The sequence below is a fragment of the Tauraco erythrolophus genome, chromosome 1 (genome assembly GCF_009769465.1).
Source record: "Tauraco erythrolophus isolate bTauEry1 chromosome 1, bTauEry1.pri, whole genome shotgun sequence".
In the NCBI taxonomy this organism is placed as follows: domain Eukaryota; kingdom Metazoa; phylum Chordata; class Aves; order Musophagiformes; family Musophagidae; genus Tauraco; species Tauraco erythrolophus.
The window spans coordinates 32,834,459-32,906,547 of NC_141465.1; positions in this window are offsets into that span (position 1 = coordinate 32,834,459).

Here is a 72,089-nt window from a genome sequence, read left to right on the forward strand (position 1 = left end):
TGCTTACTTTCCCAGGGCATGACTGAGCCCTGAATTTACAGAATCAAGAGTTAAAACTCAGCCATCGAGCAAACGCTTGAGACACTTAAGCAGAAGCTCTCTAAAAACATGATGCCAGGCTACCTGGTGTTCTACCAGGGACAACTTTTTTTCAGAAAGGAGCTTCATTTTTGCACGCGTTTTCCAGGAAGTATCACTCCAGAACGGGCACGCTAACCAGCATTCACACCTGCACAGGAGTGAGTATGTGCACCAAGCACACTCAAGGTTTAAAAACTGGTCCAAAAGCCATTTGTGCACCCAAGTCCTGTGAGCATGACAGGGAGCAAGGGAGCAAAACACCAGTGAGTCTTGTGTCCTAGAAATCAGCAGCAATGTGCTGACATCCACACAGCCCCACTGACGTACCAGCGCTCTGGTGTCAGGAATATAACTGGGGAATTGCACTCCTTGGAAAGACAGCAATATTTACTTTTTCTGGACTGTAAGAGAACACTTAAAATGACTGCAAAGGAAATGCAGTGTTACCACCTCCCATGATATGATCAGGAATTTCAGTGCAATTGGCTTTTGCCAATCAAGTCCCAGCACCAGTCCTCTAGTAATAGTACAAAAGCATAAGGTCTGAAAAATCCCTGAAAGCGTGGGTCAAGCATACTAGTGCTTGATCAGGAAAAGATAATCAGAAAAAAAAAAATCTAACCTTTATTAAGTTTTTGGGAAAAAAAATCTCAGGGATTTTTTCAGTCTGACTCATAGCTTTTGAATGCTGTGGGCTGAACACAACAGAAATGGTTTATTCAGAGGAATTTGGTCATCTCTGAGGAAAATGCATTATTTCGCTGCTTAATTTCCTGAAATGTTCTCTTTAGCCTAGAAATTAGTTAGTGCTTGGTCAGCAAATTCCTCTTGCTGTTCTTCCCTGCTTCTTTCTCTTTATGACAATCACTTCCTTTTTTCCCTGCCTGCTTTCCCTCTGACACAAAAGCCACACTAGATACTGAGAAAGATAAGCAGGCATTCAGTGGCTCTGCCTGGGCACTCGCAGCTATGCCGCACGTGAGCTGCCACCGCTGTGGACAGTTACAGCACAGTGGGTAAAGTTTAAAACATGTTGATTCGGGTGAATGAACAAAAGGTCCCTATAACTCTTCAGCACTCAGTTGGAATTAGTAAAGGGAGGTGGGAAAATAAGGGCTCTGTTTGTGGTGGCCAACTCTTTATCTTTGTGCAAAACCCTAAAGCCTTGATCATTTGGCATTGAGTGGCTTTAGTCAAAAGTCTTTGATTTCTGGCTGAGATCACTTCTCTTAAGCTTCCTGTTTGATCCTTCAGTGTTCTCTTCTTCAGTGGAGATACACAAGGTACTGCTGGCATAGAAAATACAGAATGAATTCAATCCCATAAGGTAAGCAAGTGGGAAGATTCCATTTCCAGCATACTAAAAATCTCTATTGGAGGACTTAACGAACTTTGTAAGTACATGAGTTCCTCACAGTAATCGTGGGCTTGTGGCAGATGAAACATTTTGGAATTTGTATCAGGAGATGAGAGAAGGCAACCATTGAAGATGGTACTACTGCAAGACACTATAAAGCGCTTGACTTCGGTGACATGATTTGTTCAGAGGCAGCAGACATTCAGGCTCAGCGACCTTCAGGATACAAAGAAATGCAAAAATCTAGGAACATGTGGCAACATATAACAAGGACTTGAAGAAGACCACAACGTGTAGTTGTATACTTCATACTGCTACAGTACCTCTCATTTGCAGGTTTCAAAGCATCTTGCAAATATGAAATAGTTCTACTCACTGTAAGGTAGGTAAATACTTGGAGAAGGAGAGTTACAGGAAGAGATAGGAACCCTTGAGGATAAATCCTGCCCCAAAGAGATAGGAGTGTCTTCCCTATGAAGATGAAAGAATTAGAATTTATTGCCTCATTGGTCATTTAGCTCTCAACTTTAAATAAAAAATGCAAATAAAATAAGATATCTCTTGTATAGAGCTACCAGAATTAGTTGTTTCATCAGCTTTCAAGGGATCAAGGCAAGGCTGACTGGCTTGTAATTTTCTGGATCCTCCTTCTTGCCCTTCTTGAAGACAGGAGTGATGCTTCCACTCTTCAGGAACTTTTCATGGTTTCCTTGATGGTTTAAAGACAATTGAAAGTGGGATCATAGTGCCATCAGCTGACTCCTACAGCTCTTGTGGCTACATCCCATCATGTCCCATGGACTTGTGTATGTTGTCCGCATCTTCCCTAACCTAATTGTCTTCCACAAACTGTGAGTCTTTATTTCTCTAGCCTTTCCCTGTGGTTACAGGGGCCTGGGATTCCTGAAGGCAGATCTCACCAACAAAGACTAAGGCAAAGAAGGCAACGTACCTCAGCCTTTTTCATGTTTCTTGTCACCAGATCCCCTCCCCCATTAAGTAGCAGACGACATTTTCCCCTATCTTCCTTTTGCAGCTGGTATACTTCTAGACACCCTTCCTGTTGCCCTTCACATCCCTCACCACATTCAACTCCAAGTAGGTGCTGGTTTTCCTAAATCCATCCCTGCAAGCTCAGACAGTGTCTCTATGTTCCTTCCAGGTCACCTGGCTCTGCCTTTACCTCCTGTACCCAAAGTATTATGGGGCACATCAAAAGACCAGCCAAGAGCTCAGAGGCTCACAGAAATGGTCACAGAGGGCTCTGGGGCACATGAAAATGCACACTGAGAACTCCAGTTTGCACAAAAAGATGCATGTGTAGCTCTGAAAGCCACTGAAAGAAACATCTGAGGTGATACAAAACTCAAATGGGGGCCTCTGAGACACACAGAAAGGCACATGGAGGACACCAAAGTACACTGGAAACTCTACAGAGGGCTCTGGAGCTTCTCCAGACCTGCTGCTTACCCCCTGTTCTCAGTGCTTGCTGGCGACACTGGCCAGGCAGGGCCAGAAAAGCTTCTTGCCTGGTCAGTGGCACTGGAAAGGAGGCTATTCTCCTCCTTCAGCTATGGGATCAGGCCCCCAAGCTAAAAATGGAATTAGGTGCCCCTCCAGTCCATCTTGCTAACGACCTGCATCTTTCTGGATGAGAAATCCCATATTAGTATGGGATACTTGAAAAGAAGGAGGATGTCTACGGAGAAAAGCAGTCCTGACACTGACCCCTCTGAAATTCCCTCAGCAGTGGCTGCAAAGCCAGGATTACTTTTCAAAAAAGAGGCTATTACTTTAGCAAAACCTAAAGAAACACTGAAAGCAAATGCTGCAAGAAATTTAATTTTACCTTGTTAAGCAGCATCTCTCACATAAAAAAAAATCTTTTTCATTTAGATCTGAAGAGAATGGCAAAACCCGAGTACCTCCTGGAATAATTATTTAATAAATGGAAATCAACCGCATAAATCCTCACAATTTCACAGCATTCATACAGGAATCATGGTCAAGGAAAACAGCCCCCTCACGTATATGCGAGATCACAGGGCTACTCAGAGCCAGCTATTCCAGAGTCTCACCTCTCTGCACTCTGTATGGTCCCCGATTTCAGCAACAACTTTCCTGTCACCTCCAAATCACTAGTTGAACTGGAGAAGAATGTCTTTGAGAGAGCACGTACTCCCCAAGAAGACCCTCTGGAAAAACGAAAAGAGGAAGCTCTGCTCCGCTGCATCCCTTGCACAGTTCCAACAAGAAGAACATGCCAGCCTGCTCATGCCTATGTAACTCCTGTCTGGCCTGAATTCATCATCCCTTAGAGTAAGGCTTTCTACAAAGCCCCTGGCACTTATAGACTCCTGGCATTGTCCAGTCCCTCCTTTCAAGAGGCCCATGCTACTCTCTGAGATGTTCCAATGCCACTGCTTCCTTGGGTCCTAATTCTGATAAGGAAGGAAAACTGGAGCATGCTGGTCTCTTGAGAGAGTCTTCCTAGTATGGAGGACATAAAATCTTATGAGGGGAACATACATAGAATCACTCGGATCTCTACATTGGATCTGTGCATTGTCACGATACTTTTAATGTTAGAATTTTGATTCAATTCCTTTTTTTTTTCTCTAATCTCTCATCTTTATGTCAAATCTGAAAACAAGAGGGAAAAATCAGTTTGAATAAGGGGCAACACAGTCCCTTCCAGACTCTGATAAGAAACTGGTCACAGAGATATTGGAGTTTCTGGTTTTGCAAAGGAGAATAATATGTTGACAATAAACATTAGGAAACTAAGTGTCACAAAACTCCCATATCAAGACAAGCGGAAGAGTCTCTATCCGTAGGGCTCTTTTCAAAATAGTCTGTGGTCCACCTTCTAAGAGATGTTTTTCAGGGGAAAACAAACACACAGGAAATAATAAAATCTTGGTGTTTGGGTTTGTGGGTTTTTTCAATCTCAGCTGAAAGAAAGGAAAGGAGCAGAAGAAGCTTTATGGAGAATGGTTCCTCTGGCCAATCACTCACAGAGTGAGAATGTAAAACAGTCTCACTTCCATGTGGCTGTAGCTGAAGGCACACGGATTCCCAAAGAAACAAGAATGACCATAGACTTTCCTGAAAACCACTCATTGATGGAGTTATTCCAAACTATCTTCATGAGGAGACAAGAGCTCACAACTAGGTCCTAGGTAGCTCTAGGAGGCTCAACCAAACTGAAACTGAGAAGCTGCTTGCTTGGTCGGTCAAAGCCAGAGGAGCAAACACACCTCCTGTGGAGATATGAAGTCATCCCCAGCAGGCATCTGAAAAACAGTCATTTCTTTGTGGGCTATGATCAATGTCCTCAGCCTTGCCTTCTGCAACAGGTACAAAGATACACGAGTTGATCCCCAGCAAATCACCCCTTTGCTCACAATGGCAGAAAACCCATGCACCACCCACCCAACAAGGTGTCTCTGCAATTCTCACATCAAGTGCTCTTGTGTCAGCACCAGCCTCTGTCTAAACAAGTAGACGCTGCCCAGCAGAGCACTGAGAATGGATGAGGACACTACCAGGTTTTTCACAAGGACAGGTATCAGGAGACACAATCAGGAATACAGGTCTTTCCTAAATGCAGACTTGCATAACGTAAAGCATTGCATCAGCGTACCTTTCCGGCAGCTGGCTTTAGCTCACTCTGGTTGCTCTTGAAAATGGAACAAAGAGTCCAAGCAATACAGCTAGCCGCAAAGTCTCTCCCAAGAGTCAAACCACTGCATCTTGTAGTTGGAGAAAGACAGACATAGCCCTTCTTCCTCCTTTGTACAGTTGGGGAGACCTGGCAGAGTTAAACCACTGAAAGGTGTGACAATAACAGTTCAGCATCCCAGTTTGGAACTCACTGGATCAAAGGCTTCAAAGGCTAGTCAGTACACCTGGGTCAGTGCAGCAAGAGCAGCACAAGGCTGTGGGCTCTGGAGGGCCTTAATCCATCTGTGCCTCCACATCCTGCCTAGAGGTGTTGCCCAGGCCAACAAGCCTCTCCACTACTTTTCCCTTTTTAGATGGTAAGGTCGTGCGAGAGACATTTCTGCAGAAGTGAAAGCACAACATCTAGCCCCAGGAACCTGATCTTTGCTGAGCTCATCTCTGAAGCATCACCTTCTGGAATTAGGGCAGGCATCAGGGGAAATACCATGAAAAACTTGCCCTAGGCTTATACTTTTTCCCTAAGCAAACAAGGATAGGCTACTGGCATGGATCTTTGGTCTGAACGAAGACAGCTGTGTCACCAAGTGTCTCCTGAGTGCAAGAGATGAACTCAGCAGAGGCAGGCCATCTCTTTGATGAAATATCTAAAGAATTAGCAGGAGCACTGGAAAAAGTACAAAGCTTATACCAACGCAAATTTTGACAGGTTTCCTGGCTTATCCACTTGTTGAATAAAATCTTAAAAAAACCCTCATAATCACTCTCCAAATCCTTTCCTTCTGATATGGCTCCCACAAAGACTGTGATGATCACCCCTATGCAATTCAACTGCTTCTCCTAGGGAATATAAGGGTTCAGCATGCTCTGGGTGTAGTTCCCCTCTGCAGCTTGTATATGCTCTGGAACAAACCCCTGAGTAGCAGTCGCTTGAACAGCCCTTCAGCAGTCTTACATCACTTTTCAGCACAACAGCCCTTCTAAAGGCCACTGGGCCTCCTCCCTCTCTGATAACTGTCCATTGAGCAGTAAACATCTTGCCTTGGGCGGTCAAAGTCTCCTCACAAGTTTCCATACAGACTGCTGTTCCTATCAAAGAACAGGAGTCATCTGAAGGGAGCAACCACTCCAAACACAGTCCCAACCCTTTGGTGATCACAGCCACCACCAATGTAATACTAGAGAGGTTAATGGCCTTGGTGAAAACTAACCTTCCCATCACTTAGAGCCTTTTTTAACTATAAGCTGGCTGGCAGAGTCAGCAGAAGTGCTGGCCTTTGACCTCCCAGAGAATGGGGAAGCATAAATGAGGAGTATCAGCTTCATCACAGTGTGATTCACCTCCAAGAAGTTTCCCTCAAACAGTCATCACCACAACATAACATCCACAGATCTGGAGAAGTTTTGCAGCTACAATCTAAGGAGAAGCACAGGGTTGAATTTCTCTTCTTACCAGGCCACGGTCTGTTATCATAGCTGAGCTTGTGCTCCACCATAAATACTTGTTCAGGTGAAACATAGGTCTCTGAACATTGAAAACCTCCTTGTTCAAGTAACAGAAGTAGTTTTGCTTAATGCGTGTGTTACCCAGGCCTGTTAGCCTGAGAGTCTGAAATCAAGTGCAAGAAAGAAAGAAACTATTTTTCAGGTGGATGATTTGTCAGGGCACACTCGAGGTGATCTGTGGCCCACCCACTCTGACATTCAAAGGAGCAAGATGGGACACTGTGAAAAGCTCGGGAGAAGAGCCTTGCATATTATTCCCCTCTCCCTCCTCTTCACCTTCCAGGAGCCCATAAGTGAAGTACAAGCAGAGCAGACTGCTCTGAGCCTGTGAATATTCAAGGAGGACCAGCAACCCGGATAAACTCTGAGCAATGCTCCAAGCTGTCTGTCTGGTCTTTCCACCCCACGGGTGATGGCTAGAGAAGACTCCAGAGAAGAAACTGTACATTCTTCTTCCGAAGCTGGGCTTTGCTCTTCTTTCCATTCACAGAGAAGTTACTCTGGCAAAACTATCAACTGCAGCATCTTTCTGGGGCAATTATTCTGCTTTCAAATGAGGGGCGGGATAGTGGTGGGAAGGGAGCTACACTGGGCATTTTAGGCAGCAGTCCCCAGAATAGCCTCCTTTCCAGTGCGCTGTTCCTATCTCCTGCCAAAGCATTCACTTTTACTCCTGTGAGAAAAAAAAAAAAAAGAGAAACAAAGCACATGTTGCTGCAGTTATACATTACTAGTGTAACATCTATCTGTCGCGCTGCTGGAATGTGTTTTCCTGCCACACTGCAAACCTCCCTGTTATCAGGACCCATCACTACACAATCTGCAGGACCCCCTTTCAGGCAGATAAAACCAACAGTCAAAGTTCAGATACAAGCACGGGAGGGGGTAGAGCCGAGGAGTGTAAGTGGGGAATGGTTAAAGGAGTTTTTCTTTTGACTTCAGTGACTTTGGATGAGACTCAGAAAGGTCTGGACTCACAATCTGCTGAAATTAAGTGTGAAGAGCAGAGATACTGATAGGGAGATTCACTGAGGCCTTGAAACAGCATCAATTCTTTGAGACACTGAAGTGACTGTTAGCGTCTATGCTTTAATAAAAGGAGCCGAGAGTGATGAAAGGAATTATGGACCTGCTGACCTCACCTCAGTACTTGGAGAAGAGAGTGAGAGTCTAATTAAGGACAGCACAGTCCAGCACTTGGACAAGAAAAATCCTCAAGGGTGAAAGCCCACACGGTTTCTGTAAAAAGAGCTAGCGCTTCACTGTCTATTAGAAAAAAAAAAGTTGATATAATAAAGTGAGAGGTGATCTGATGGGCATCATCTGCTTGTATTTTCAAAAGCTTTTTTGTAAGTTCCAGCATGAAGAAAAATAAACAGACAGAGGGTAAGGAGCAATGCTACATTCAGCATTAGAATCTAGTTAGACTAAAAGGAGGAAACGACTCAAGCTAGAAGACCTCTCTAGAAACAAATACAGGAATGTCAGTGATAAACTTGGGAAGGTGATTTTCACTGAAAAATATTAATTCGTTGAAGCAAAAGAGAAGAAAAACAAATCTTGAGAAAAGGACTGTTTCCTTATAAAGTAGACACACCTCTAACTTTCTGCGTTGTTTCCATATCTGTACCGTAGAAACAGGTCACTTGACCAGGTCTAAGAGAAAGGTCTGCTTATTAGTGATTTACAGTAGTTGATTAAAAAGAATGTTCAAAAACGTGAACGACCGAAATAAAATGCTTTGACTGATGCATTCAATTTTAAAATTATCATTAGTGGAATTGCCTTGGGAATATTTGAGCTTTTACTTTCCTCCCCATCACAGGAAGGCAAATTTTCCATCCTCCTAATTCCTACAAGACAGGCAGCCTTTGTCTTCCTGGCACTTGCTAGCAGGGTGTTTTTAGAACCAAGCCCAGTGAGTGTTTGGGAATAGTGTTGCCCTAAAGCAAAGAGTTAAAAGCCAGGAGCATCTCCCACTTCGTGGGACTGACCGTTCCCAGCCACGGACAAAACAGGTCAGCTTCCTAAGGTCTTGCTCAAAATTCAAGGAGGGAATTACTCACACACATATTATTTCAGCCAGAGAGCGTCCACCCCCTTGGTTCCCACAACGTACCTCAGAGATGGCTGGCATGAGTCTATTAGCTTAATCTTCCTCTCACACACACAGTAACAACAATAATGTTTTGGCAGGCACCACAATTCTCACATAACACATGCACTATCCATTACACACTCACCTCATTTTCAAGCTGCTGCATGTATCAAACACAGGGTTATTGTTTCCCTCCCTTGGTGTTGTTTTTTGTTTGTTTGTTTACAAAATATTGCTAGAGAGGAAGAAGTGGAAAGAGAAGTAAAAACAGGGCTAAAAATCCCAATCATCCAGTCAAAAGTAATTACCAAAAGTTGTGAAAAGATGTATCGCACTCATTCCCAAAACAATAAACAAAACAAGGTGCCCAACGCAAGCAGACGGATCTGATTCAGCAAAAAGGAGATTGTAAGGAGTCAGGGAATATCTAAAATTAAGTGAATTGAAAATAAAAGGATTAGCATACAAGCAGAAGTCTCTCATGCTTCTTATGCTTATAGCACCTACTGGTGTTCCAGCAGCAGGCCTCCAAAAATGATTTAGGTTGCCCATGGATTTGAGAAAACTAGCATAATTCGCTAGAAGTCTATAAGGAAAAAATAGAAGACATTTATTCTGCTTTCTTGGTTAGTAAAGCAAGGAAGCCCCAAACCAAGAAAACTATTCCAAAATCATGGCTGAGTCTGCAGGCCAGCTCCTCAGCTGGCAAAATTTGCCATATTTCCACTGAAGAAAATGGATCATCTACTTCAACGGCTGTAGGGACTCTGGACCACACAGCTCAGCTGTCGTCTCTGCAGCAATGCCCAGCTGCCATTTCCTCAGTGGTCTTGGAAGTCAAACCCCTTGGAGTGGATCCCGAGGAGATTCCAGAAGACAGGAGGACAGCCAGCCCTATCTGTCCACACACAGCGGAGACACATCGGAGAGCCGAAGGGTATGGTCTAAAAAGCAGAATGTCTTTTTTTCTCTCATCAGCTACAGACGATTTTTTACATCTCAATATAGAGTAAGTGATTTACTTTCAGGTCTTTGTGTAAAGCTGGTAGCTGGTAATAGTGGAGAGGATGGTCTGAAAATATACCTTTATAAGCACAACTCTGTTCAGTACAAAGCCCTTTTGTCATCAGTTCAGTCAAGTGCAAGAATTTGACACATCAAGCTGATTTGCGATACACTCAAAACTCTACATGGTGGGGAGGGAACACTGTGAAGGAGAGCTTTTATTAATTCCCTTTTATTTATAAATATTATAAATGCATTTCAGAGTGAGCCGCTAGCATGTCCTCAGGCTGAGTTAGAGGGCAGAGGGGTAAACACTCCTATTGTTTCTTAGCCGGAAAATTATTACTTTATGACCTCTCAAATGCCCTGTCTGCTGACCTCTGAGGATATTTAGCCTGGCAGTTAACATCTGTGGTCCCATCAGCAGCACTGAAGTAAAAGGTACTTAATGCAGAGCAGCTCTTTTGCAAGGTTAGAAAGGATCAATAGGAGATGTGTTTAATGTGGTATCACTATCAGGTCTCATCTCACTTTTAAAACTGAAATATCCACAGTGGGACATAATCTTAGTCACACAGCAGAGAGATCTTTAACATGGTGAGATCCCTTTCTCCCCAGTCTAGAAATGTAGCTCAAGGCACATGGAGGAAATTACCAAGGTTTGGAATAAATATGCGCTTTTCAAAAAGAAAAATGATCGGAGGGAGGCTTCTGGCATTTCAGTCCCACTGTGTTTTTTTCTGGAGGTTGAGCAGTTCTTGTGGAAAACAGGCAGCCTTACAATAAACTGTGAACAAAATCAGGGTAGTTTTTCCCCTGGGCATGTATGTATCCACTACCCAAAGCTAATCCTCTCTGACTGCAGGGAAAAAAAAACAACAATCGGTATGAGGGAAGGTAGCTTCCTCCAGAAAATTCAGTAAACTGCAATTCCTACAACAAACCTGTCCAGGCTCACCAAAAAGAAATGCAATTAAGCTGTTCTTTAAGTATATTAACTCATCTTGTATTACAGCAGATGGTAGCCCCTTCACTTGCCTTTCATTCAGCTGTGGCAAACTATACGCATTCAAGATGTGCTTCTAAACACACCGTCGCTGCCATACAACATTTACTGGCCGTAAAACATAAACGCTTACTGCTCTTGCTGTGGTCAAGGGCAGGACTATGAGGCTTGGGATTCCTTCTACACCTTCTCGTGCCTCACAGAGAATAGCTAGTGGGACTCCCAGCTTGAGGGATATCCCGCGGTGCCCACACGTCCCCTTGGCACTTGATGGGGCCATGGTCACCACTCTACTTCCAGAAGCATCGAGTGCCCGAGCAGGAGCTAGTGGGAACAGCTGCCCCTCTGGTTTATCCATCTCTGGTGAGTGATAGGAAGTCGACGAGTGTGCGGGAGACAAGGGTGGAGCCACCCCTTGAAGGGCTTTATGCTCCCATACGGCGCATACGTGTGCTACAAGCTGAAGAGTGAAGCTCTATTGCTATTCCCCAAAGGCATCTGCTCAGACGAGTGATTCAATTGTCTGGCTTGGAAACTTGCTGATAATTACAGTTGTTACAGTTTTCAACCCAAGTTGCTGAGCTGGGAATTAAACAGCAGCTTGTTTTCATGCCTACATGCTAGCCACTTTTTACTGTCCTTAACACAGCTGTGTACGTCATCATTGTCCCTCTCAGGCTGGATGTACATTCTTAGACAGGTTCAGCTATGCTCCTCTCAGCTGCAAGAGGTACTTGAATGCCCACATAAAACACACATAAACCCGTGTTCCAGCTCTCTTTTGAGACAGATGCAGTCACTCTGGGGCAGAATCTGCAATGGTGAATTTAAAAATGGAATTGAACCAAGTGTGTTAGGTTTGTAATATGATCCCTGAGGGAACAGGGAGGAAGAAGAGATGCCAGGAGAAGGGCTGCACTGGCTGGCAGTGTGAAACACAAGTTCTGAGCAATTAAGAAGTAGAGATTGAATTCACTTTGTTTATTTTTTTCCTTTGTAGATAATGCTATTCAGACCAATTTCATGCTCTTTATTTTCACACATCCCCCAAGCACTGAAGTGGGATGTATCCCTCACTCTACATGCCTATGCTAAGCATTGCAACTACTCCTCTCCTGCTGATCAAGCAGGGAATTGGAGCTGGGTACCCTCACAGAGCAGCAGACCTGAACTCCTCACTATGCATGTAGGTGCCACCAGAGCCAGCATGTCCATCGTGCAAGGCAGAGTGAGTGCAGCCTTTGCTGGGATTAGCTCTTCTAAAATCAACATCTCCTGTTCTCTAATAAGAAAAATGTTATTGGAAAGAGCATGAGTACTTCTCATATCTCTTCTCCCCCTCATATATATATTTTCTTTAATTATCGGTAGATTTGGATTCTGGCAGTGCTTTGAGCGAATGTTTCATGCAGCCACAAAGAGAGCCCTTGAAAAGGCGCACACCGTCTGACATAAAACCAAACCAGCCCTTGCAGTTCTGACATCCATCCACAATCCTTTGTGTGCCGCGCTCAGATGCAGCCCCAGCAGGCTTCTTACAGTTTAGAAAAAACATTTTTAGTGCTCAGCTAGGTCAACATGTGTGCCGAGAAGGGAGGAAAAAGGCCTGGGATAAAAACCTGATCCCATTGAAGCCAATGGGAGTGTAGCCATTTACTGCAGCATGGGGTAATATTTCAGCCTGTGCCCCAGCTTTTGAAAGCACAATACAACAGCCAGATTATGAGTCGATCTTTTGTAAGATCATAGGGACACGCAAGGAATATTTGGCACAATTGCACAGAGGCCATGCACAGAAACTTCTCTGTTGCATACAGGTTTTCTTCTCCTCAGGATTTGTCAGCCCAATAATTTTATCCTGATACCCACTGTGACTGTGCCCACACACTTTTTCCACAAATTGAAGGATTTCACTGATTCTTCTAGTGGAATTGAGGGCATCTCTATCCCTTCTGCTGGGATGGAGGGTGCTTGCCCGCTGTCAAACTTTGTGTTTGATGGAGAGTTTGGTAGGACCTTCAGGATGAAAACACTAATGGCATTATGAATATGACAATATTATGAATATGACAAATCTGACAATATTATGAATATGACAAGATTTGTAATAATTTCAACATTCATATCAATATTTATAATCATATCAATATTCATATGGTGGGAAAGCCACCATAGTAAGCATTTAATAGTATTAAAGAAATAAATAGTGTACCATTAATCAGCATTAGGCAGCCTGTGGAACTTCCCTGATCTCCTGTGGATTCTCCTCTGACTGTTCATCCCAGTCCTCATGGGCTTCCCATGGGCTTTGTTGCTACAGCAGCCCAAAGACCTGCATGGCAAAGAGATTCCCAAGATCAGTTAATATTTTCGCCTACGACTTTATCTTGAAAATTAGGACTGGAAGCATGAAAATTTGAGCACACCTCTAGCAGGTTCTTGATAGCCCAAAGAATGGAGAAGGTGAGCAAAACTATTTCAATATCAGCGATGCCTATTCACTTTTGCCATCAGATAAAAGTGTAATCCCTTCTCCCTGTAGACGGCAAATGTTTGGATAGCTGCAGCTAGAGAAGACGAAATAGCTTCTCCTAGCAAGCTCATGTGACATAATGTACAGCCTGGCGGAAGGTGGAAGGGAGCACTAGCGTCCTCCTCTGAGCAGAGTTTCCTCCAGAGAATTCAGAATTCCCCTCCAAGTTTTCATCCAAGCACGTTCTTGTGCTCCTCACCCCTTCATGTTTGCCAAGTTTCCGATTTTTAGCAAGATCTCGTTCTTTAGGAGAGGCAGAGGTCCTATCTTGCCCTGAACAGAATATGCACATGCATGAGAATAGGGTTCAATTACCTTCCAGAGGGCTGGCATTATGGGGAATAACTGCTGGCAGAAACCAAAATCCGCGTCTTACTTTTCTCCGAGGTGCATTTGTCAGAGTTGCTGCTGCCAAAGTGGGGTAACAAGACCCGTGTGCCAGGATGAGTCAGCCACTCTTGGTGGCTTTGGCTCCTGCAAATGAGAGGGACGCCTCAGGCAAAACACTGCTGGATTGTCACTCTGGCTGACACAGCTGCACCTCTGCACATTGTGTCAGACTCCTGTGACAATACAGATAAAAACACATCAGCTGGCTGTTGTTAACCCTTGGAGAAGGTGTTCAGAGACATGCTACCTTTCTAAAGCTGCTTGGTGCAGATAAGGTCACCAGGGAGGGACATGGAGGCTGGGTTCCCTGCAAGCAGAGCTCAGCACCTGTCCAAACTCCCTAGTCTCTTTCTGCAAGGTGGAGTGGGGAAGGACCGGGGTGCATTGATCCCAGGTCAAGCCAGAAGAGTCTTGACAATCTCTTCAGGATGCAAATTTACTACAGGTCCCCATCCCCGCTGGAAGGAGAGGTTGTGCAGCAGCCCCATTCCCTCAGCATGCACGGGCACACTCTCTGCTCCCCTGCCTTTTCAGACCATTAAAGTGCATGTGGCTTCTGGAGGGGCCAGCTCTCTTATTGTGTGCATCCAATGGCAAAACCAGTAAATTCCAAGGGTGAAATCCTGGCCCCAAAGAGGAACAAGGGGGTTTTGTTGTGGCCTTCCAAGTAGCCATGTTGTCAGCTGGCATTTTTGTCTTCTGATTGCTTTAACCTGAGTCATAATCACATTACAATTGCTAACGAATGACAGTTACAGAGCCCATAAATGCGAGATCACTCTCAGCGATTCCTCTAACCTCTAAGTGGAGCCAGTCCTCAGGGATGGATGGAATTTCAGTGAATTTTTCCATTTCATTTGTATAATGAAATCACTCTTTGGCCTCTGCTCTGTTCTTTTTGCCCTTTTTGGACTTAAGGTGGACCCACTTGATATCAATCTCGAGAGTGTTCACCAATGGCACAGTCATTGATAAGCAATAAATAAGATCAAGAGTTTGATTTTTTAATGAATTACTTTAACTTAAAGTTTCTTTTTGATATTCCCCAACCACACCATGTATTCCTGTTTAGATTTAGGAGTATTCAGCTTTACACAATATGAAACCTATTATTTTAGTTGAGATGTTTGCTTTGTATTAGCACCACATAAATGTGCCTGCAAACATTAGGGTAATCGCAACTAAATTGATCTAGTGATACGAATAGCAGGAACCAAATTTTCACATAAACACTGGACTGAGCTGAATCTTGACGTAACATTGACAATCCGCCATCAAACCCAGAGGCACAAACATTTTCACATACACAGGCCTTCATTCTGTTCAGAACTTATATTCTTCTGCAAAACAATTAATTTGGCACCAACAGGTTTGCTTTTGATCTGCACCTGACCTACCACCCCAAGCTAACGTGCTTATTTAGAAAAGCATACTATGCAGGAAGCTATGGTGATTCACTCTACATGTCAAGAAACTGGAAGAGAGTGGAAAAAACATGACAATTGGTTTTGCTGTTGTACTTACTCTCCTAGCCCTTTGATGTATGAGATATCAACGTACTCTGTCTTAGATGCCATTATTTTCTTTACACATACATTCTTTATATGCACACAGCTCCCACAGCTGTGCATTTATGCTGATGTGGTGCAAAAGCTCAAGGAGAATCTACGGTTTCAGATAGCCACACCACGTTATAAAGAGAAGTGTGAGTTTTACATCTCGGCATTGCGGGACACATATCTCCTCTATCTTTTGCCACAGAAAAATTAGCTGTCTAGTTAATTTGCTCTTGTGTGATCCCATGTAAGCCAATGGAGAGAGCCATGCTAAGGGACAATGTCAGACTACTGAGAGCCTAAAAAAAAATCCAGTTCTTCAATCTCCTTAGACCTGGGTACCACGATGAGGGACAGGGCCAAAAGCCTCAACTCCTGTGTATCATGGGCCATCACGTTTCCCTCAGAGACCTATTCAAGCCAAAGAACAACTGTTACTTCTTTTTCTTCAAATCAGTTTTGAAAGACTGGAACACCAGGCTTGAGTTTGTTTTGGTGGAAATTAGTGGCTCTGATATAAGTCATGACTGAACTACTTGGAGGTAAAGTGGGAGACACCCTCATGGTGTTTAATGCTGCTGAAAGACTGACCTTGAACCATACAGACCGGTAAGAACATCACTACTGATTTCAACAGAAACAAGCTGAGGCCTGTGCCTGGCTTGAAACAGCATTGTTAATTCAGCATTTCCAAGAGCAGGGAAATCTCACATCACTTTTAAAAGGTTGTCATACCCGCTATTGACAACCATCCCACTGGGTCCAGTGGAAACAGCATCCCATTGATTTCAGTGGGTGTGAGTTATTTAGTCCCATTTTCCTTTCGTAAGTGATATTTGTCCCTTGTACCAAATTGCACGCGTTAGACTATATTAGAAGTGTAATCAAGGAAATTAATATGCACACTTGTTAGACTGCAATTGGGAGATTCAACACGTAGTGAGGGTGAAATTTCATTTTAGTTAACATCTAAGGATAGAATTTTATAAGTTTTGTACTATTTAGAAATCACAATATTGCCCATAGAAGATGATCAATTGATATGATAGCCAAAAGTATGGAACTCTATAAAAGTTTGCAGGCTGATTCTAAAATATATGCTACAGGTTTTGCAATATAACAGTTTTTCATCTTTAAAAATAGTTTTAATCCTACACTGGACTTTCTGTTCCTTGGCAAATTTGCATTCTGTCAGATAAGAATAGATCCTGATTCATCTTGCTGCTTGTTTGCATTTCACAAAGATAAACTATCTAAACCTTCTGTTAATAATGCAAATAGTTTCTTTCTCTTTGTCTTATTTTTCTTTCATAAAGACATGTGGACATCTTTTTTCCACATTATTTATGCAAAAAAGGCAAACAGTCATCCCACTGGAAAGTCTGCTGCATAAGCAGCGTCCTGAGCTGATTTCTCACGAGCAAATTAGCCTGTACCACAAGTATCTTGTGCAAAACACAGATGCTGTGAACAAGGCTCAGACGAGAACGGTCAAAGTCCTGCTACAACCCTTTGTGTCCATCCAAGATTGAAAATGGAAAGAGCTGCTCTTAATGAAGGATAAGAGGACAAGACTAAATAAAAATATTTCTGTTTTGTTTGGAAATGTTTTCTGTCTCTGACTTTTGATCCTAAATAGATAGACATGTTCTTAAACTTTAGCCTGTTATTTCACTGAAATCTAATTACACTCAACAATAGCGTTTAGCTGTGGTTTTCAGAAGCACCTGGGTGAAACAGATGCTGAAATCCCACTGTAAAAGTGCATGGGGAGCTCCATTAGAAACCGGGGAGGTTTCAGTGCTTGAACAAGAGTATCGCTGTGGAAACGTGGCTGAAGAATACAGCTGCACGATAGCCCATCTGGAGCTCCAGAGAAAATGCATCATGTAACATACCCTTCCTCTTCAATATCGGGTATTGTGGAAAGCATTTCCTGTAAGCACATTATTTCTGTATTTTAGACCAAGCACTTTACTCGATGGGCCTGTTTTTTTCAGGTTCAAGGTCTTACATATTTAAAGTCATATTCTTTTTCTTTTCTTTTTTTTTTTTTAATTAAAGAAAGAAAGAAAGATATCCAAGGCATTCAGACAGCATTTAACATTTAACTCTTTTTATTTCCATTACCTACATCCTCTAGATCCTATAGCTAGATATATTTCAGACATATTTCTAAACTTCTGGAAAGAAATTCCTTGTCCAGAAAATAAGTAAGCAAACTCTAGGCTCCTGCCCTGGAAACTCATATCTGTAATATGGCATTTTCGCCATGATGCAAACATGAATCAAACTGCAGCCAGACCCAGAAGGCATTGACTTCTGTGTGCTCTCACCCTCTTGTTCCTCTCTTTTCTCAGAGTCAATAGCCACTTCATCATGGACACCTTCATGTTTTAAAGAAAACCTAACCAAAGAACTGAAAAACCCTGCTGGAAAAAAGGCACTTGACAGCTTAGGGGAGGAGGGAAGAATTTATTGCCTTTTTGTTTGCCAGCAGTGTGGTTTTCTGTCTTTTTTACCTCTGAATTGCAGGGTATTTCCCAAGCTTTTTAAGGCAGCTCTGCTGTCTGCTGATAGACATTGCCAGTTGTTAGCAAGGAAGGTCACAATCTTAATTATTTCTCTGCTGTTACAAATAAGCATCAGTAACAGACTCTACTATGATGAATGTGGCTTTATTACCATGGCAGCTTTCTTCACACATTTCTGATGAGAGAACATTTTGTCTTCACTCACCATTAAAACCATTTGGAAAGTGTGGAGAAGTCTCTTGCCAACATGAATTTAGCTTTTCTTGCAAAGCATTGACATTTCAAACCTTCGTTCAAAAATCCAACACATTGACTCTTTGCTGCTGCTTCTTCTGTGCAACCACAGAACAATCCCTGTCTCTTGCCTGTCTTCAACCGTGTCACCAGCAAGCACCTTGATAGAAGCGAGGAGCTCTAGAATGCCGCAGCACACAGAGAAAAAAGTCAAGTCAAATTTGGCTCTTTATTTCAAGTCTAGAGGACTTTCACTTCAGCTATATTAAGCACAAATGTGCGTAACTGGACTTTTGTCTCATTCCAAGCTACACTAGGAAGAAACAAACCACGAAGACCACGCACACTGGAGGTTTAATCAAGATCAATCAGGCAAGGGCAAACTGTTACGTCCAGATCAGAGCCTCAGCTGGTGTAAATCCAGGTTGCTCTGTTGCCTGTGGCAGGGATGTGTCAGCTTTCCCCAGCCAAGTATCCAGTCCAGGAGCACATTCATAAGGGTGGTTTGATCTGTGTATTTTGGATGCATATGGAGAGGATGAAATGCTTCTCACAATAGAAAAAAGATAAAAGTAAGAAATAATAATTGAGAGTGGAAAAAAAGAAAGGAAGTTTTTACAGGTTTGTTAGGCAGTCCTCGAGCCTCTTTCTCCCTCTCTCCCCTCTGCAAAGAGAAGCAAATTAACTGTTTAACAAAGGGATCATATTTCCGGATATGACAGGAGGAGACAGATTATGAGCAGATACAAATGAAAAGTCTTGTGCCAAAAATTGAATGCTCTTAAGGAAGACTAAGTATCCTGGGCAGCTACCAGGATTGCTAAAGGAAATGAGGAAAGAAATTAGTGAAGCCTTAACAGATTTTTTCCAATTGCCCCTGTGACAGGTTAGGCTACAGAGCAAGGGAAAGGGAGCAACACAATGCGCAGACTTATTTCAACCATGTTTTTTATTATTAAGGGGTCATGAGATACAGCAGGTAGTTAGAATCCAGTTGGCTCGAAGTTATTTCCTGGGGAAACAGTTTTGTGGGATTTAATGAAGTCATGATATAATACTTTGAAAAGATTCATTTAACTGGAGATAGCCAAAATGGATTAAGCTGAGGGGCAGTCTTGCTTCACAGCTGTTTGAAAGTCCTGGAAGACATTGCTAAACCTGTCTGGGAAATGGTTTTCCCATCTTGCAAAACTTCTTGAGATTTTAAAATATTTTCCTGTTCTGAATCAGAACAATAACCAGACTTTGTAACATTTTGTTCTCATTAGGGACCCAAAAAAACAAAAGAGAGAGAAAAGAGAAGAAAGAGCGAAAGAAAGAAGGAGAAAGACTGATCCACTCATCTGTCAGAGCCAGTGGCACTTCTCTCAGGTACAGGGAACTCACTTGTTGGGCAGAATCAGGCAGCCTCTCGCTGTCCGGCTGCTTACAGTGCAGACGGGGGTCTCTCCTCCCCCTTCAGCCTTTATGCACTTTCCCAATGCTTTCCAAGAAATTTCACCTCTGCTTTTCTTTGCCTCAAGTTTTGATTTTCTGTTCCATGTCACTGTTCTCTTAAGTCATTGAGGTAAAAAAAAAAAATCTGGACTAAGTATTACTATCTGCATTATAAATGAGAAGTGTACTGGGCAGTTAAACCCTTCTCTCTTACAACAAACAAGTACTCTGAGGTTTGCTATATCAGCTAAAGAAAAAAAAATCATGTGTGTGTCATAAAGCATTTCTGATGGAAATATTCTGGTCATAAGTACCCAGGAACTCCAGTCCAAACTTTGCTGTTAAATCTCTGTGTAGCTTTGAGAGGGAGAGCAGGTAAATTGAGATGGATAAACCCTCTGCCAAACAGTGAAGAAAATTATGATCTTACAAATGAGTTGTAGAGAAGGATTAGTTAGCATTTATGAAGTATTTTGAAAATAACATGTAATATTCTATAATCCATACCCTAGGTCTTCAAAAACTGGAGGCCTTTCATGATACTTATTACTTAGAAAGTGTACTAAAACTTCGGAGTCCTGTAGTGCCACTGATTCAATTTTACATTTGCTGTTAAGTCACCGATTTCAACACCGTTACCTCAGACATGAACTTTTTTCCTTGTGTCTTCAAGCACTTCATTTTACCCTATCCTGGTTTCTGATAAAATCATTAGGGTGAAGACAATTGGGTGTGAAATAAAATAGGAAATTATAATGTGACATACTGCGGAGATTGAATGTGACAGGCTGAGTCTAAGCCAAACATTTCTAATGACTAAAGCACTTTATTAAGTTTGAATGACTTTTAAATAATATTTTAAGACCTGTACTTGTTATTAGCAGGCAGTGACCTTAATGATGAGATTAAATCTACTCTTGTAAGAATGTCTGTGACTCAAACAGCCATATTCACTGACATATTACGTATTTCTCTAGACTTATAAACAGCTTTATGTTTGATTTTCCCAGTTACTGTAACCCGACGTGTGCCTGCTTCCCATTGCCAGAGTGGCAAAGAGCAGCCATAGAGACTTCTGAATGAAACCTGAATTAACAGTCAGACTTCTGAAATTAATCTTAGAAGGGGAGTGCAAAAGCTCTCGGTGCTCACTGGTGTCCAAGGATATCTGTGTTTTCTTGTCAGAGCAACCTTGTTTGAGAGGGCAGTATGTTAATGCAGAACAATAGACAACACTGCTATATTTCAAATAAACTTTGACACACTGGACCTGCTGAGAAAGTTCAGCTAAGTTGGGTTTTAGTTGTAGCTGGCCAGCATAAGTCTAATAAAATCAGGGCATCTTTCAGCTGAGGTGGAGCTGAAAAGGAGGATTGAAAGGAGAAGAAGCACTGGCCAAGGAACACACCTTGATCAACTAGAAGGTATGAATTTAAACACAAAAAGACATCAAATTAACAGACTGTTCTGATTCTCATTTTTTTCCTGGTCTAATAGCTGGAGTTTCCCCTCCTAGATCCTCCAACAAGATTATTAGAGTTGGAAAGAGGTAAGAATGAGATGCTGGACAATAACAGCAAATCTATAAGCACTGCAACTAACAGCCCTATTAACTATACTTCAGTGTCCCAAAATTTGAAAGAAACCATATACCTGAACCACTGTTTTGTCAAAAAAAAAAAAGGGACTTTCCTCCCAGCTTTTAATATTTCCAGGGAAAGAAGAGCAATTTTAAATAAACTTTCTACAAAAGAGTATTCAGCCTGAGTCAGTATACTGGTAAGCACGTACAAGGCTATGGTTCATTGAAGAGACAGCCACAAGGAAAGTGGGATTTGCCTTGTTTTCGCAATTTGTTCAAAGACATGCTAACAGTCATGTATATATATGTGATAAATAGGAGCTTTATTCAGAAAGGATATTTGTGGTTAGCTAAGAAGTTCTCAAATCAAAACACGTGTGTATGGAAAACCACCGACCTCGGTTCTCATTTGATACTTCTTTCCTGTCTTTTTTCCAAAACTCGGTGGCAGCAGCAACCTTGCCTTTTGTGCCCTGGAGAAGATTGTTACCACCTTTGTGCCTGGGCAGCCTCTGCGCAGAGAAGGGATGTGAGCTGGATTCCTGGCTCACGCGAACACGTCGTGGTGCTCCCTCAGCTGCCTGAGCACCACAAGACCGGCCGCACCTAGCAATTATTTTAATCATGCCTTCATTCTACCTCCTGCCTGTAGACGCTCAGCCGAGTTGGAACAGTCCTGGTAATTACAGTAAAATTAGATGAGAAACAGAGCTAAAGCACGCATCGTCTGGAGGCCACGAGAAGGGCCAGTCCACTGTGTGGGGCTCTGCTGCTTCCCTGCAGGATGAGGGCATCTCCCTTCCCCCCATTTCTTCTGTTTTCTCCACTCGCTCACCCAGCTCATATGGAGGACACATGCTTGGACAGAAAAGGATGTAATGTTGTGTTTTTCTCGTGCAGAAAGGACATACTCCAAGCAATATCGCTGTATCTACATCGACTGCACTGGCTGCGAACTCATTTTGTTTGTTGACGAGAGCACAAGTCAAAGAGATGAAGAGAGAGAGGAGGGGACAGGGGGATGTCTAATGAACACTAAAACCATACTTTATTTATGGTAAGCCCCCACAGGTCCCGTTTAGCATCCTGGAGACTTGAAAGGAAAGTAGACTAAGCCCCAAAAGAGACACTTAAGTGCTTTCCTCCCCCTTGAGCATCAACTGAGATTGAGAGAGGAAAAGAAGGGGAGAATAGCAATAGCCTCAGAGGAACGATGCATAAAGTGCTGGTTTCCCTCATGCAGCTGATGGGCTACGAGGAAGGGAGAAGAGAGAAGAAGCATCATCCGAGCCCTAGAAGAGAGAAGTACCACTATCCAGTACCTCTTTTCTTGAACAATAGATGCAAGATAAACATTTCCTTGAACCAAATGTCTGTTGTGTTAAGGCCTGGTCCTGTGAATGTTTACCTATGTGTTTAAGCTGAATAGCAAGGGGAAGATTTCAGTTAAAAAGAGACAGTTTATAGGCATTAAGGCAGAAGAAATAGAGCTTGGGATTGAAATGGTGGAAATTACTTTTAATTTCAATTACGATCAAGATAGCTCCTAAAACAAAGGAGAAGTCGTAACTGAAGGCAAGAATAGAGCAATATAACGTACAGGTTATTGTCACTCTCACCACTTCAAACTCTCGAAAGTATTTCACACTTTACAAAGAGAGCAGAGAAAAGCTAAACTTTTACACAGTCCAATATGTAGATTTTCAGTCTGCAAACATTCATTCATTGACCAACATCACCTCCATGAGTGGAGCCAGAGTTATTAGGTTAGCATATATTTCAGGTTTGTAGAGATGGATGCAAATATGCGAAACACTCGTACACAAATACAGTAGATTCCCTGGCACAGCAAGTGGAAAAGGAAGAGTTGCCATGAAGTCACAAAACAGATTCTCATCATTTGCTCGATTCTTCTTCTCCTGTTCAAGGAAAGAAGAAAAGGGCTCAAAAGAAAAGCACAATGAAAAGCAATATGATGAAAATGAAACATCCTCAAAGCATTCTGCTCTTGAAAAAGCTCCTACTCTAATAACAAATAATCATTAGCAAATTTCAGCCAATTCTGGTTTTGTGTAATCGCATCTGACCCCAGCCAGAGAAAGCTAAGGAGTTTGTTGGGAGCTGAAGGAGGGACTCTCTTCAAAGTAAAAGAAGATAAAATACAAGTTCACTTCCTTTCTTTTGTACTGTCAGGTGTTTCATACATATCTACTGCTTCTTTAGCCACAAGTAATATATAAGCATTTATGCTACGCAGAGCATAGCACAGCCCACTCAAAACCACTCCTCAGATTTTAACGTTGTTTGGAAGTTACACATTTTTCATCCTTTTCTAAAGAATACGAAGAAGTCTGAGAAAGGGGTTTCTTGAGTGGCTGCCATTAGTTAAAACTGGCATTTTCCCTTGCATGCTTCTGCTCCTGCGAATCCAAAATCTTCACCAACATTTGGGATCACGTGAACTACTTCCATTAGAAGAAAAGCGTTTCTTCTATGCAGTTCTGCTAAAAAGAGCAGGCAGATTGTTTCCGTTCTCTGAATGCTGAATGGATCACAAACCACTATACACTTCAGTAAAGCACTGTTCAAGACCCTTCCCCAGCCAGGAGCTCTGCCCCCAAACCTCTCCTTTCTTTCTCCCTGGGCAGCAGAACAAGTGTTTCTCCAGCTGCTCTGCTGTTTTCTGTTTGTTTCTGGTGTGTTTCTGGGTGGTGTTTCTCTTACTTGTATGAATGAGTTGAGGCATCCAGAAACCTTATCCTATACACCCCTGCAGCAACCCCACAGCCAAGCCTGCCTTGAGCCACAGGTCTGCCTTGGCCTGCTGAGACCAGGAGGAGAGGTTTTGCCCCTGTTCGACTCCCTTTCAGGCACCCATCAATTCCTGACATGGCACTGAAACCTGTTGCAGCAGTGTGTGCTGGTAGCGGCGCCAGCCCCATGCTGGGGGAAGCAGGATGTGTGCGTCACAGGGGCTCACACCCCTTCACCCTTGCCAGTCAGTCCAAGCCCACTGTAAATGGGTGCATTGCTCTTTAATTGGCATCATTACCTCATATAATGTTTTCTAATTATATTATTGATTTTTTTCCCCCGTTCTTTTTAATGGATTCCCCTTCCAATTCACCCTCAGTAAAGACACTGGCAAGTACTGCAGATAGGTCTCCAGGGAACATCTTCCAACTACATATATTGCACACAGTGTACAGGTGTTTCATCCTCTGTTGGCTTCTTAGTTAGCCAGAAGCAATATTGTTTGGGGGATGGTGGAAAGAGCAAGAGATGTCGCGTTCCACTAACACGTTCAGGCACAATAATTACTGTTCCATAATAACAGGCAGAATTATTACTCTGCCCAGACTGCTTTTTTTCTGCTTCACAACTCAGAGGAGCTGCCTGTAGAGCTAGGCAGGAAACAGATCTCAGATCCTGCAAAAAAATTTGGTAGTTTAAAAAATATTCTCATGGCACATTGGAAAGCACTCAAGAGATTTCAAATAAAAATCAACATGAGTGTCCCAAACTCAGGACAGTTTACCAGCTAAGTATTGAAGACACCAGAAAAAGTGTATCTCTGTGGGTGCAGCCAGATAGAGGTTAGACGGCTCTGCCCATCCTTTGAGCTGTCAGGACACAGTCCCATAAGAAGAAAAGCCATGCTAGAGCCCTGTGCTATGCCTGAGCTAGCAACCCTCGCTAAGCATGGAGTTGGGGAGGGGAGGAGGAAGGAATGTTGCTTCCTCAGCTGGGCAAACCAACTCAAATGATCCAATCTCTTTGCTCCAGGTATGCGGCTCATGCCCATCCAGCCTAATGAGGGTGGCTATAATGCCTGCAAGATATAGCCTGGGAGGCAGTTTTATCTGGATGCCCAGGAATGCTCCTTGTTAGAGAGTTCGGTTTGTTAAGAAAACGGTAGGAAATTACAGCATCTTCTAGAGTGAAGAGTAAGAGGTGGACTTTTTGCTGCAATGGAGTTAAGGCAAGGGCAGTCATTCAGTTAGGACAGCATTGGTATAGTTATCAGCTGTTTGTATAAATGAGCTTGAGTCCCTGGACGGTGTCAGATGGATTTTGCCAGTGTGAGATAGGGATGTGAGTGTTCAGGAATTATAAAGTCAAATCATCCCAGGCTGGAAAATCTCATACTGATTCCATTCCTTCCAGCTTTTCAGCCATGAACAAATCACATCCGATGTCTATAATGGTGTATTTTATCACTTTTGTGAGTAGGTGGCAAGGCAGACGTGATTTCTGGTCTTGTGCGATGCCCACAGGTAGGGTTGTTCTCAGGAGAGATGTTCACCTGTGACTTCTGAGAATAGAGGATGGCACTCACCAGCTCTGGATTAAAGTCTCACATAGAGCTTTAAAAGTGGCATTCACAAATGGTGACAGAGAAAGCCTGTCCTTTTCCTCTGCCCTCTGTCTCAGCATATGTAATGTTACTTTTCTCTTAGTTAAAGACAAACAGAAAATACTTTCAGCTTTGTTGGGAATTCATAAACAAAACTTGTGGCTCCTCAGTTACAGAGGAAATTTTATGATGACTAACTTCTCCAGGCTATCTCATGCAGATGGCTAATCCTCACTACAGTGCTCTTCATGGGTAATGAGCCAAATTCCACTCTCTTAAATGGGTGAGGTGTCACAGATCTCTACAAACTTGCAATTACACCAGCTCAAATCTAGAGATGAGCCATCCTTATACCTACTCAGAATTGCATCAGCACCTCATGACTCATTAGGGACCAGTGCCTGTGTCTGCAATAAACACAGGGAGAAAAGGTCCCTGCCCTTAAGGATTTACAGCCAGACACACAGAGAGCACAGAAATGCCAACAGAGCATTAGAAGGAAGGTACGTGGGGGCACATGACATTAAGTGGTCTCCGTTGAACTAAGCTATACTCCAAACCAGCCTGTTCTTTAAGATTGTATCACTTCATATCCTATATTGTATTTCACAACATGTGTCTGTGTGGGCCAGTTACCATAAACCCTTTCAACAGCTCAGGCAATGCAAATTGGAAATTATACCTACTCTTCCTTCCAGACATTTTTGCATCCTTAAATCACAGCCATGGGTGCAATGCCAGGACAGGTGGATGCCCCATCAGCCCTGTTCAGAGCTAGAGCCTGGCCAGCTCAAGGCATACCCCACCCTGATGATGTGGCAGCACGGGCTTCCCAACAGGGCCAGCAGCAGTCCTACCCTCCCAGGGCTCCCAGCAGGCTCCACATGATTAAACTTAGGACATATATTCACAGCTACCTCGGCTGCAAACACTGCTGGTGTAGGCATTTTCTCAGTTTCAGAAGCTTTTGCATCACCAAGAAGCCAGTCCCACTCACCTCCTTAGCGCTCCAGTAAGATGATTTCTCTGAAGGCATGGAGGCGTAAGGCGTCCTTGTGCTGACCCATCAGCATTATGAGATGAACCTTTGCTCTACCACCTCAAAGAAAATCCCTAGGAAATAAGGGCTTTGTGAGAGCCTAATTAGGCTAGAGGTCAAGTCATTTTATTTTACCAGGTGATAAAATTTCCCTTTGTGTCAGGAGTCTGTTGCTTAAGCATAGGCACCTGGCATGTGGTGGTCTGTCCACCTAGTCTGCCACTGGACATTTGAGGTGCCCTGGTGCATTCAAGCCATCCCTGCCAGGATGTTAGATGTGAGTTGGAGAAGTCCTGCACGCCTTGGAGCAGCACCTTGGATCCAGGAGGATACCCTGTGATACCTGAAACAGCATCAGACACCAGTGTGTGGGCAGAGTATTCATCCCTCACTCTCCAGTCTTACGAGCCTGGCATGTATCTTACTGGGCAAAGATCTGTCCCCCACACAGCAGCGTATGTGTTCCCTGAGAATATGGTAATAATTCCTACTCTTTCCAAACAGAGTATTCATGAGAACTGTGGAAAAAACAGTCTTAGAAGGAATCCTTTAAAATTATTATCTAGGTGTTCAACAAGTGCAACAAGCAAGTAGAAAGTTACATGCAGCATCCAGCCAGATGCCCCTTACAACATGTGCATTGCAGTGAGAAAGGGAAGTCTACCTTTGCCTTGGTGCAATGTGACATAAAGAAGAACCTCTGCTGTCAGGCTGCCCTTTCCACACCAGGAAATTCTGCTTTTTACATGCAGCAAGAGCCCTCCTTGTACTCTTTACTTAGGGATGTTGTAACACCATTTTGCCATTCCTTACTTCAGCTCCATTTTCTTTTGTGTCTCCTGTGTCCTCAGCCAGGACAGAGGCATTGCAGTCATAAGGGATGTTCTGGACTCTGTTACAAAGAAATGATGAATTTACGCTTTTATTTAGTCTCAATCAGTGGAAAATAAAAGCAATGCTGATGTGTCAAGTAGCAATTTTGGCACAAGTTGCCAGAAAGACAGGATCTGGGAAGGTCTGGGTAACATCCTGCTGGGTTTGTTAACCTACAAACTGTGTCACAGTTGGTAGTGTAAAATTTTAGTGGATTTTTTAGAGAAGTAAACTGGTATCTTGTTAACCAAGATCTGCAAACCCTTCATTTTGGGGAGTAGAAGAAGGTTGCTGTGGAAGTATTCATCTTCTGGTTAAAAATGCTTAAGAAGAAATTAGTGCTTTTAAGTCATACTCATTCCGTAGAATTAGGCATATATCACTAAAGTTCCTCAGTGCATCAGCCAATGTACTTTGTTCTCTTAGGCATACACTCTGCACACGGTATTAACTTTCCTCAGCATCTGTGATTGTACCATGGCAACAAAGTGTAATGTAATTGTTTATAAACATCTTACTAAATATTTGCTTTTTTCAGACTTTGGAGATGCATCAGAAAAAAGGAAGGCAGATTCACTCTGAAGACCAGCAATAGAGTAACTCATAATTTGGGTGATAAGGCTACAGGTAAAGCACATAAAGGTAAAAATAAAAAAATAACTGTTTTATTCCCTGCTCTTGCACCTGACCTTCGATGGCTCCGTAGTCTTGATGTTTCAAGTTGCTTGACCAAGTGTCCAAGAGAACTGGGGATTGTTTAGCCTGGGGAAAAGGAGGCTGAGGGGAGATCTTATTGCTCTCTACAACTACCTGAAAGGAGGTTGTAGCAAGCTGGGTGTCGGTCTCTTCTCCCAAATAACAAGTGATAGAACAAGAGGAAACAGCCTCAAGTTGCACCAGAGGAGGTTTAGATTGGTTATTGGGAAAACTTTCTTCCCCGAAAGAGTTGTCAAGTACTGGAACAGGCTGCCAGGGAAGTGGTTGAGTCACCATCTCTGTGAATATTTAAAAGACATATAGATGTGGTGCTTAGGGACATGGTTTAGTGGGGGACTTGACAGCATTAGATTAACAGTTGGACTTGATCTTAAAGGTCTTTTGCAACCTAAATGAGTCTATGATTCTATGAGAGGTGCTCTAAAGACCCATTGACAGGCATTCCCTTATGACACATGCAAGACAACTCATCCACTTTTTGACCATGCCATAATATAAAAGCATGGCATAAAGCAGGTGAGATGCAGTTAGTGGGTGCTGGAAGTGCCCTGCAGTGCCCACAAGCCACTGTGCCCCACTTTCCAACCCCATGGGAGCCCCTGCACCACACTGGGGCTTCCGTACAGGAGAGAAGTTGGTCAAGGGACTAGGGTCTTGGGTTAGGCTGGAGCAGCATTGCTCAGGCTGTTGGGTAGGTCCAGTGAGGGGATGGCTGTGTGCTCCCCATGGAAAGCAGCCAAGTTAACTTTCTGGGGGAAAAAAATAGAGGCATTGCCTATATTTCTTATTTGCTTTCATATTGACTAAGGCCAGCCCTGGAAACATCATCTTCAGGATAGACAGTGCTTGTTTACAGTCTGTTAGCTGTAAGTGGTGTTACTTTAAATTGTTTTCGCCGCAGAAATCAAACATCACTACTGGTTTTACATAGACAAAATATGAGGCACAGAACTGAACAGCTATTTTCTTTTAACAACCTTGGCAATACAAATGGAATTGATTAAATGCCTGAACTCCAAACCGACGGAGTCTTGGCAGCATGCTTCCTCCTGAGGATGCTGGATTCACCCCAACTTTTAAGAAGCAAGTAACGTTTTCTTGATTTCAAAAGGTGCTGGGAGGACCTTGGGCTTTGCCAACATCTGTCTGCCTCCTACCTTCCCTCTACCCTTATCCCACACGCACACAGGCACACACCAGCATTCACAACGTCACTCATGGGCAGCTGCACATTAGCTCAGGTCCTTACTTGCTGTCATGTCTAAAGTCTCCCTTCTTTTGCTGTGCTCTTTTATGGAAATATAATTGATTTAGTCTTTGTGAAAACAACAGTTATCTTCTCACTTTCCAAGGGTTTGCTGTCTGTATGTCTATTGTTTTCCTCAGCGATCTGGAAGACCCTATAGCCTGACCTAGCTGTAACCCTTGTTTCCTGTTTCAGATAAAATACTGCTAAGTGGCTAACAAAGAAAAAAAAACAACCCTATCATCGCCACCCCAAAAAAACCCAACCAACTGATATTTTTCACTTGAGTAAAGATGATAGTAAACAGTCAGCTTGTGTTGTAGCTCTGAGACTTTGTAAATTGCCTTCACTCCATGACATCAGATCCTTGCAAGTTTTGAAGACCAATATTATGTCACACATTATATGTGCAGTCGTTTTTTAGGGAAAAACCAGGGCATGTTTCTGAGCCACCTGGGCCAAGATAAACAGAAGGGAGAGCAGCTCTTTTAAAGGGGTGGGACTAGACATCTCCTGTGCTGCAGGAAGAGCTGTTTGTGGGCAGGGGAAGGTGACCAGGTCCAGAGCACAGCCATAGGGTGCTGCAGGAGGGTACACTGCCTATAGAGAGTGCTGCAGGTGGGACATCCACGAGCTGCGTGTACAGCCATTGCCTGCCCTAAAGGCAGCCCCAGTCACTCCCCAGATGGAGGCAGAGGCAGCCCTGACTCCTGGAGATGGCAGGCCCCGACTCCTCTCTGCAGCACAGGGAGCAGTGAGGGCACTGGGGTCTGGCATGGGCAGGGGAACTCCCCGTAGCAAGGGCTGAGCTGAGCCCCATGCAAGAGGGGAGCATAGGACAGCTGGCCCCCCAGCAGAAGCCAGCCTTGACTAGTCCTCTTATTTCATTAGCGTAGCCACAGCTTACAACATGGCCTGTTACAGAGTTTGCCTCAGGCTTCCCGGTTTAAGATCCTATTTTCTGCTCCTTATCCCATTATCAGCCACAGGTTCTCTCTAAATGTTTACATACATATGCATATATAAATACATACACACACACATACCCCATTCGAGCCTTTCCAAAGAGGAAGCCAGGAAAAGCTTTCCTGTTTCTCCATATGAAAAAAAAATCCCATGTTTTGTTTTCAGTTGTTTCCCTTGAAAAGCTCCAATTATTTTAAGACAGCTACACCAACACGACTCTGAGGAAAATGCAGTGAGAGTGACCACAATATCTGGACTTAAAGCCAAGCTTCCCCCAAGGGGAAGCATGAAAAACCCAGACTTCCATGTTGGCTAATTAGGCAGACAAACCTCAGGCATGAAAGCTGGAGGTGGAATTCATCACCAGTGTTTTGGTACAGGAGCCCATGTTTAAAATAATTGCTGTTAATATGAAGTTTCCTCCTCTTCTTCCTTGCTTTTGGGCGCTGGTGGGGATGCATGTCAGAGCTGACCCAGGTTGCTGGGAGTTGTTGCTAGTCCTCTTCCTTGATCAAAACCTGCGTGGGCTGTGTTTCCCTAAAGGGGAGCCAGGAGAGACACTTCTGTTGGCTGCAGTTATAATGGTAAAGATACTCACCCCCAGATATAAAATGCCTGCTTGGAAAAGCTGTGATTATTTTGAACTGGTAATCATGCCTTCCTGTGCTTGGGAGTTTTGATTTGAGTAATGCAAGCACTGTGTTTGGAGATTCAATTTTATTTTGAATTCCTGCACTTGTTTACTTTCTTAAAGATATGTAATTTTTATTAGAAGTCATTAAGAAGTTGATGAATAGGTGCTTTATGATAAACTTTGTACTTTAGAAGTCAAGTAGAAGCAATAATATAGCTTGAAATGTAAGTATTAAGAGTCTTGATTTTTTAATGTTATGAAAGAGTTAATGATATACTTCTTTGTCACTGGATGATTTATTGTTTTCTTTGCTTACAATTTGTGGCATATTCTGTTTGGAAAGAAATTGGGATCCAAATTAACTTCATATTACAGCTTTTTATATATTAGTTATTTATATATTAGTTAAATGTGCTGGGGACAAATTTTGAACTTAGGTGTTTCGCATTTGACACAGTTTAAGCAAGGGTTTAGTATCTGCAGGCAGTGAACTGAACTAGCCATTTCTATGTTTTTAGGTCTAGCAGGTCTTGCTTCATCATGCAGTTTTTATGTGTTTCATATAGCTTGGAAAATGGAGCTGCTCCTTTTTCAGCTTTTCTAGCCAAGCAGAGTAAAAGCTGGATAGTGTCTCGAAGCAAAACTGCCTTCAGAATCTTCAGCAAGTTCTGCCTCCAAGTGCTCCACAGATGGCTTTGCTTTCCTTTACACTTCCAGGGCAAACACACATTGTTTTCTTTTTTTTAGCTAGTTGCTGAAGTTTACCAGCTAACTCACTGTGTTTAGTGAATAAATGTACAACTGAACATGTTATTCTATAAAATGTGTCCAATTACATTTTTAATCCATTTTGTATTTATTTAATTCTTCCTGCCTTGTTCCATCAAGATATATGACTCTAGACTGGCAGTAACTACCTGACTCCTTGTGAATTAGTTCGGCAATTTAAAAGTGAAAGTAAAGTACCCTAATATTTGATCTACATCTACTGCCAAACGTCAGGGAGAAGCCTCTCACCTTGCAGGGACGCTGCAGCCTGGGATGCATGGCAGGCAGCAAAGAGGGTCCTTCTCCCATATCGAAACCCAGGGGTTAGGACCTGGCAGGGTGGCATCGGAGCTGACGTATCTCACCACACTTTGTGACCTCAGTGATAGATGAGGCCAAAGGAGGCAATTGTGCTGGATGTACTGCAACAAATGCTATGTTAATACCCGTAGTAATTTTTATAGTATTTCTAATTGTTATTGGCTCCTGTATAGACCAGCTTCAGAGGAAAAATATGGTTAAGAAGTTTTTAGGGATGTTGTCTTAAACTATCGTGCTACCATTTCTTATACTTCCTGAAAACACAGACAATTGCAAGTCATTTTTGGTCCAGACACAGCTATGATGGAGGGACTGATTTAAGCTTGTTAACAGAGAAGAATTCATAACTATTTCTATGGAAATAAAATAAATAACCAGTCAAATTTCATATGTAAGAAGAGGTAGGCAAGATTTTTCCTGTGTTATCTTTAATTAAAACTTTTTGTGAGAACAAAATATTTCCTGAAAACTTGTCATTACTGAAAGAAAATATTATTATTAAGTTAATGAAAAGCTGTCATCTTAGACCTCAGCTTTTGACCAAAAGCAGTGGCCAAAACAGACCAGTAAGTATTAATTTCTGATAAAGGCACCTGAAGTGGTGGCATGGTCCTGCTTTCTGCAGAGGAGGAGTTGGCTGGAGCAGGGCATATCTGGACCTACCATATTTTCATACTGATGTCTGAATTCCCATTTTATCTGCTGTCCTACTTCTAACGTTTGTGAAAGATCTTGATCTTTGTAAGATTTAAAATATCTGTCTGGTGGTAAAAGAGGGGCTGGGTATCAAAAAAGGTACTACTTTACCTGTATGCCTGGATCAGGTCCGACAAGACTTTGCCCATCTTTTAGGAAGGAAAATGTGACAGAAAACATCATGATAAAATGTGTCAGACAACTTTTTTTCTGAAGTGTTGCTCCAGAAACAACCGAGAATTCAACAGTTTCCAAGAGTGCGTGAAGAAGCAGCTACATGATGGATATGAGGGAGGAGAACTGAAGGCAAGACGGCAACAGTAAAATGTGTGGTTTGAGTGAGTTCAGTGCTAATTTAGGAGATTGTGGTCATTTCAGACCGAGAAAGAAAAAAGGATGAGGAGTGCTGCAAAGATGATTCTTCTAAAAGCTAATTTCTGTATTAGCTTGTATCGGAGAATGGATTTGATTCATCCATGCCTCTCACATTTCATAAGGGAAAGTATATTTTTCTATTTTGAAATGGGTGCTGATTTCTTGAAGCAAGTCACAAATGTCAGTGGCAAAAGCATCTTCAATTTCCAAAGAGAGATGTCTGAACTGATTACTTCCTCTGTTTTTCTCAGTCTATGTATGGCCAAGTATAAAAGTCAGGAGATTCATGATCGTGTCTAAAAGATACACTACAGGTCTCCCCGAGGTGCTCTATCAGGGTAAATCTGCAGCAAGGTTGGGCATGTCTCCTGTTCCATGAAATGCAGGCTGAGAATAACTAGTTTTTTCTTCTCAGTAAGAGAGTAAGTTATAGAGAAACAAAAGAAAAACTATCTAATTTTGAACTGTCATTGTAAAAGCTTCTAAGGTTGAAATACAGATGAACCCATCACACTATCAAATAAAACAGATGTGCTTTCTGATTCAGATTTGGCTGCAAACTAGATGAGCATACAACTATGCTGCTCTAATTATTTGAGAATGTGGCCTTTTGAAAGCTATATTTTCTTTTAAAGCAGAGACTTTTCAAAGTTCAGCATTCTGCAAAACAGCATATATGGTAAGTGTCCTCTGACATTCATATGAATTGTGTTGTTTAAACTAAGTACACAAAAAATCATGGCCAGCAGCCATCATGTTTTAATAGCTATAGTTCATGGAAGGAGCATTACCCAGAGCAGAAATCTATTTAAAGGCTTCAGAGGTGCTTTTCCCTACATGCACGCACAGTATACTGCTGCTGGACAAATAGATAAATGTAGCCCGTTGGACCTGCAAATCAATTTCTGTTTTGTTAGAGACAAGTGAAAATGAGTCTTTTGCACTATTGACCCCAGACAGGCTGGGCATTGGTAAAGGCAGGTCAGCCTGCAGCTTCCTTTATGGCTAAACACTGATAACCCCTTTAAATTATCTCTGACTGAAACCTGGAGATTGTGGTAAGGAGGGAATAAGAAACGCGAGGGTTTCCCGTGCTCTCCTAACACGCCAGTTGTGACGAAAGCAAGGGGAGCTGAGTTCACGGCAGAGTCCGGCACAGCCATCACCGCTGAGCTGTGACAGACAGGCTCCAGCAGGTTTTACTGGGGCAGCTGGAGGGGGTTATTGCCCCCAGGTGTCCATCCTGGCCCCCGCAAAGATCCCCACCCTGTCTTTGGGTAGTTACAGCAGAGTGAGTGGTGTGAGCCAGTGAGTCAGCCCCTTTTGACTGTGAGGAAAGAGCAAAAAGTCTGGGGTTGTTTCAGCTAGAGAAGACTAGAGAGAGGGATTACTGCCATCTAGCATGAAAAAGGCTGCTGCGAAGGAATAAAACCGTTCTCTTCAGTCTTGGGTAGCAGCAATTGAAGGGAAGTGGGCAGTAGATGCAGACCAGGAGGTTCAGGTTCAGCATAGACAGACTTTATCAAACACGAAGGGCAATGCACCACTAAGAGGGCTTATCTGAGCCAGGGGGATTCATCATCTCTGGAGGCTTTTAGGACCAGGCTGGAGAAATATCTGTCAAGAATAACACAGGTCTTCAAGGCAGGTGATGCTCCTAGTCCTCTCCAGCCCTATTTTTCTACCATTCTAGGACTTTGCTGAAACTGTTTTTGAAAACTTGACCCTGGAGGTAAGCTTTATGGGTCGCATCTCCAGTAAATATGGCAGGAACGCAATATCCAAAGTGTCCAATATTCGCCACCTGCTGAGGATGGCGTTGGTGAAGCTGCTTGAGGAACTCGGGGAGAGCCCTGCTCTTGGGGCGCCCACTGGGCCGAGTTCACCCAGAAAGGACAGCCATGCAGACACCAGGTCAGTGAAGATGGAACAGGACAATGTTTGTCGCAGCTGAGTCCCCCTTGAAGACCAGCGGTGAGACGGCGAGTGCTCCCCCTCGCAGCTAAAGGTGGTCCTCAGGGGAGCAGAGACCCACTCATAGCCCGTGGAGGATTCACATCGAGAAGAGATGCCAGAGCCTGAGTACGGTACACATCTAGAGTCCGTGGGACAACCCCCGCCGATGGGGAGGTGTTTTGTTTAAAGGAGATGCCTGAGCCTGAGACTATTGTGAATTATGGGCACAGGTCGAGGCGCATTTGCACATTTAAAGTCTGTATGGAGATGCATTTAAGGTCTATATGATGACCCACACCAGAGCAAGTGGCAACAGCTCCCTAAGAATCCGAGACTGTGGTAAAGCCCGTGCCTGGAGCAGTCTGATGGGAAAAGGATTGCATCCTGCAGGTAGGACTCACGCTTTCCCCGTGAGTAGGGGATCCACTGGAGCAAGGGACAACGGTATAAGGACTCCTTCTCCTTTAAGAGAAGCAGCAGTAACAACATGGAATGAACTGACCTGCACTCCCCCATTCCCTGTCCCCCTGCACCGCTGGGGGGAGGAGGTAGAGACGGGAAGAAAAGGCAAAGGGGGGGAGTGGTGTTGTTTTTAAAGATTTGGCCTTGTTTTCTTGTTATCCTCTGAAGTAACCGTTTTTGTTTGCTTTTGTCTTTTTAGGTAGCTGTTAATAAACTGTTTTGATTTAAGGAAACTGAGTCTCTTTTGACCGGGACCGTGGTTGGTGAGTGCTCCTCTGTTCTTGTCTCAACCCTCAGCTCTTTTATTATATTTTTCTTCTCTCCATTTACTGGAGTGAGAGATCGACTGCGTGGAGTTTAGTTGCTGGATTAGCCTAAACCACAACAGCAGTGTATACTGCTGTTGTAGGTCTGTACAGCAGTGGACATTCAGGTTTCTTTCTACTATCCACCTCTCTACCACCACAAACTACTCTTTATGAAGCTTTGAGGTGAAGGGGCAAGCAAGTATTTAAATTCTGAGTATGTCACTTCCAGAAAGAGATGAGACATTAACAGCCAAATGAGAAAATCAGCGGAAAAACAGGCTGCATCATCCTGTTCATAAGTCAAATAACACTTTTCTTCATTTCTACATTGTACTTTATTGTCCCTCGTCTTTATCTATCACTGCAGGATTCTTTTTCTCTACACTGATCTTGGTGCAAGAAATCCCAAGTGACTAAAATCAGATATTACCTTGACTAGCCTTCATGAGTCTAAAAACACCACAAAACTACTCTGGCTGTGCAGGCAGGAAGAAGCTTGTACAAATGGCTAATGTAGACCATGGCAAAGAGAGAAAAATTATTTAAATTTTAAAAAAATAATAACCCAAACTGCAGTATGCTGTTAATTGACGCCATCCAAATGCCAATGTATGTGTTGTCCTTGCGGTGAAGGGCAGGCAACTGGTGTAGTATGTTAAAAGACATCTGTGTCTTTCTTTGTAAATAAATTGTTTAGAGTTCTCAGATTTCTAGCTAAATGGTTATGAAGTTTATCAGGGCTTGCAGATAGTGTTGGTTCAAAATAGGAACTTGCAATTATCACTCAATTACAGTCCTTCGAAATCAGACAACGAGGCACCATTGGCACAGCCCCAGGAAAACATTCAGTACAGAGATACTAATCAAGATGCTGTTCCTAACAGCTAACAAGAAATTCATTTTAATACGTTGTACACTGAGCAGTTTGATGTTGTCGGATCAATTTGCCCCTTTGATTTTGCAGAGTCCCTGTGAATAAAGTGGAAGCTAAGGCTCTGATTCATTCCAGCTATTCCATTATTTACTAGCATGTCAGAAGATTTTGCAACTGATCTTTTATGGGTGACTTAAAGCCTGCTCTCCAGACAAGGGAGGGAGGGCATTGAGCAAGCTGCTGGGGGGTAGTAACTCAGCCCACCAGTCATCCATGTCAGCTCCACTGAGCTCTGCCTCAGAGATTTTGCCAGTTCAGAAGATCGTGGTTGTGGGTACAGCTTGGCTGGACTTTTGCATGGAAAATGCAGTCTGTTGTCTAAACAACAAGGACCTCTCCCACTAGTACTGCCTGGGAGTGTTTTATATTGGGGTGAGGTGGGGTGGAAGGGGGTTGTCTATGGGAAGACATAGTAATGAAAGCAAATCGGGAGAAATGAGATGGCTCACAAGATGAAATGAAAATGTAGCTGTGCAACTCAGACAAATTCTCTGTTTAGGAAGTCTGGAGGGGCTCATTTCAGACCAGGAGAGCACTTTGGCACATGTAAGAATTTAAGCAAGTTGTCGTATAAAGTGTGATGATATTGACGTTTGCATTAGCTTAAGGCTGTAACTACCAAGAAAACAAAGGTGTGACATTGCTCCTCTAGAAATATTTCATAGAGGTAAGATGAAATAAGCTTGTCACTAATTTCCTCGTAATCTTGCAAATGTAGAGAAGGACATCTTCCATGTGAAGATCAGATTAGTGGAAACTGTGAACCAGCAGTGGAAAACTGCTTTCTACAGAACCTGAATCAGAATTTGCTCATTTAGAAACATGATACAGTTTCTTGGAAGGACCCAAGACAGTCACAGAATCATATCACACTTTAGTACTCAATACAATATGTAAACTTAAATGCACTATCAAAGAGGTGCTCAGACATGGTTAGTTTGTTTCTTTGGGGATTTTTTGTCAGGCTTTAGAGATTTGGAGTGCTGAATAGCAAAACTGTAATACAATTACAAGATATTAAAACTGGAGCAAGAAAATATTTTAAAGTGTTATTACTCAAAAAGGTAAAATACTTTGGTTTGAATAAGTGCTTCCTAGATTCTTATCTGATACATCTAAGCTTCTTGTTCTGTGTGAAAATAGAAATTCCAGCCATGCCAAGAGAGAAATCTGTTCAAAACAAGCCATGTTTATGAAACTTTCCTACAATAAGCACTATCTATCATCACACTTTCGATGAATTCCAGCAGTAACACTGTCAGCTTGCTCCTAATGCTCTCCCACTCAGCTGTGAAGCCCACAGCCCACTGAATTTGGAAAAGTTTGTGCACCACAGCTGTCAGGAAACAAGTGGCTGAACATTGGACATATAACTGGATGAATCAGTTAAGGCTGTCATGGGATACAAGGGTCAGGGCTCCTTCTTGATATTTCAGGTGATGAGTTGGGTATTTAGGAAAAAAGCCTTTCTTGATTGTCCAAAATCTTTTTATGACCCAGCTGGCCCTTCCACTTAGTCTCAGCCTGTGACAGCAAATGCACATCAGCCTGTGGCACTGCTGCGGTGTCTCGCTCTCAGCTGCAACAAGCGTGCAACACCAAGGAGAATGATTCTGCTGCTGCTCAGTTTGTAACAACAGGAGCAGAGCTATGGCAGACAGTAAGGGGGTTTCCTTTCTCTTGCTGTCTCACAGAAGTCAGTTCCTCGTGCCTCTGTTTCCTGAGAAGCACGCGTTGATGTCTGGGGCTATTTGCAGCTACTTCTGCTCAAAGGAGAAGATGTATGTAATTCAAGATAAACAAATGGCATAAAACAAATACCGAGCTCTCTGTTCATGATTCTTTCCCAACAGGAACAAATCATCATTGCTCTGAGACTATCATCTCTCTGTGTGCCGCTCAGGAATGACAGAGGAAAAATGTGGTTTCCTTGCGCTATGTTGTTGATTGTCTGCACCTCTGTTTCGGTATGGCTGCCACTGGCTCTGCAACTTGGCTCAACTCTGGAGAAGAATTAAGAAAAAAAAGTATATTTAGTAAAATCCAAGTTTCTCAGTTTTCATATCTTGGCTTAGCCTTTTGGTCAGTTTTAGAAAACTGAGGTGGGGAAGAAAGTATATTTTCCAGCAGACGAATTCCTCCGTTGCCAGCTGCACTGGCTTCCTTCGCTGACTTCTGTCTCTCTTTTCTTGTAAGTGAAAAAAAAATAATAATTCCCTTGGCTCCCTGAAGGGAAATTTTAGCCTCAGTTCAACAGGTTTCTCTGTGGGCCAATCGCTCATATGCATTCCCAGTCTCACTTATTAACAGCTGGAAGAGAAAGAATGGAAGGGGCTGTGCACTAAGAGTGGGATGAGGAAAACAGGTGAACATGGGAGAGGGAACGGCTGGGCTTGGGAATGGACCTGCTATCTGCAGAGAAGACCAGAAGAGTTAGGGTAAACTGTGTTCTGTTTTTTCTGTCTGGAAGCCGAGAAGAAAAGTGGTGTGACAGGATCTGAGTCAGCCAGAGCTCTGGGATGGCTATCTTCTTATACAGAGCTTCTCAAAGAAGGATAAAACTACAATACTACTAAAAAGGGAGGTTATAAGCAAGGATACATATATCTATAAACAGAGAAAATAGTGACCCAGCAGGAAATTAAAAGTGTTTATACCCATCTCTCCTCCTGCCCACTGTGTCTTTGCAGATGGGTTTTTCTTTTCAGAGTCCTGCTATCAACTTGATGACTTTCTGAATTTACAGCAGCCATTGTACAGCTGTTTGTGGTCCCTAGGAAATCTTTTGGTCCTTTTTGAGGTCTCACTAGGTGTTTGCTCCTTGCTTCTCTCAACAGCCAGTCAGTCTCTTTTACTTTGAGCAATTGGCTTACAGAACTTTCCAGTGACTATTTCTCTAACCTGTCACCCCTTGTCTTGGGGAACCCTATCTCCCTCTCTTTCCACCTGACCCAAGGAAAAGAAAAGGAAAAACAATAGGAAAGAAAAGAGAGGAAAAACACCATCACAGAAGAAAAAATAAAATACTTGAGTCAAGCCTGAGCTACACATAAGGTTGTAGGACAAGTGGAGGAAATCATGGCATGATCTCACGCCTTTTTTTATCACTCTACAGTCAGTACAGCGTTAACCGTTGCTCTCTGCACATCTGCTCCAGTTATCAATCGAACCCCCTAGAAAGATGCTTTAGCTTGACTGATAACATTTAGGTAAGAGGAGGAATGAAAACAAAAGAGGAAAGCAGTGTCAGAAGATGGCATTTTTCCTTATCTGTTGTTTCCGGAGCCCTAAGAGCACTCCTTTGCATTAAATGTAATTCAGAAAATTGTTTGCTGCTGTTTTTCAGCAAACAACTTAACTGCACTGAATTTATTTTAGAAGTCAAGTGCCCTCCAGGAAAACATCTATGTTTATCAGGACACCAGTCTCCCAAAAAGTGTAAGTCAAAAACTTACCCTTTGTTTGCTCAAAGCCAAAAAGGCTTATGTTATGTGAGAAATTTCCACAGGAAAAGGAAAAAAAATCTTGTCTTCAGATGGACACAAATTTATAGTCAGATGAATCATAAATGTCACGCTCTGAAGGAACTCTGCCCAGAGAGTTCCTTTTCCTGCTAATGTCGTGCTTCTGACTTTGTGGTTCACTGCTTGCATATGTCCCTGACTGACATCCCCCTAGAAAGTTCAGTGAAATTTCAGAGAAATTTCCCTGCACCCTATGCATGTCATTTGTGTTTTATTACACTTCCAGCCGGGTTTTTCACCTTTTGCAAAGAAAAACGCATTGCCTCAGTTATTGTTCTGGGCTAAAATATAAGCATGTGCGTGCATGTATGTGTCTATGTACATACATATACAAATATATATAGAGAGATATTTGTGTATATGTATGTCTATGTATCTCTGTGTATATGTATATGTATATGTATATGTATATGTATATGTATATGTATATGTATATGTATGTCATGGAGCATTTCTACAGGCCAACAGGAGAAAAGTATCAGGTAGGGTCTTTTTCTGGTAGTGATCAGAAGAATACGCAAATATTTTGTACCTTAAATGGAACATTCTTAGCGGAAGCCACTGCCTGGTTTGTGCCCTGTTAATTTGGTTTTGCCAGAGCAGCAAGCCCAACACTGATTTCTCCAAGAAGAGTGAAATGGCACTCAGTGAAGGCCCCCCAGGTCCAGAGGCTGATGCTTTTGCAGAGCGTACGGAGACAAGGACACTCCGTCTCGACCGCCGCATCAGTTCGGGTTGAGTGCCCCCTGTCAAGGGTATCCCCCTGTGAGGTACCATGAGCTGTGCTCGGGGCCTCAGCCCTGTCATCCTGTCTCCCATTTGGGCTCATTTATTAAGAGAGACAGCAGGAATCAGCCATGGGGAAAGGGGGATCTCGCAGTGACAAACCCGAGGTGTAACGAGGCTCTCCGCCGCCGCCCCCCAACGTGTGCTTGAAAGCAAGTGCTCCAGCCCTGGGACCGGGCACCTCCTCACCAGGGTTGGCTCCTGGGGTGCCCTGTTTTGCCATGGCTGGGGACTGGCTGGGTTTTTCCAGCTTCTGTGGTGGTGTTAGTTTGAGGTTGGGCACGGGTTTGGGTTATTTAGGTTAAATGAGTCTCCAGTGGTCAAGTACTCACGGCAAAGGCCAGACCACAAAAATCAGCATGATAGTTATTTACCATAACCATATACAAAACCACAAGCAGCAAAGGTTCCCTCAAATACATCAGAGACACTGCACATCTCTTTATTAAAGCTTGTCTGTTACTCTTCAGTTTGCCTTTAAATCACTAATAAAACCAGAGAAATCTAAGTCAGCAGAAACAAACCAAAGAACAAAAATAATAACAAACGAAGAAAAACAATGTTATGAAAATCATTCCCTTTCCCTCAAATCTTTCTCCTTGCTTTAGCTTTGAATTGATTTTACTCCATTCCAGCACTGGAGATTAGAGATAGGTAGCTATAAAATTCTTTTATTCACTCATAAATAAAATATCTGCACTGCTTGAGAGTTATCCACTGCCTTGGACAGTAATGAACTTGCCACACATTTTAGTAATCCATTATAATCAATCCAAAGTCCTTCGGCCAGAGGAAGCAGATACCTGGTTAGAAGTCGACTCTCTGGCTCTGTGTCAGTGACAATGCTCTGCTGATTCCTTGTATAATTCCTATTTCTATTCAGACACCCAATCTAACCAGACATACAGTGTTTTGAGGTGCTTCTTCTTTTTAAAGGGTTTTATTTTTTTCACTGTTATGAATCATTTCCATCTTTTTCAATCAAGAAATTAAGTCAGGCGCCTCAACTTTAGGGCTTGTACACAAACCAATAAAAACATTGAGGTCTCCTTTGGTTTTAAATTTCCCTTTTTTTCAGCCCTTCTCAACCACAACCTTTTTCCTTGACCTCTCTCAATCCTCCTCCCAGGCCGCTGGCCCAAAATGTGTTGTTTCCGATAATATTTCCTTGGAGCCATCCCTCCAGCGAGCTCTGTCCAGCTGCTGACTCCACAGCCAGCAGCCATGAGAGGGTTTTCCCACTCCAAAAGAAAAGGAGAGTGAAGTGGATTGACGTTTCCAAATTATGGGAAACTCAGAAATGAACAATGCTTGTAAACATGACTGGTTTGGCAAAAGGAGCAGCGACCAGACGGTGGGAAGCTCTCGAGTGCTTGGGAAGAGGTAGAGCGAGGGATGTTCGTCCCTTCTTTCTAGGGCTTCCTTCCCCATCTGAGCTATTATTTTCTTCCTCTTTACTCAGACATAGATAAAGTGGTCTGACCTCCTGTGCAATTATACTGAAGAGGGATTAATGGGTTTATTTACTGTTCTTTCTCAGAAAGTTTTGTCATTATTGATTAGCCCATCAATAAGAGGATTTGTAAATGCACAAATGTGAGTTAGGTGCCCAGCCACCATCTGTGCTTTTGAAAAGCTCTCTTTGTGGGACATGTGGGACATGTATATCTTCATGCGTTAATATTATATGTAGGCCTGATGGCATTTTCAGAAAAAAAAAAAACGCATTCTCACTTGATCTGAATTTGTTTGCAAGTTGGGGTTGAACTTTTGGAAAATCATGTCAAACAAATGAAAATAAAGGAAACATTGTTGCAAATGTGAGCTTTGGTATTTTGGAGACTTTGAAGAAAACATTCACAAGCATTTTGGACACCAGTCACCCCTTTATGGATACGTGGCATACGAGTTTTATGCCCTGCTCTGAATTAGGAGAAGGGATATCACCTCCAGTTTACTGCACCTCACTTCAGTGTCATAACCAAAAGCCTTCTTCTATTTAAGGAAGACACTGATTTTTTAGGGGTTGCATCAACATTTGGCCCAAAACTGTGATTTTTTGTTTTGTTTTGTTTTCTTTACCTCAGGAACCAAATAAAAAAAAATAGCAATTATTTGCATAGTCTTAATTCTGGAAATGTCCCATTACCCGTACGAAATCCACCAAAGTTGCTTTTAAGAAGTGGAAAAGCAGGAGCAGAAATGATGCCAGTGAAAAGATATATTCAGGGAAAGTACTAAGGCCTCAAGTGAACAACAGGAAAGGATCGGTCAGCCTCTCTCTTTGAGACCTCAGGCAGGGTAATGGACTCATTTTTCTAGATGCAAATAACAAGCAGTACCAAAACCTCCAACCTCTGAAGGTCAAGGGAAAGAGAGGAGAGTTGGCTGCTTCTGGGAAGACTGAGCAAATGGATTAGGAGGGCAACTCGTATCTCCCTATCCAGATGTGGGGGATACATTTGATTTCTGAATTTGCAAGGAACATACAAAGTTTAGGTAAGATGAGATGCATGAACTTCTGTTGTTTTAAACCGCTTCCTCTGCATGAGCGTGTCTTTAGGTGGATGAACAACGCACAGGTTTTGGAAAGCTGTTCTGAGTCACATCAATCACCGGTCTCAGTTGACTGGAAGGAAGTGTCTTTCAGGTGCCCTGCACAGTTAAGCTCCATGGTTTCACCAAGACTGAGAAATGAGGTAAGAGTAGGACTGCAATCCATAGATCTTCTCCCCTTCAGAGAGATAAGGATCACAAAACCTTCATCAAACAGCCAAGTAAAATGGCTGTTTGGGGGCTAGTTGTTAAGAGATTTTGGAGGCGTGATGCACAGTGTACACATTGTATGTTTTGGGCTTTTGTAACAAATGAGCAGCCTGTATCTGAAGACGGAGCTATGTCTGGCACTTCCTAAGCAGGTGCTGAAGCAGACAAGATCAGTCAGCAAGACTGCATTTTTGGTGGCATGCCTGAATGCTGTTCGATCTTCAGTAGGGTAGACCTCAAGCTAGCACTGCTTACATAGCTCACACTAGCATTCGTTGCTTTTTAACTGCAGAGAGACATGCCAGGCTGGTTCTCATTTCTTCCAGCAGAAGACCACAAATCTTTGTTTTGAATTTGGAAGATCCAGGCTTAGCTGGTGTCTTCCTTATCCTTCTCCTTCACCTGGGACTAGGAATAGGGGAATATCTGTGGCCAGCTATCAACCCTATCTTGTTCTGTGTCAGGATGCAGTGGGTGGAGTGCAGGCTTTGCATGGTAAGCCTGAGTAGCTGGCTTCCCCCGCCATGGTTCAGTAACAGGGTGGCAAAGCAAACGGACATCAACTAAAACTGGCCAGTCTCTCCAGAAGTGAGCAATTTTCAAGATCAATGCCCCTTTCGCCACCTGACGTAAGCATCTCTGGCCCAGCCAGGAGGAGCCAGGCAGGAGGTCACCATTGATTTCAGCCAATCTGCCTCAGCTGAGAATCTGACTCTCCAGTACGCTAGTTAGAATGGAGATGTGCATCCTCCTATGTTCAGGCTAGTTCAGATTTCTTCTCAAATCTAATTTTAGATCTCCTCTGCTATTATTTATTCAACAATGTGAATGAGATATAGATCTCCTTCATTGATTGCCTTCTTTCCTTTCTTTGTAATTTGCCTATTCTTTCTTGAATATCTCACAACAAGTGTATTACTGAACTATGTCAAGACTGGAAGAGAGAAAGAAACTATATTGAATCAGAATGTTTAAAAAAAACCCCTGATTTTCTAAATCATGTTAATCCTAAATTTCTTCATGTTAGTTACAGGCTGGAGTTTATAGTTTCCTGTGCATATGACTAGTTGCAACTGTGCTATTGCCATCTACACCACACTTTTTTAACAAGAACAGAAAAATGTGGCCTGAAACTGATCTTGGACAGTCCTCAGTAAATGCTGACACTCCACTATGTGGCAAGAGCTTGCTTTCATTTTCATGCTGCCACCTGTACAATAATTCTTTTCCCCTTTTTGTTTTAGTTTTTGCGGATACCATTAACTTGGCAGCAAAATAAGTTATATGTTGTAAGTATCAGGTGTCTCATAGATTCCAGGCAATTAATTAGTAGGGAATATTATTAATAGTTTATTAGCCTAGCTTTAATAACATCATGAAGATAACTGACAGCTCTTTTCTTTGACTGAGAGGGTTCTGGTTATAGGATCCCATTCAGAAGAAGGCAAGTCACTATTTAAAGAAACTGTATACAGAGAAAAACTGAAGAGAAAAATAAACATGAAGTACTTTCCCTGTGAGGACTGCCCTCACCAGAAGAGCAGTCTCCATCTAGGGTATGCCATGGATGTTTCCTTTCCACCTCAAATACATTCCAGGATGTGACTGTATCTGTGATTTCTACCCCAATTATTTCCCTTTTCCCATTGCTGCTACTTGTGTACTGTCAGTAAACAAGTGAAAAACATGAGAATAGGTTATGTTCTTATGTAATATCAGAACAAAAACCAAAGACACCAGACCCCACAGAAACCACATATGCTGTAAGAATGAAAGCAGCCCTTGAAAGACTGAGCAGATGAACATTTTATTTTCATGTGCTAGAGCCTTACACCCTTGGGGCCTCATTTTGCAACCTACTGCAAGAATGGCTGCAAGATGAAGGGATAAAGCAGCACATAAGCACTTGGTGCAATTAGTTTGTGTATGGTACATAGAGACATAAAAGGTTGATCATCACCATTGGGTTGGGAGTTGCATTTTTCAGAAGGAAAGTTCTTCTCCATTCTCCTCACAAAACTGCCACCACATCCAAGGGGCTTATTTCAAAGAACAGGAAGAGCTCTGCAAAAAACCCCAAATCTAGTACAAAGCTACTACGTTGTTGATTTTTCAGAAGAGAACGATGTGTCTATGGTGCAGCTGGAAAGATTCAGAACCAGTATGCAACTAGCCACCCTCTGGTTCTGCTGCAGAAAGATGAGTGCTCCTGTCACCTACAGCTCAAAATGAAGTAATTCTGTCAGTGGAAAATTCTTGGTACAGTACTTCAGCAGAGGCAGCTTCCGTCAAGCCCAGGCATCCAGCCCACCTGGACATATTACAGCTAGTTCCGACTGAGTAAAAAGTGAGTTAATTGCCTGATTTTGGGTAGGATGTTTAGATGTTATAGATTCCACCCTGGGCTTTTGTTTTTCGTTTGGTGAAAGTTAATTTCCTTCTAGGCAGCTAACGCTAGGCCTACATCATCTTGAATTTTGGACATCAACACACTCAAAGAAAAGGAAGTTTCTGTCATATGTGGAAAGCTATCTGTCTGTGCTAGTTTGCCAAACAAAACCAGTAAGAACTGAGATTCTGACCCTGAGATTTCTCTTTATATAGATTAATCATCTTCCTGTCATAGGGTGTTTGTGAGACAGGGAGGATGCTGATGTGGTTTGTTATAACTCGTGGCAGATGAGGCAGAGGCATGTTTGCAGGACAGCTTTGGGAGGAGGGATAGAGTCAGTGCCAATGTGGTCTAAACAGAGTGGTTCACACCGGCCTTTTATAAGTTACGTTCTTCAATTTCTTCCACTTGTTATTGATCTTGAACACACCAAAGGAAGTGGACTATCTCATGTTCTGGGTCCAGACAGACTTCTGCAGAGGATGCATACTCAGAACAAGCATTCCTTTTCAGAGGTGTGAGCACATAAAACAGAAGGTGACTCCCTCTGAGTCACGGGCTTCTCTTACCTGCCGTTCACAGGTAAGGCACTGCAGGACTGGTAGACGCTTCTGGCTCCTAAGAGAAAGGTGGCCCTCAGGAAAGATGCCTCTTTGCTGTCAGCATAGAGGAGTCTGTAATGACACATGAGATGAGAAGGGGGGTGTGTGGGTACAACAGTAGTTTTAACATGATAAAAAGAATGACATAACTGTTTTTCAGTTTGCCTTCGTAAGTAAATTCCTCTAGAATCTGGGCTGCTCAAAGTCAACTTACTTGCTGCAAAAGCCAGGAAAAGAGACAGTGTGTTTTCCATAAGGGTGTGGAATAGCTGCCGAGCTTCCTCTAGTTTTCTGGAATGGGTTGGGAAGCCCAGTAGTGCAATGCTTCCCAGAGGTGATGTAACTTGATGTGTCATTAACTCAGGGCAGTTCTTAGATGACACAATCCATCTGTGAGTAAGAAAAACAAGGGCAGTTCATACTGCATCTGGCGCAGCAACTTCATGTTCTTGAAGATATGCAATTGTGGAGATTACTGAACTTGGTGCTTTTGATTTTGTCATTTAAAATAGCATCATAATCGTAAAGACAGGGATTCTTTTAACGTCATTCCCTTTACCTTTTATAAGAAATACAATTTTGGAACAAAGTTTAAAACATTTCAATGAGTTGGCAAGGCTTGAAAGACATCATAGTGATGCAATGTCAACCAAGTTATGCTGTACCGGTGACAAGAAGTTAAGAGCTGATAAATTCCAGTGCCATCTGACACAAACACTTCAGTTAAATGCAACTGGAAACTAACACACATGTCTAAGAACACTTATAATTATGTTAGGTAAAGCATAAAAAATGCCAGTGCCAATGAATCTCCACAGAGGTAGCTTCAATGGATGAGCCCTTAGACAGAGAAAGGCTAACACCTTCCTTCACGAACCAGAATTTTTTTCTTAGATATGTTCACTAGGAGTCATTAACTCAAAGGGTGGTTCAATGGAAACATCTACAATGCTGGTGCCTGTGTCAGCACTGGTTGCATGGACTCCTGTTAGAGCCCTGAGAGAAACACGCTTCTAGGACACAATTCGTCTTCTCGCAAAAGATCTTTGAATCTGTTCAAAGGGTGGACTGTTTGCTACAGGCCCTCTTTCTCCCCAGTCACTGTAAAGACAGTTCAGACAACAAACTCAGATGTAGGTTGCCCAACATCTGAGATCAGGTGAGATGCATTCCACCTAGGATATCTAGAGGCATTGCTAAGACCAGATTGGGGCAAGCCATGCCATTGCTGAGGCATGCATATAACTGTGGGGAGCAGAGTAGCCCTGCTGCCTGCATTTCCTCTCCCAAAGGCCCTGGGAATCTGTCTAGCCTCTGCCTTGGGTGAAAAGGGTGGCAGCTTCCTCAGGAGTAAGCTGGCTCACCAGCACTTAGCTTGCGTTATGTCCAGGCTCTACCCTTTTTCTTCCCTTGGCAGAAGCAGCACATCTTGTTTCATATTCACATGATAAAAAGAATTACCTCTTCTGTGAAAGGAATAACTTGATCATAGACTGACATGTTTAGTGATCCATCATCTCCCTGCTGCATTTTGCTAACCTTCATGAAATGTCCCCACTATTGTATATCTCTGCTGTGAAAGCAACACAGCGGTGTTAAACAGTTTGGAAGAGTTCCAATATTGTTTCTCTCAGCTTCTTTTCTACCTGGGAAGCAATAAAAATATACACTTATTCTGTGGTGAAGAGATTTAACAGTCTGGACCCAGTGGCTCTCAGTCTTACCCCAATTCACATCCTCTTAGCAGAGCAGAGAACAGGTAGGTCCTACTCCTCTGCCCCCTTCCCTGTCCTGCCAAACACTGCATGGGAGACATGTGAAAGTCAAATCTCATCTAAGCCCTGGAGTCCAGAGGACCTGAAACATATGCCAGGAGTTCTTTTTCCTCAATTTGTCATTCAGGAAACCTTGCTCCCCAAAGGCCGAACCCAAGACTGAAATGTTTGCTTGCACGACCCTGTGCCAAAAGCATGTCCATATAACCAATCCAGCAGCTGCAGTGTGATGCCACCCCTAGGACTGCCACAGGAGGATTTAATGCACCAGCTTAACTGACCTCCTAATTATGGGCATCTTTATCAGCAAAATATCCTGTTGGTGCAACAGTAATCACTATTAAAACTTAAGAGAAAGCTTAGTTTATAAACGTATTTCACACTAAAGAGCTGCTCTTCAGAGTTGCTTGACTCAGCCGGTAACATGCACATTTATCTATGTAAAATATCAACCCACTGACAGACATAATTACTGAGTTTGTATAACACAGAGGATAAGTTATATTCCCGTGTGAATCCTGAAATGACAGTTTGTCTTCATTCAGCCTGTGGTTTCCCTCACCGGGCTCACCCTGTGAAGTGGTTACATGTGCAGGATGACAGGCACAGAGGTGCCTCACTGTAGTGGGTGAAGTGGAGGGTACCTGAGGTCTAACCACAGAGATTCGATACATCTTAGTGGTTGTGTTTTTAAACTCTCTTTACCCAGTTCCTCAAGGAGGGTACAGAGTGCCGATCGCACCGCTGCCATCAAACCAGTGATGAACAGCTGCTATGGAGGCTCACAAACTCCCTGACACAGCCCTGATTTGAGATGCACGCAACTGGAGTGCATGTCAGGTCAACATGTTAGACCCGTGGCAACTCCTGGCCAAATAGGACAGGTGACTCATTAAACAAGTGGAAATGCAGATGTCCTCAGAGTAATTAAAATATGTAGTTCTTCACACTTGAAATATGAGTTTGATGAGAAATAGCATCTAGCTACATCAAAATGTGCAGAATGTTTTCCATCTCTGAAAATTTTAACTTGACTACTGCACCAAGAGGATACTCATGGGCAGTGGCACTGCACACATCCTATTTCTCACACCTCTTCCCTCAGCATGTGCTACCAGTCATTGCTGGAAGCAGAACACCTGCCTCATCTGACTTCCATATTGTCATACGTCAATGCTGGTGTAGCCTTTTTCTACAAGGCAATGACACCTTCAAAGGTGTTTTGACCTGAGCACTGTACCACTGTACTTGCACGCTGCCACAACATTTATCAGATAACAGCCTAACCTAATATCCGGCTTCTTTCCACTTGATAAATTATCTTTTAGCATCATATAGTCCATAAAAATGGTCTGGCATTCTGTGAGCCATCTGATTTTCTCCACCCACTATGTAAAACATAATGATATACACTTACTCAGCAAGTTAGACACATAATACTATTTGTAACATGAGCAATGTTATATTGCCTTTATCCAGGGTGAAGCTGTCTCTCCAATTTAGAGACAAGGATGTCATGTGAGACAGTGTCCAATGCTTTGGACAAGTCCGGGTAGACGATGACAGTTGCTTTTCCCTTATCCACCAACACTGTAACCCCATCATAGAAGGCCATCAAATTAGTCAGGCATGATCTGCCTTTAGTGAAGTCATGTTGGCTGTCACCAATCACCTCCTTTTTCTCCATATGCCTTAGCATAGTTTCCAGGATCATCTGCTCCATGATCTTGCTGGGCACAGAGGTGAGACGGACTGGCCTGTATTTCCCCAGGTCTTTCTTTTTTCCCTTTTTAAAGATGGGGGCTATGTTTCCCCTTTTCCAGTCAGTGGGAACTTCACCAGACTGCCACAACTTCTCAAATATGATGGATAATGGTTTAGCAACTTCCTCTGCCAGTTCCTTCAGGACGTGGGGATGCATCTCATCACCTCTCACCTTCAGGTTCTTTAGATGGTCTCGAACCTGATCTCCTACGGTGGACTGTTTTTCATTTTCCTAGTCCCTGTCTTTGCCTTCTGTGATTTGCCAGTGAAGACTGAGGTAAAAAAGTCATTGAGTACCTCAGCCTTCTCCATAACCTGGATAACCAGGTCTCCCGTTTCCTTCTGGAGGGGCCTACATTTTCCCTAGTCCTCTTCTTATCACTGACATATCTATAGAAGCTTTTCTTGTCACCCTTGATGTCCCTGGCCAGATTTAATTCTATGAGGGCTTTAGTTTTCCTAACCTGATCCTTGGTTGCTCAGACAATTTCTCTGTATTCCTCTCAGGTTACTTGTCCTTGTTTCCATCCTCTGTAGGGCTTCTTTTTTTTGTGTCCGAGTTGGTTCAGGAGCTCTTTGTTCATCCATACAGGCGTCCTAGCCTTTTCGCCCGGCTTCCTCTCTGTTGGAATGCACCACTCCCGAGCTTGGAGGAGGTGATCCTTGAATATTAACAGCTTTTTTGGGCCCCTCTTCCCTCTAGGATTTTCTTCCATGGTACTCTAACAAGCAGATCCCTGAGAAGGCCAAAGTCCTCTCTCCTGAAGTCCAGGGTAGAGAGCTTGCTGTGCACCCTCCTTGCTGCCCTAAGGCTCTTGAACTCCACCATTTCATGGTCGCTGCAGTCAAGGCTGGCCTTGAGCTTCACATTCTCCACCAACCCCTCCTTGTTGGTGAGAACAAGGTCCAGCTTAGCACTTCTCCTGTTCATTCCTCTACCACTTGGAGAAAGAAGTTATCATCAACACATTCCAGGAACCTTCTGGATTTTTTATGCCCTGCTGTGTTGTCCCTCCAACAGATACCAGGGTGGCTGAAGTCCCCCATGAGGACCGGGGCTCATGAACCTGAGTCTGCTCCTATCTGTCTGTAGAGGGCCTCATCTACTCGGTCTTCCTGGACAGGTGGCCTGTAGCAGACCCCCGCTCTAATGTCAGCTGTTCCTGCCCTCCCTTTAATCCTGACCCATAAGCTCTCGATTGGCTCCTCACGCACCCCCAGGCAGAGCTCCATGCACTCCAGCTGTTCACTGACATAGAGGGGGACACCTCCTCCTCATCTCCCCTACCTGTCCTTCCTAAAGAGCCTGCATACTTCCATTCTGACACTCCAGTCATGTCTTCATGGTGTCAATTTTTCTGAGCTAAAATGTGAAAGCTCTCTTGATTGCTGCACTCCTAGCTTTAGGCCAAGTTAATTACAGCATTGCAATAGTACTCTTCAAACTGAATTTCAGAGCAGCATCTCTTTAAGAGTTCAAAAGTTAATGCTGACTAAATCAACAATTTTTAATGGAAAAAAATAAGAAAGTATATAGGGCTAGTTTATTAAGTCTCCTTTAGTTCTCCAAGTTCTCCACGTGCTAATACCAGGTCTCAAAGAAGGGCAGCAGAGAAATGGAACAGCACTGTATGGAATGGATTACTAATTTCAAGGACTCACTCGTGATCTTCACAATTTATGGTTGTCTTCACCTCTGCATGCCTCACATTAATTTGAAAGAGAGACAACTGAAATATTCCCCCACTGCAGATATAGAACTCACTGCCATAGAGTGTCATGGATACTAGAAACAGAAATCAGAAAAATTAGGAGGAGAAAAACTTCATCAAATAGTATTTCACACCAAGATGCAGATACACCTTCCAGCTCAAAAATTTCAGAAGTCACACATTGCTGAAATCTGGAAGGACACACACTTGGTGGCAGTAACACCAAATGCCTGTTGTTTTCCTTAGTGTCTGCTGTTAGTCACTCTGCTGAGGGACAGGCAACGCAGTCTTTTGGTCTCACTCATAGGGTCTGAGATTTTATTAACAGAATTTTTACATTTTCTTCAAATTAACTACAATTTTCTGAAATTTAGAAACAGTTTGATTGCTTTCCCCTGCTTTTCAATCATATTTTTACCTACAGTTCTAGGTTTCTGACTTCCATGAGGCGATAGATGTGAGCATGCCTGTAACTCCACGGATGACACCAGCCTGGCAAAACACCTGTTCCAGGCTCACCCGCGGGTTTCTTTCTGTCTTACCAGTTCTAGGATTTTACCTTGTCTGATAAGTCACACCTGTGCTGAGGATCTGTGCTGTTATTTAGTTAGTTGGGTAGTTCAGCATATCCCAAAGGCATAAACCTCACCTCTCAAGATGGGCAGGGCCAGCACAGTTACAGCATATCCAGGAACTCTTGCAGTTTCTGTGCCTCCTGCAGTGCTCTACACATTTTTTTTTCTTGAAACTAAGGACTGCTTTGTGATCTGGCTCAGTCTCCAAGCTGCTGCAGGTCAGCACGGGTCCATCAGGTTTAATGGTGGCAGCAAGATGAGGGTCATTTACTGCATTCAGTGAAGCAAAGCTTGGGGTCACCTTCAGGAATAACCAGTGAGCAGGTCATATATGGAGCAGTTTGTGACCTTCATGGTTTCCTCAAAAAACCATTCAGTATAGCCAAAATTTATCATCCTTGCTAATGTTTGGTTGTCATCGTTGGTGCAACTGGTTCCTCAGAAAGTTCAAGAACTGCATTTACCTGACAGGAAGGAAGGGAGGAGGGTGTTTTCCAAGGAGCTGCAGCTGTTCGTCCCTCCCATGGGGAAACGGGGAGCTTGAGGTGTCCGGACTAGGCTGAGAACATAATTCCCAATAAAGGGCTCAAAGAGCTGAGAAGGAGCCAGACCTGACATTTTAACCCTGGCCAGCTGAAAGAGGAGCTTGTTTGACTTTTTCTCTCTTTAAAAAAATTTAGATGCTTTCCTGGTACCAGCTGCTCACTCGGGTTTGCAGCCAGCCTCCCTGCCACACCATGCTGCCACTACTAGTCCTGCTCTTGGGAGAGGACTTTGCCAAAGCCCAGAGCCAGAGCCAAGGCTTCTGCATTTTCCTGGCCAGGCTCATTCTGGGAAATCCAGCCGGTGCTGTGTGTCCCGTCCGCGTGGGTGGAAAGAAACTGGAACTCGAAAACAACCCTCCCTGGCCAAGCACTGACAGGAACAGCCCCCACCACCCACGCTCCACCACCAGCCCCAGCATCCCACAGCCCGCAGACAGGTCAAACCTCCTGGATTTGCAAATTCCACCTGGGTCACTGTTAGTGAGGAGAGACTGCCAAAAACGGACAGGGAAGGGGAAAAATAGGTAATTAAAACTGAGGCATAGACCAGACTGGCAGAAAGGTATGTCTACATGGCTTCAAACAAGGAGCAAACAGTATTTTTGCACAGAGAATAAGAGAGTTCAGCTTTGTTATGAACACTGTGCCAAAAACATAAACTTAAATACGTCATAGGGGATCAGTAAAACTGGCAACTTCTTGTCCAGCCGAAGGATGTAGTTTCGTGTTACTGGGACAACTGCTGCCCCTTTTAAAACAGTGTCCTCGGGGTCACCATGCTCACTGGAATGAAGATTTAACTTGAGACATTCTGCTGGAAATCCTAGTCACCAGGGTATATGATCACTCTCACTCTTTCTGAAAGGCAGTACATTTTTAAGCATTTTCTGCCAAATGAAAGAGCTTCCAGAGGGGAAGCTTTCACTCCGAAGTACCCTACACCTGAGGCTGACACATCGCCCAAGAGAGAAAGCCTGGCCCCAACCAGGCAGAAGAAGGACCAGGAACCAAGCTCCATACAAGGCACAACTCATCAGATTGCTGAGTAGGAAGTAATTACCATGTGTCTGGATTTTGTGTGAGTACTGACAGGAAGCAGAAGTGCAGCAGAGAACCACACGCTTTGTTTACAAGGATGTGCATACAGCCGCCCTAGTTGTGGTGACTCCAAGATAACTCTTTAGCTGAAGTTGCTGGAGCTATCACAAGTAGGGTGGCTGCATACACATCCTTCAGCTATGTGCAAGACATTCGGCACCTCAGGAACGTGCTGGCAAACCTCATTTTCTTCCAGATTCAGATGGCAGACAAGAAAGAGCTGGATTATCTAAATTTGGGATTTATGCAGGTATGATGTCAAGTAAGCCCCAAAATCTCTTTGGGAGTGAAGCCATTCAGGTCCCTTGGAGCACAGATATGGCTGCCACATGCACTAAACATTTTTCTAGACTACTTTTCCATTCAAACATATTTAGCTCTGTACCACTGTCCTCTTAGGCAGTCACACTGCTGTGAAGCAGGCACATTGAGCCAAAGTTGCCCAAAGAGCGCTCCAAAGTTGGAGTGGCCAGGGTGAAACTGTGCTGCAACTTCTGCTTTCTTCATGCTAATAGCTACGAGTGAAGGAGACAAAGAATCCCCTGTGCTGAGCTATTTAGTGCTTTTCCAGCAATGTAGCCACCCACTTTGCACAATCCTGGGTGTTCAAAGCCAAGGAATCTGGGATCCATCTGGGTCTGATCAGAGCTTTCCAAAGGTGTAATTCCCCACATACTCCGACTGTTCCCTGTACTCCCAAAAGCATGATGATGGTGGTCAAAACACACACACTTGCTTCAAGAGGCTGTGCAGGGTTTTGCAGAGATGTGGACTCAAGCTGCATCTCTGCCATGGTGAGGTGCCCCAGGCACATTCACTCTCACACAGCCCCTTCTCCTTGCCTTAGCCTGGGTAAAGGCACCTACATGGTGTCAGTAGGGTTGAAGCCTCATTATTATTGTTGAAACTAATAAAACTGATGTTATGGATAGAAAGCATTAACATTTTTCTCTGGAAGTGGGAGAACGGTCAGCACCTGGATGTTTAGCAGAGCAAGTTTAGATTGGGCAAGAGGAGGATCCTCTAACCCTCTATTATTGTTTTCTTTGGAAAAGCTTGGGGTTTCATTGTCAAGAACGATTTAATATGATAAGTTACAGTGTTAAAAACCATGCACAGGAACAGATGAATAACTCTGTATACTGTCTGCTCAACCATGCTGAGACTGAAGTCAAATATTTGAGGTTTGCCACAAACCAAGATGGAGCTTATTTACACTAACAAAGGGCACCCAAGGAACAGTGGTGGTCTTAAGTATGCTCAATGTGTTTATCAACACCAGATATTTACCTTAACTTTTATATTTGGAGAGCGGCTTCCCACATGCTCAGAGTCATGGCCTACGTGGTTAGCTTTGTCTTGTCTTGCTTCTGTACAGCACATGCTGTGTATTGTAGGAAGAGACCAGGCTCAGAAAAAAAATCATGTGCATCACAAAATAATACCCCCGAGTATTGATGGAAACCATCCTCCTCTATTATATTCCAGACCATAAGACTCCAGAGCTTTCTGCCCTTGCTAAGTTCTCACAAAACCTTCCAGCTATTAACTATAAATTAGACTCTCTTTCTCAAGGACATTTTTATTCAGAGAAAAGATGTTTTGCTGCCAACAAAGTAGAGTGAGCTTCCCTCATATCATGTCCTCTGGCAGCCCCCACAGGCCCTTGTTAGCATGCTCTGATGGTCATGGGGGAGGACTTCCTCAGCCCCCGTGCTGGGCCAAGTGCGGCCAGTACTGGATATGCACACAACAACGCAGGTTCTCATAGGCTCAGAGCAAGAGTGAGTTCCCTCTGCAGTGAGGCCCGGAGAACCGAGTGGGAGGAGGGAGGTGGCGGCATCCACAGAGAAGCTGCCAGGATAGAAAAAAGGATGCATTGCTCCTCACCTGACCCTCCTCCTAACGGACACGTAGAATGGCTTACCATGACATGTTCCTTAGAGACAGCTTTTATACTGGGAATTTGTTATTTCTCCACCCCACTGAACAGCCCAGGTCTTTCCATCTTGCCTCATGTTTACTAAATTGCTACTTCTGCATGTCATCCTTTCCCTAGACTCCCTCCATCTCCCCTGATTCAACAAGGATGATGTGAGTGTTGCTTTGATGATGTACAAGGATCCAAACCAGACAGTCTGACAAAGGACAGCAAGCCTGGAGAAAAGGAGGCTTACTCGGCTATCGGTGAGGTGGAAAAAATCACCTGATTTCGCCAGAACAGGGAAAAATCTGAGGACAGAGAGTCTGAGATGTCCTTGAACCTGTCTGCATACTATGCCTTGCTCAGTAACGCAGTCAGCAAAGGGTCTCTGTGGCTGCCTGAGTCACAGAAAGGCATTAATACAGACTGCTAATTCCCTAAAACCTCCATCAGACCTTTTTTTTTGTTACGGTTGTCCACAGACAAGGGTCTATTTTCAGCTGTGTTGGGTTCCTGGGTTGCACAGCACAGAGCAGGTTATTAAAACATGATGGAGACATAATCACTTGTTTCTCATCAGTATTTAGGCAGCTTCATCTAGTAAAAACCTCTGTACTGAGACAAGATTAAGTGTAACCAGGCATCTCTAGCAGAAGACTGTCTAGCTGAGTCTTGAAAACATTTTGGGAAGGAATTCCACAATTTTCCTAGATAACCTGCTCTACCATTTCACTAAATGGTTAAGTTTTTTTTTTAAAAAAAAAAGGAACAAACAACATCAACAACATGAAGAGATTTTTCTAATAAGCAAGGTATATTTGCCACAGATTGACTAGATTTCTTTTTGTACTTCTCTAGGTGAACTTGAAGAAATTTTATTGCTATCTTATAACAGCCTTCAAATATTCAAAGACTTTATATATCCTTCACCAATCTTTGCCCTTGACTAAGACCCTACTTCCTTTAATCTTTCCTAACAGATGATGCTCTCTAAATTTCTTGTTGTTCTTGTAACTCTTCTCTGGCCTCTCCCTAATTTGTCTACATCCCCAGGCACTGAGAGCATTTGCATTATCCACTCTGATCTCTTGAACAGCAGTTTCCCCTCCCTTGTAGATTGATCATTAAAAGCATTTTTCTGCATTATGTTATCTTTGAAACTCAATGTGAAATTTAAAAATGAGAATAACAAACACTGCCAATAACATGTCTGACTAATGGATTTTCTTGCAGAAAAGTCAAAGCATCCCAAAGCGGTCTTACTTTGCCTGGGCCCACAGCTGCCCCTGGCTGGAAATGAGTCCAGCTGGAACTACAAGGTAGCTCCAAGGCTCCAAGCTTCAGAAAAAAACCCATCTAGAGAACAGAAGCTTGATTAAGACTTTTTCATCCCTCAACAAGACTATCTGAGATTTCAGATACCTCAGACCTTCTGGTTCCTCAAAGATCAGTTCCCCGTTTTCACTTGTTTAAGATGATATACAACTAATAGCAAAAGAGAATATGATGTCCAAATTGCAGTTGAAGCCAGTAGAAGTGCCCTAAATCAGCTTAGTATATCTTGTGATTGAGAGGGATCACCAAGGAGAGATTGACACCATCAACAGCTCTGCAATCCTGCTATTTGGTGTAGAAACCCGCAATTCCGTAAGGCAAGATGATTCTCCATAGGGTGAAAGCCATGGGACCTCTCTTCTCTTTATCAGAGGCCCAAGGACGTTTCCCCTCCTCATTCATCCATGAGAAAATGTTTGATGTGAAATAATGAAAGTGGGTTTTTGCTTTAATCTGCAAAATCAGATGCTGTTTATTTTCCAAAGAACTCTTGGAAATGAAAAGAGACAGAAATACAAAAAGAACGCCAAAATTAATTAAATGGAAAGCTCAGTTGTTGAATACTGCACAGTTAAACTTCCTGGATAGCCGAAGAGACCTGTAAGCCAAACACGGGGCATCATTGCTGCAGACACATTAAGCAGTCATTAACTTCCCCGTGTGAGGAAAAATGATTAGGTGTTGCTCAGTGCACCGTGTAAGAAATCACTTGTATAACCAGAGGTTAGCTGCGAAAACCAAAATCCTGCAATGTAGAAAAAGAGCAGGTTGCATGCTTATGCAGGTAATACAAATGAATGTGTGTGGCACAGCCCTCCCTCTCACCCCAGAGTCCCTCGTACCCTGGCCTCCCCAGACCTGCTCCCCTTCCCCTAACGCTCAGCATTGCTGCCTGCTGCCATTGGTGTCCCACTTCTGGCCCTGTGCAGACTCTACAAGAGTACAGTCTATCTGGGGAGTTCTTTTTGCAGAGTGTTTTTACAGAAGTGAAGGCTGACCAATGTGGGGATGATGTGCTTGAAACTATAGTATTTCACATGTCAGCTGTTTGTTTTATCTCAGGGCTGACGTATTGCCTGGAAAATATGAGAACTTCCAAACACGTTGGTGAACTCTGGGTTCCACTGAAAGCAATGGCAGAAATCCATTGACTTTACTGAAAGTAGGGTGTTGCCCACAGATTGAGAAAGCGTCTGGGAAGAGAAAGAAAATTCTTATCCCTGACTGTAGACTGTGGAAGGAAAATGGATGGTAACTTCAGTTTATCTTGTCTAAAAATTGCTTTGACCAACTTCACTGCAGAGCATGAGGAACTGAAGACACATGACACAAAACAGGCTGTGCTTCCTGGCTGCACATTCACAAAACATTTAAGGACAACGGGAAAGAAATCATGACTATTACCACAGCCTGAGTTTTGGTACCGCTATTGGAAAACATAAAAATATTCTAGAAGTTACTATTATTGGACAGATTGTCAGTCTCCACTGAAATCCCTTTGCACTACCAGAGTAGAACTAGAACTCCTTAGACCGGTCATCAGCAACCAGATGTAATTCTTGGCCAAAGCCGAATTTACTCAACACATCTTCCCTGTGTAGGAGTCCATCACAACCAAGAAAGTGAAGATGAAGCAAAGCACACCCTGACGATGCTGGGCCTTGCCAGTCTATATGTGATGGGCCATATGGGGCTTTCCCAGCTGATAAATAAGCTGGCAGAGCAGGCCTGTGGCTGCTCAAACTTGTAGGGGCAACAGGTTCAGACCTCAGGATCAACAGCTGAGTCAGTAAGGCAGGGTACGGCTACGCATGGCCAAGGAGTTTCTCGCTACTGAAGCTCTGCCAAACATCCTCCTTCCTTTAAAAAGTGCTTTACTGTCAGCGAGGTTTGAATAAAGTCTCATCTCATCCTGGAATCGAGGTGCCCTAGAGAAATGGCATGAATATTACATGTTCAAAAATATATTACATAACATGTTTATTATTTACCTTGTTTTCAGTTAATTGTTTTTTTTGCAGGGACTAGAAAGCCCTACAGACTTTCAGATACTGGCATTGTCTAGCACGCTGTATTAAACCCCCAGGGCAGGCCTAATTGGCTTGTGGTTGCAGATATGTTGTAACTGACTTGGCATGAAGTTTTGCTGGCCACTTCATTTAGATTCATCCTTATTCGCTCCTTTAAAAGAGGAAGAAGGCATACAGATTTCTTGGGTGAGGTCAGTGTGAGGTTTCTTTCCAGACACAGGGGCCATTTTCTCCAGAATCCTTCAAAATGAATTGAAACACTAAAGCACCTCAGACCATGAAGCATTAATTCATAGGAGCTTGTGCTTTTGAACTGTCTATTTAAATGGTGAATAATTTCTGTGTTTCATCTCTTAGACCAAACCTTACATGTCATCTCGTGGACCTTATGCTTCTGGCTGTTGTCAGGATTGTCTTACAGAAGGGCAGTCCAGCTTCCAAAAGGTAGGAAATTATAGAAAATAAGTTATGTTTCTCTATACGCCTTGTCTAAACACAGTTTCTGTATGCATATAATTACTTTAGTCAGCCATATGACCTCCTTCTCACACACACCACAAGTGGGAGTGCCACATCAGAACACATGTAAGACGTAGACAGTAGCTCTGTGTATGCATCCGCCCCCACATATCGGTGTTTCCACGTGCTCCTTCTGGCATCCACTTCTGTACAAAATTAGCCCTAATTAGACCTTAAGCATAAGGCTTGGTGGGGATGCAGTTATGCTGAAATAAAAATGCCTTCTTGTGGTAAAACACACTCTGCTTTCTCTGTAAGAATACCCCAGATTTGTACAAACATCTTTAGAGCTGTGTGATTGCATCCGTACCAAGGAGGAGTGGGGGAAAGGTAGAGATTGTTCTACACACAATTATACCAATAAGGCTAGAGCAGTACAGGGTTTCTGTACAGGCGAGGCCTTAAGGTCAGAATATAAATGTCCAGTAAGTGGTGACCTCTGAGAGCTGGTAGACGAATTATGGCTTCTGACAACGAAGCTTTTCACTGGACATAGCAGTCAGGGCATAGCCGTGTAAGAATGCGGAAAAATGGCAATGGGAATATAATTTAGCAGAATGACTCAGGAAAGTGCACATAACTGGAAAACCTTATTTTTTCCACATCATTCAGGGTGTTCTCCGAAACCAATGACTGGGAAGGGCATTGTGCATTGGCAAGTTCAGCCCCTTGCTACCTCAGGCAACATATCCTATAACCTTTCTCGTAACTGACCGAGCTGTATCCTGAAACCGCTTACCTAGGGAGGGGGGAATGGTGCTCTACATTTCGCCTCCTGGGAAGCTGACAGTTGCTTGCATTGACATTTCAGTCTGGCAGCACAAAAGCTGAGTAATGCAGCAGAGTACGGCAGCAGTGCCAGGAGTCTAACATGCTCAGATGGAAAGCTAGTAACAAAACGGCAGGGATTTTAAAAAAAAAACTGATAGAGTTTGGCTCCCAGAAAAACAGTGTTCCTAAATCTCTTCAAGCACTGGCTGTTGCAGAACGTACACATATGCCTCCAGGGCTGGCACCTTAGTCATTCAGAAAACATTCCCAGTCTCATGCAGGCACTGTGAGAGGTTAAGTGTCCCTGGCAGCTAATGAAAGAGCTGAGCCACGGGCAATGACCATACTGACCAAGTGTGGGAAACCCAGAGGTTTCCACAGCTTGTGAACCTGTAATTGCATTTCCCAAAATGTTGATTAACACTCACTGTGTAAAGAAAGAAATTCCACTGTCTGGGCTCTTCATGCAGAACCCACCCATGGACAGAGCAGCGGGAGCAATGATACACTGCTGAAGCTATTCCCACACAGTGAGCCCCGCTCCTGTGAGTCACCCAGATGAGAAGTTGCACACAGAGGTCTGCATACACGTCTAGCCAAGAGCAGCCTGTTCCCCTTCCCCACGGATTCCCCAGCTGGACTCCTCTCCAGGAGACCAGGGGATAGGAAGCAGGCACTTGGCATCCCCTCTCACATGCTTCCCCCTCCCAGAACCAAGGAGAAATTCAGAGAGACCGCTCATCAGCTACTTCACTCTTTTTCCCACAGGAGCAACCAAAGAGGGGGCATTTAAAATACCAGCTGAGCCGAACATCTTAGTCAGATCCTCAGTAAGATGACAGGGGCAGCTCATGTGTTGGGGAACCAATTTTCCAGGTTTTGTACAGAAGTTTTGGGCAACAATACATACGGATGTAGACCCTTTCCAATCCAATATGATTGAGAGCACCTTGCGAGAGGTGCCAGGGTTAGAGCTAGACCTTGAGCTCTACCCCTTTCTCTGACTCTTCAGAGCCGCTCTGACCCTGTTGCCAGAAAGACCCTCATTGGCAACAGGGTAAAAAGCTGGCATAAAGTCCCAGGGAACTTCAGCTCTCTTCTTCCATACACTGGCACTGACTCCTGCCATATTTAAGGACCAAAGACACAGAGTCAACAAAAACAAATGCCACCAGTTGCCTCCACCACACACACTTCTCTTGGGACAATTTTGTCAGGTTGGTTCAGCATTGAGCACAAGCTTCTACTCTATCGGACTTAAGCAGCTTCCTTTCCCTTGCTTTCCCATCATCACCTTCCCCAGAGAAGACCCAGAGGGAGTAATAATCTCTACAATAACTCAGATAATTTATTCAAACTTCCCCTCTTCCAGAGACAGCTAAACATACTTGGCTTGGAGCCAAAGATCACAACTATTTCAAGACTTTTCTTTCTTCCTTCTCTCCATCTTGGGTACTGAACATCATCCTGCACCGGTGGCAGCTGAGCTGAGCTCAGCACCCAGGGCTGCTCAGGCACTACCATAGGTGACAAGAGCTTGTCAGAAGTCAGATCTTATCATCTGTTCAGAGATAAATAAATAGTTGGACTTTTTGTTCAGGCTGTCGTCTTTCATACCAGCAGAAGAGCAGTCAATGATTTGCAAGTCCCATGAAGTGCTGGCCACTGGGGTAAGCAGTACCCTTCCAGCTTACAGCTGAACTCACCTGTCTGAAAATCAGACCTGATAGTCTTCATCAGGTGTCACCACTGCGTGGAAACTCAGAGGCAGAAGGCGAGAGAGTGAAAGGGAAAGGGGACAGAGAGAGTTAACTTCAACATGATGGTTTCAGAAGACGTTACTTGAATCTTGAATCCAGCGGCTCTTATTTTAGTTCAAACCAATTACTTTGACAATTCAAGTGATCGGCGTCCATTGATCTCTCTGCACATGTGTTCATCTCCATCTCCTCCTGACCTGCTCAACATAGAGGGTAAGGGGGAGGACTTTTAAGTGGTGATATTTTGTTTTAATTAACCAGAATTCCAGCCTGTCACTTTCTGTCTCCATCTAAATCCATCTCTGAAATTCAAACCAATCTCATAACTCTGCCCTTTGTGACCAGTTAGTATCGCAGAGGATAGCCCGTTCTGCAAGAACGATTTGGGAAATCGTGTTACTCCCTATGGCTGCAGATGGAATGTCCACGGGGGGCACCATTGGTGTGTTTGGTTTCATACTCTTGATGGATCATCAGGTTTAAGACAAAGATTTGAGTGAGATATTAGCATTGCACAGTATCAGATGGAGATAAATGCCTTTCTCTTCACCTTGGTCCCATTTACTCTTCCCACCTGCCAACATAGTCCAGTCTATCATCTCCCTTGAGTCTTTTTTTCCATATGGTCTAGCTCACCCTTTTCACCTATATCTCATCAAGCCCAGTGCTCTACAGGCCTTCCCTAGACTTGCTCCTGCTGCAGCACGGGGCCATGACTTCTCCCACTCAGGACCTAGAGCATGCACTGCACAGACCAGGTCACATCTCTGCCTAGAGCCAGCTCCACCGGAATACTTGAAAACAGCTGGCTTTTCTCCATCCCTCACACAACACAGCATCAGTGATCAATGGCAAAAATTGGACAAGAATGGAGCTGAGTGCCATCAGGATAATGCTATTAAATAAAGTACATAATCCTTCTTGGCATCACACTCCTCATCCCCTTCGTTCCTCTGCAGGGGCCAGAAGAGTAGCATGGACATGCCAGAGCAGTTAATGGTGAGCAGGTAATGCCGGCAGGAGATTAAGTGTCTTTCAAAACTGACTGAAGTCAGTGGAAAGACTTTACATTCACTTAAGGTCTTTGGAATAGACCCCAAAAGAAGCTGTTATGTGGGGGATATTTACGTAGTTTTAAATTAAAGATTATAACAGCTCGTAGGCAATCTAGTGTCCGGGATCTGAAAAGTGTTTTTTTTTTAAATTATCTTAAAACTGAAATTTTTGGATTAATAATATCTATTTAGGAGAGTTCATAAATATGCATTTAATTGCTAAACCACTGATGTCTCTATAGCTATAAACACTCTACCAGTTTAATAATGTAGATTTTAAAAGCTTCCTATCATCAGTATTTACACTGCAGGGTCAATAATTATGTGTAATTCATGCCTCCCATTGCAGGAATTTTTTTCAAAACAAGTATCAGCAAGTTTGTTTTGCTAAATCTCCACATATTAAATTCAGCTACAGGGATACCTTGGCTAAGGTACACTGAATAAGATTGCCTAAAAAGCTACGCGTTACTAAGGCTGGATGACAATTAATAGCTTAAAATAGAGGCTTAGTCAGTTAGATCAGCTCAAAAAAGTCTTTTTTTTGTGCATGTTGTTAGGGTGCAGATCTCCTGGCCATGTAAAGTCATTGAGGTCAAGAACTTAGCACGAAGGAGAAAGGCATCAGACAGGTTCAGATGAGAAACAAGAGCATGAGGAGTTATAACGGCACCAACTGCAGAAAGCATCATCAGAGAGTTAAGGTATTGGAGTAGGGATCCCTAGGGAACATCCAGCTATCCAAGGAAAGGAAATTAAATATTGAAGGTGGAGAAAACCCTGTCATATTTGCCTGATATAAAGTTTTCTAGAATTTCAGCTGTAAGATGAATGTCTCCCTCTCTCAGAGACCCTCAACCAGCAAGTCTAAGGAGATAATTAACTATGGTATGTCCCTTTTTTCAGTGTAGAGCAACTGAACACTACATTTTTTTCTTAGAAAATTTATTGCACGTCTATTCAAACTCCCTTCTCCCTTTGTCCCGTGTGTGTTTTCTCCCTGTGCTTTTCTGCTCCTTTTCCAGGCCTTTTTCCCTCTGTGTCACTACCCCTGCATGTAGCACCCAGCCGACATGCCCAGGAATCAAATTTGCAATCCCACAGGCATTTGATCCAAAACTTAGGCAAGTGTGATTTCACTCGTGATAGCTCTTGTTTACTCAGGCAAGCAGAAAATGGTTGTGATTCAGTCTGGCTTGGCAGTAAACGTTCAACAAACAGTCTTAGTATTAATGATAAGAATCAGCATGTCTCCAAATGAAAGGGAAGAAAACTCCTGCCTAAAGCCTGAGCCTTAGGAAGAGGGGTCAGTAGGGGAGGCCTTTTACATCTTTCCATGAGCGTCATGGATGAGAAGATCCCCTTACAGGTTGGGTCACTCACCCAACAGGCCCTCATCTCTCTGGGTTGCCTGAGACTCATAGCGAGGACAACTGGCTTTGAGGCACCCCAGCCCCAAAGAAGTGCCTTGGCAGGAGGTCTGTCACTTGACCTGCCGCCTCCATGCTGGGGCCTTTTGGGGTCAGGACGAGTCACAGTCTGGATGACTTGAAATGGAAACCAAAACTCTGACCCCCTGTGATACCCATCCTTTTGACAGCTACTAGGTTCAATCCAATGAAACCTCGAAGTGTGACTCAGTTTTAAACATGTTAGTAATCCCAGTAAAGTCAGTGGGTCCAGCCATGACACCTAAAGAAAACTGCATATTCAAGGCCTTTACAGGATTAAAGCCTTGTTAACTTTCCATCACTCCTAGTCGGGAGAAGATTTGTCTTGAAACACATATGCATAAAAAGACATAAATTAGAGAGCATGTTATGAAGGAATACTTATTTTGTCTCTTATGGCTTTTGTAACGGTGATTCACAGTCTTTACTTTCTCACACAGACTCTTTGCTTCACATACTTACTCTGGCTTAGCAAATTCTGGATGTTTCTTCCCATTATTCATTTAGTAACTGCAAGCCTTCCACCATCGATTAGTGTGTTGCAATATAGGGTGTTAATCGACTTTAAACATTTAATTATGGTTTGTTTGAGCACAGCATTTTACAAGCACAGTGGTTCATCACATTGCTGGAACAAGTACAATGCAACATCTTTAAAATTATGCACAAATAATAGATCAGTTTCAGCAATACTTTTTCAACAGCATTAATAAAATCTCTCAAGCATGCACAGAGCCAATGGCCAGGAGGATTCTCAGGAGGTCTTTCATACAGGATGCACATCTTTGTTACGAAATTCCTCAATGCCTTTTTGCTGTCTCCCTAATGACCAGTTAAATGGGCTCCCATGAGAATGCCTGAGTCAGAGCCAGCTTGAAAACTGCTGAGGAAACATCCTCTCTTACTGGAAATGATTTCCATCAAACTGCCATGTACCATATTTAGACTAACGGATCAGTAACGCCAAACAGAGGGAGCTAAGTTCACAGGGCTTGGGATTCTGCTCTATGTGAAAAGAGATTGCCTTTGTCTGGCCACAGTTGCTTTAGGGCAGGCAGTCCAAGAGCTCTGCAATGCTCAGAAGCAAATTCCAGCGGTGAGCAGTTGCCACCAGGCAGAGTTGGAGTGGGGCAGGCAGCATTCAGGAGCAGCAGCTGACCTGGTGGAATCTGATTTGACCTGAAAATGAGATATCAGGTACATCTTCTAATACCTAATTGTGGGAGACCTAGTCTAGTCAGCCTGTACTAACTACATGATTTAAATCTGAAGCACTATTTTCCTTTCTTATGTGGCAAAAACATAATTCAGAAAACTTATTTTCAACCACGTGCTCCCCCCCTCAGTCAATGCATACAATGAACCAACAATTAATAGAGCGTAGGGACTTCTAAGGTCACTGGAGAAGAGAAAACGCCAGTCCTGTGTTATGCAAGAAGTCTAACATAAATCTGCTTTTTTTTTTTTTATAATGCTTTTCTTGCTTAGCTCAGTGTCTATTAACTAGATAACGGTAGCTGAAAGCAAACCACATGCAGGATGTTTTCTTTATTTTCATATAATAAAGGTATTTGTTGAGTCTGGATTGCTTAGGTAACTGTCTAAAGCATTTTAATTTTTAGAACTAATGAAAAATGTTTACCAAGGACTGGAGGGAAAAGTGACTCCCTGGACCTCCCCATGCTTGTTCTTCGTATTCAGAGGACAGCGTTTTCAAAAGGCCCCAGGTTTGCCCAGTTGTGGTCCCATGAGTAGCTGTACTAGCTTTGACATTACCTGGGGCAGATAAGCAGCACCTTCAAAAATCCCAGAGTCTCATTTCCCTCAAAGACCTGAAAAAGCCTCAGCCACTTCCCTGCGGTTCATAAACATCTATGAGCGCCTCAGCAAAGCGTGTTTCTCCTTGTCCTTCCCGGCTGCTGGTCCTGCTGGGGATTGTTACCTGGTGTTGCTAACAGCCACTGCATTAGCCCCCAGCGGAGGAGGTTCTGCGTGAGCTCCAGACACTTCCATTCTGCTCTCAAATCACAGAGGTAGCAGTAAGGTCCCAGACCACAGACATCTTCCTTCTTCCCCTCTCTGCCCCTAAAGACTGGGAATTATCAATTTTTATTTTCTTCCCTTCCAGGAATAGCATTAATATTGCAAATTCAAGCATTCTGAAACTAGGGGCTGCTGTAATTAAGACTATTTATCTTTGATTGTGTAAAAGATGTCTAGGTCTGAGCAAGAGAGTCTGGATTTGAAATTGGATTAGAAGTCCAGGTTGCTCAATACCAATAGGTGGGAAGGATGGCTCCCTACCCAGCTTCTTACCTACAGGTCTAAAAAAGGGTCCAGACAGACCTGGCATGTTCATTTTGTGATCTTTTCCATAGCAACTGTGCTTTGCTGAATGAACGGAGGAGATCAGCTCCAGGTATGAACCAAGATAGCATGGTAAAATAGCATAAAGTCTGAGGTCTGCTTTATTTTCTGCAGAGTTTCGAAAGTATGAAGTCAATGAGTCAGGGGACCAGAGGACAAGAAAAACATGACTATAGCCTTGGGGGAGCTGAATTCTGCTCTTGCCTCTGCCGCAGTGTGCCTGCATGGTGTCAGGTCTGAGGATCTACCACAAGGAGCCATGCATTCCTCATTTTCTGTATGTCAAACCTAAGGCCTTATGGTTTGACTTGCCCAAATGTCAAAACTTATACCTTCAATCACAGTCAAATAACATCTGTTCTTGGATGTTGGTGTTAGTGTTAAGTAGACCGAAAAATAAAATCCTCAGGCTCTTAGAGATGGAACGTCCAAACTACTAGATGTTCTGCAACTGTAAAACAAGGGTATTATACCCTCTCCTTTCAGCAGGGCACTAGGAGTTAAAAATCACTCTTGTTTATGGACTCCATGCACAGGCTACTCGTGTCTACCACAGGAAAGGCAATGAGGAAACTGATAGCCATATCTCCAGAGCAGGCCTTGAACATTGTGCAACAAGTAAAGCCTGGAATCACACATTAGGCAGAGGGTAGAACTAAACTTGTCATCATTTGTGTGCAGCCCATCCTGTGCACCAAAGGAAACAGAAGCTCAGTGGAAAAAATAGCATGCAGACAGTGACTGAACACTGTCTTAAGGCAAGCACATAAAGGCTACAAATAAAGGTTGCACAAGCATCCTGATCTCAGTCAATGGCTAATTTCTGAGGACTTGACTTTACAACCTTAATAATTTTCTTTTAACTTCAGAGGTTTTTGTTTGTTTGTTTGAGGAGGACAATTGTTTTCAGTCATGCAAGCAGATTACCAACTAATTCTTTGCTGAGTACATACAAAATAAGGTGCTGATCCTGTCTGGCTAGGTTTGTACTAATAAATAAAACAGATACAAGGGCTGCTCTCTGGCCCAGAGGCTAGGTGGAACCATGTTCTACATCCATAAGTTTAAATCTCTTCCTCCTCCATGCTCTCTGCACTCAATGAGAGGGGTTACATCTGGACTGGCAAGAGACTGTAGCGTGTACCATCTACAAACCTTGCTCTGGGAAAGTGCTAGCTGGCACAGGCCCAAACGTGACTGAGGAGCTTGGAGTAGTTAACAAATAGAAACAAATCACAGGCTGGCACTTGAACCTGTGCCTCAGGTCTGTCTTGTTTACTAGTATATATAGAGCTGGAGTGTATGTTTGTGCTCCTAAATAAGGTTAGGGCCACATTCCCAGGTAGAGCATTGGCCTTCTGACTTTCTTAACTGCACTGGTATTAGTATACTCCTGGGCTCCATGTTGGAGCCACCCTGCTAGGTCCTAAAAATAACACCTGAGCCTGGTTACAGCTGTTTCCAGAAACTGTTTTGCATAGGTGGTATGGACCAGATGGACAAGATTGACTTGCTCTGCCCTGCGCATGGCTCTGGCACTGTCCCAGGAGGCTCTGTATCCCCTGCACCCCACATCCTTATCCCGCATGCTGGGGAACAACACCCACCCTCATGGACTTGTTATCTAAGCTTCCCTCCCAGGGAAAGGGAAACAGCCCTTTTATCCGTGTTAGCCAAATTAATCCTTCCAGCAGTATAAGACAGAAAAACACACAGGGAGATGGCTGAAGCACACTAGAGAGCTGCAAAGGTGTACAGAGAGAACCTCTGTGGCCATTTGAGGGGAGTAGGCTTGGGGCAAGTAGAAGACGGGAGAGGTCATCAGTGGCAGCTTGTCCTGAGGTGGCTCAGAGGCATGCCGCTGATCCCTTACCGACACCTAGCAGCGGTGCCAAGGCAAATTTCAGGAACCCAAATCTGATTACAGAGAGGTATGGGATGCGAAGAGGTATGCCGGCGTGGCTTGGCACACCGGAGGGTGCTCTAACAAGCTGCACCAGATGTTTGGCTCTGGTGAAGAAGCTGTACTATGGCAACCTGCAACCTACAACTCTAGGGCTGGGAACTGCTTTACAGCCAGAAGGACCCCAAGACCCTGTGCTCCCAGGGGAGTGCTGGTGGCTGGGACATGTTGGGAGTGGATGGGGAGAGAGATTGTTCTCCAGATGTTTGTGCTCTCCATGCTTGTATTCAGGTGCAGGGGCAGGGGCCACAGCACAGGTACACAGCAATAGCACAGGTGTACTGCTCCATCACATCTCCTTAACGATGCTGAAGGAGCAAGGACCAAATCTAGGGGAGGGATGACCTGTGGCACTTGACAACTTGCACAGCCACAGGAAACAGGCAGCAGGAGCTTCTCAGACTGGCAGTCTTGTGTGATAAACACAGCTGATAAAGTCACAGCAGTGAGAGATTATTTCCTTATCAGCCATATCATCGCCTTTGCTCTCCTCCCTGCCTACTGGCAGTGCAGTGTGTGATGTCAGCAGGCACGCCACAGCACAAAGATCTCATGGCCAGGCTGGCGACCATGCACTCTCCTCCTGGCACACCTCTGCGATGGGGCTGAGGATGCTGCGCTGTGTCCAGAAATGACCCTGCACAACTCAGCCAGTTGAGAGTCCCTTGCCCTTCCCAGGCACACCAGGGGTGGGCAAGCCCAGCTGACATTACAGTGTTTATTTGCCTTTCGTGATGTTACAGAACTGCCTGGATGTCTTCTCCAAAGGGTACTCCTGGGATTGAGGCACCTCATAACATGGCAGCAGATGTTGGTCTTGGAGAGTAAGTCTGAGAGGCCTGAGAGCCCCAGTTGAGAAGCTGAGGGGAGAGGAGAGCTTGTAAACCAAATAGAAATGAGGTCAATGATAGAAATGTTCCAATGAATGACTAGAATCACTCAGATAGTAAGACGGAGACATTAAATGTATTTTGCATGACTGGACATGTGAATATAAGCAGAAATTTCCTGCTTACAGGAGGAGAGAAGGAGAGAGGAGAGAGGAAGAGCTGAGAGAAAGAAGAAAAGCAAAGCTACGTATGTGTAGAAAGAAGTAACCCTGAATTCTTTTTACAGCTATTGCAATAAGACTAGAGACCTTGGCAGAGCTTATGCTGCAATGTGGTGCATGATGGCCATCTTCTGCCAGAGAGACATTGATGAATCCTCACCATTGTCCATCCGTGCTGGCCTCAGGTCTCCAGACCAAGGCTGGGACTCACCTGTCTCCATGGTCAGGGAGCCCCGATCCAGCTGCAATGCCTCAGCAACTTCACAACATGCAGGCAAGGATGGAAGCAGCATGAGACACACAGTCCTGGCAGCACTGCTGTCCCTCCTGTCGCTCAGTTCAGGGGCACCAGCCACAACCATGACACCTGGTAGTGGTGGCAGCAAGTATGCCTGGGCACATCAGCCTACCTGGAGTCCCAGTGCCTCTCTGGGATAGGGGGATAGGACAGGCACACCTTCCTTGCTCTGGCCAGGGCTCCTGCTCCCATTTCATAGCAGCTGGCCTTGCTCTTCCTTCCTGCAGACTCTGAGCCCTGCAGAGATGAAGCACAGCATGAATTCAGCTGGTTGACCTTCATGCTGGGCAAAAGCTTCACGATTCAAGCACAGCAACACACACCAGTGCAGAAGTTGCAGCTGATAGTTTTGCAGTCTTCCACAGTGATCATGCCTGGTGCAGATCTGAGGGTCCTGAGCTGGTGCCCCAGCAAGCTGTAAGAGTGAGAGGTGTCTGGTAGCATCACAGACTCCCAAAAAGTTGTAGGCAGCACATTAGTCAAACTTTGCCAGCAGCCCTCGGGGACATGGATTGCTCCCAGTAGCTGTTGGATAATAGGCACAGCCCTAAGCATGAGAGTGGTTGTGAGCTCAGGTGGTTGCAGTACAGAAAAGGTTCTGAGCCCTTCATAGCCCAAAGCGCCTGCCACAATGATTTATCCTCTCTAACATGTAGTAGGGGAGAAGCTGCTGGCTGGCTAGGACAGATCATTTAGTTGCCTTATTTCGGATTGGGAAGCATTCAGGTCTGTTAGTAAGAATGAGGTTAAATGTTATTTTATGTTAGGTTTCACCATTTAGATAATTATTATATTTTCTCATTTTCTGAAATGACCTAATCACCTACTCTGTAACAAATTGTCACTTTAGATCGTTATTTTACATGACCCGGTCAAGTTTTCTCTATACTGCAGTGTATTTGTTTTATCTAATTCACAGTTTCATAAATCCGCTGACAATTACCTCTTAAAATGAGAAATATAAGCTTGATTCTCTTATCTCTTACATGCCTGGACAAATAGGTTCACTCGCTTACACCATGTGCTTTGAAAAAAAGAAATGCCTAATAATAAAAAATAACTGAAATCTGATATCCTGGCAAATACCTTCTCTTCCTATTTATTTCGTATTTTAAAAATTTGTTCTTTCAAAAGATGTAACTGACTCAGAGTTCTCACACTTATCAAAGCTCTTGGCGGAGACAGAGCAAGATTTGACTGTGTACACCATATAAGAAACTTGAGTCAATATAATAAAGGACAAAAAATGGTTTTTTTATTCATCTATAAAATGAAATTACATCTGTAGGATTTTTCAGGTCCTTTTCAGATTTAAATTTAACTTCTCCCCCTTTCACTTAGTATTAAAATTATAGATTATTAAAGTGATTT